This window comes from Limanda limanda, chromosome 16 (genome assembly GCF_963576545.1).
Source record: "Limanda limanda chromosome 16, fLimLim1.1, whole genome shotgun sequence".
Lineage (NCBI taxonomy): Eukaryota > Metazoa > Chordata > Actinopteri > Pleuronectiformes > Pleuronectidae > Limanda > Limanda limanda.
In genome coordinates this window covers 21,440,688-21,500,621 of record NC_083651.1, presented here as the reverse complement: position 1 = coordinate 21,500,621, position 59,934 = coordinate 21,440,688, and the positions used below count along the sequence as shown (strand labels likewise).

The following is a 59,934-nucleotide window of genomic DNA, read 5'->3' as shown; positions in this document are numbered from 1 at the left end:
CTGGGACAAGTACATCAAAGTAAAAATGGTGAATATGGTCAAAATGGCCACTAAATTCAAAATGGCGGACTTCCTGTTTGATCTAACATATTGATCCAAGAGACTTATTTGTTTGTAATGAAAAGACACATGCCCTAATCATTTTTTGTACAAGTCGGCCAATCGTAGCGCCGGGGCTGCCCTTTAGGGGGCGCTAGTCAGTTTTTTTGCCACGCCCATTTCTTAAAACCATATGAATATCTTCGGGGGGGCTGTTGATACACACATGTAGTTTGAGTGAGATGGAACCATGAACACTGAAGTTACAGCAATTTCGTGTTTCGCGGCGAGTCGATGAACTTTGACGCCACGCCACGGTTACACGGTGTGACGAAGGACGAATCCCTAAATCATTTTTTATCTCCATCTTGTTGTGATGACACTCATCTGAATTTGAAGTTGATCTGATGAAAGCCCTGGGACAAGTATGTCAAAGTAAAAATGGTGAATATGGTCAAAATGGCCACCAAATCCAAAATGGCGGGCTTCCTGTTTGATCTAACATATCAATCCAAGAGACTTATTTGTTTGTTATGAAAAGACACATGTCCCCATAGATTTTTGTACATGTCGGCCAATCTAGTGCCGGGGCTGCCCTTTAGGGGGCGCTAGTCAGTTTTTTTGCCACGCCCATTTCTTAAAACCATACGAATATCTTCAGGGGGGGGATGTTAACACACACATGTAGTTTGAGTGAGATGGAACCATGAACACTGAAGTTACAGCAATTTCGTGTTTCGCGGCGAGTCGATGAACTTTGACGCCACGCCACGGTTACACGGTGTGACGAAGGACGAATCCCTAAATCATTTTTTATCTCCATCTTGTTGTGATGACACTCATCTGAATTTGAAGTTGATCTGATGAAAGCCCTGGGACAAGTATGTCAAAGTAAAAATGGTGAATATGGTCAAAATGGCCACCAAATCCAAAATGGCGGGCTTCTTGTTTGATCTAACATATCAATCCAAGAGACTTATTTGTTTGTTATGAAAAGACACATGTCCCCATAGATTTTTGTACATGTCGGCCAATCGTAGTGCCGGGGCTGCCCTTTAGGGGGCGCTAGTCAGTTTTTTTGCCACGCCCATTTCTTAAAACCATATGAATATCTTCAGGGGGGGGATGTTAACACACACATGTAGTTTGAGTGAGATGGAACCATGAACATGGAAGTTACAGCAATTTCGTGTTTCACGGCGAGCTGATGAACTTTGATGTCACGCCATTAATACTGTGTTTGACGAAAAGTCACAGTAATCTTATATCTTCATTTTCAATGTCTTGAGACCCATTTGATAGAGTTTGACATGGTTGAGGTCAGTGAATGAGGAGAAATACATCTAAGTGTAAGACATGCAAAAAAAAAGACATTTCCTGTTGCCACCAGGGGGCGCTGTGATATTAAGTCATGATTTCAGTGCAGATGTCATCAGGCCGGGACTCTTGTCTTATGTGTATAGTTTGGATTTGATTGGATCATGTATGTGCGAGATACAGAAGCTCGTGTTTTGATGGCGTTTAATCAAACTTTGACGCCACGCCACGGTCACACGGTGAGACGAAAAATCAATCCCTAAATCATTTTTTATCTCCATCTTGTTGTGATATCACTCATCTAAATTTAAATTTGATTTGATGAAAGCCCTGGGACAAGTACGTCAAAGCAAAAATGGCCAAAATGGTCAAAATGGCCACTAAATCCAAAATGGCGGGCTTCCTGTTGCGTTTTTCATAATGCCCCTTGAGACTTTTTTTCATGATTTGTCACGAAACATCTTTTGCCCGGTTTTGGTGAAAATCGGTTATGTGGAAACTTAGGGGCTGGGTTCCAGGGGGCGCTGTTGAGCCATTTTGCCACGCCCATTTCAAAATACTCCAGAATACGTAAATTTTCACCAGTAACTAATTTACTGCAAAGTTTCATAACTTTTTGAGCACGTTAAAGCCCTCAAAAAGCCCATCCTTTTGCCGGAAAAATAATAATAATAATAATAATAATAATAATCATTACAATTTCAATAGGGCCTCTCACCATTCGGTGCTCGGGCCCTAACTAGGGCTACGTTGTAGCACTTGCGGGCCCGAGCACCTGCACGTTGAAGTCTGTTGCGGTCGGGGGAGAGAGCGATCGATGACCAAGCGCACGTCTCCGCTTTGGATGCGTTTTCCTCTCTGTGGCAAGGATAAACACTTCACTTCCTGTAGCCACCAGGGGGCGCTGTGATTTAAAGTCATAATTTCTGTGTAGATGTCATCAGGCTGGGACTCTAGTCTTACATGTCTAGTTTGGACTCAATTGGACAATAAACGCTTCACTTCCTGTAGCCACCAGGGGGCGCTGTGATTTAAAGTCATGATTTCTGTGTAGATGTCATCAGGCTGGGACTCTAGTCTTACATGTCTAGTTTGGACTCAATTGGACAATAAACGCTTCACTTCCTGTAGCCACCAGGGGGCGCTGTGATTTAAAGTCATGATTTCTGTGTAGCTGTCATCAGGCCGGGACTCTAGTCTTACATGTCTAGTTTGGACTCAATTGGACAATAAAGGCGTCACTTCCTGTAGCCACCAGGGGGCGCTGTGATTTAAAGTCATGATTTCTGTGTAGATGTCATCAGGCTGGGACTCTAGTCTTACATGTCTAGTTTGGACTTGATTGGACAATAAACCCTTCACTTCCTGTAGCCACCAGGGGGCGCTGTGATTTAAAGTCATGATTTCTGTGTAGATGTCATCAGGCCGGGACTCTAGTCTTACATGTCTAGTTTGGACTTGATTGGACAATATATGTCAGAGATACAGAACCTCGTGTTTTGATGGCGTTTAATCAAACTTCGACGCCACGGTCACACGGCCTTACAACCATATGAATATCTTCAGGGGGGGGGGCTGTTGATACACACATGTAGTTTGAGTGAGATAGAACCTTGAACACTGAAGTAACTGCATTTTGTGTTTCACGGCGAGTTGATGAACTTTGACGCCACGCCACGGTTACACGGTTTGACGAAGGATAAATCCCTAAATCAGATTTTATCTCCATCTTGTTGTGATGACACTCATCTATATTTGAAGTTGATCTGATGAAAGCCCTGGGACAAGTACATCAAAGTAAAAATGGTGAATATGGTCAAAATGGCCACTAAATTCAAAATGGCGGACTTCCTGTTTGATCTAACATATTGATCCAAGAGACTTATTTGTTTGTAATGAAAAGACACATGCCCTAATCATTTTTTGTACAAGTCGGCCAATCGTAGCGCCGGGGCTGCCCTTTAGGGGGCGCTAGTCAGTTTTTTTGCCACGCCCATTTCTTAAAACCATATGAATATCTTCAGGGGGGGGCTGTTGATACACACATGTAGTTTGAGTGAGATGGAACCATGAACACTGAAGTTACAGCAATTTCGTGTTTCGCGGCGAGTCGATGAACTTTGACGCCACGCCACGGTTACACGGTGTGACGAAGGACGAATCCCTAAATCATTTTTTATCTCCATCTTGTTGTGATGACACTCATCTGAATTTGAAGTTGATCTGATGAAAGCCCTGGGACAAGTATGTCAAAGTAAAAATGGTGAATATGGTCAAAATGGCCACCAAATCCAAAATGGCGGGCTTCCTGTTTGATCTAACATATCAATCCAAGAGACTTATTTGTTTGTTATGAAAAGACACATGTCCCCATAGATTTTTGTACATGTCGGCCAATCGTAGTGCCGGGGCTGCCCTTTAGGGGGCGCTAGTCAGTTTTTTTGCCACGCCCATTTCTTAAAACCATATGAATATCTTCAGGGGGGGGATGTTAACACACACATGTAGTTTGAGTGAGATGGAACCATGAACATGGAAGTTACAGCAATTTCGTGTTTCACGGCGAGCTGATGAACTTTGATGTCACGCCATTAATACTGTGTTTGACGAAAAGTCACAGTAATCTTATATCTTCATTTTCAATGTCTTGAGACCCATTTGATAGAGTTTGACATGGTTGAGGTCAGTGGATGAGGAGAAATACATCCAAGTGTAAGACATGCAAAAAAAAAGACATTTCCTGTTGCCACCAGGGGGCGCTGTGATATTAAGTCATGATTTCAGTGCAGATGTCATCAGGCCGGGACCCTTGTTTTATGTGTCTAGTTTGGATTTGATTGGATCGTGTTTGTCCGAGATACAGAACCTCGTGTTTTGATGGCGTTTAATCAAACTTTGACGCCACGCCACGGTCACACGGTGTGACGAAAAATCAATCCCTAAATCATTTTTTATCTCCATCTTGTTGTGATATCACTCATCTAAATTTAAATTTGATTTGATGAAAGCCCTGGGACAAGTACGTCAAAGCAAAAACGGCCAAAATGGTCAAAATGGCCACTAAATCCAAAATGGCGGGCTTCCTGTTGCGTTTTTCATAATGCCCCTTGAGACTTTTTTTCATGATTTGTCACGAAACATCTTTTGCCCGGTTTTGGTGAAAATCGGTTATGTGGAAACTTAGGGGCTGGGTTCCAGGGGGCGCTGTTGAGCCATTTTGCCACGCCCATTTCAAAATACTCCAGAATACGTAAATTTTCACCAGTAACTAATTTACTGCAAAGTTTCATAACTTTTTGAGCACGTTAAAGCCCTCAAAAAGCCCATCCTTTTGCCGGAAAAATAATAATAATAATAATAATAATAATAATAATCATTACAATTTCAATAGGGCCTCTCACCATTCGGTGCTCGGGCCCTAATAATAATAAGAATAATCCTTACAATTTCAATAGGGCCTCTCACCATTCGGTGCTCGGGCCCTAATAATAACTAGGGCTACGTTGTAGCACTTGCGGGCCCGAGCACCTGCACGTTGAAGCCTGTTGCAGTCGGGGGAGAGAGCGGTCGATGACCAAGCGCACGTCTCCGCGTTGGATGCGTTTTCCTCTCTGTGGCAAGGATAAAAGCTTCACTTCCTGTAGCCACCAGGGGGCGCTGTGATTTAAAGTCATTATTTCTGTGTAGATGTCATCAGGCTGGGACTCTAGTCTTACATGTCTAGTTTGGACTCAATTGGACAATAAACGCTTCACTTCCTGTATCCACCAGGGGGCGCTGTGATTTAAAGTCATGATTTCTGTGTAGATGTCATCAGGCCGGGACTCTAGTCTTACATGTCTAGTTTGGACTCGATTGGACAATATATGTCAGAGATACAGAACCTCGTGTTTTGATGGCGTGTAATCAAACTTCGACGCCACGGTCACACGGACTTGAAACCATATGAATATCTTCAGGGGGGGGGCTGTTGATACACACATGTAGTTTGAGTGAGATAGAACCATGAACACTGAAGTAACAACATTTCGTGTTTCACGGCGAGTTGATGAACTTTGACGCCACGCCACGGTCACACGGTGTGACGAAAAAACAATCCCTAAATCATTTTTTATCTCCATCTTGTTGTGATGACACTCATCTGAATTTAAAGTTGAACTGATAAAAGCCCTTGGACAAGTACATCAAAGTAAAAATGGTGAATATGGTCAAAATGGCCACTAAATTAAAAATGGCGGGCTTCCTGTTTGGTCTAACATATCGATCCAAGAGACTTATTTGTTTGTTATGAAAAGACACATGTCCCCATAGATTTTTGTACATGTCGGCCAATCGTAGTGCCGGGGCTGCCCTTTAGGGGGCGCTAGTCAGTTTTTTTGCCACGCCCATTTCTTAAAACCATATGAATATCTTCAGGGGGGGGATGTTAACACACCCATGTAGTTTGAGTGAGATGGAACCATGAACACGGAAGTTACAGCAATTTCGTTTTTCACGGCGAGCTGATGAACTTTGATGCCACGCCATTAATACTGTGTTTGACGAAAAGTCACAGTAATCTTATATCTTCATTATCAATGTCTTGAGACCCATTTGATAGAGTTTGACATGGTTAAGGTCAGTGGATGAGGAGAAATACATCCAAGTGTAAGACATGCAAAAAACAAGACATTTCCTGTAGCCACAAGGGGGCGCTGTGATTTTAAGAAATTATTTCAGTGTAGATGTCTTCAGGCCGGGACTCTTGTCTTATGTGTGTAGTTTGGATTTGATTGGATCATGTATGTGCGAGATACAGAAGCTCGTGTTTTGATGGCGTTTAATCAAACTTTGACGCCACGCCAAGGACACACGGTGTGACGAAAAGTTGATTTTTTAAGTCAGTTTTTTTCTCCATCATGTTGTGATGACACTCATCTAAATTTAAAGTTGATTTGATGAAAGCCCTGGGACAAGTACGTCAAAGCAAAAATCGCCAAAATGGCCACTAAATCCAAAATGGTGGGCTTCCTGTTGCGTTTTTCATAATGCCCTTTGAGACTTTTTTTCATGATTTGTCACGATACACCTCTTGCCCGATTTTGGTGAAAATCGGTTATGTGGAAACCTAGGGGCTGGGTTCCAGGGGGCGCTGTTGAGCCATTTTGCCACGCCCATTTCCAAATACTCCGGAATACGTAAATTTTCACCACTCTCTAATTATCTGCAAAGTTTGGTAAGAAGTTCAGCATGTTAAAGCCCTCAAAAAGCCAATTCACTTTAGTCACAATAATAACTAGGGCTACGTTGTAGCACTTGCGGGCCCGAGCACCTGCACGTTGAAGCCTGTTGCCGTCGGGGGAGAGAGCGGTCGATGACCAAGCGCACGTCTCCGCGTTGGATGCGTTTTCCTCTCTGTGGCAAGGATAAAAGCTTCACTTCCTGTAGCCACCAGGGGGCGCTGTGATTTAAAGTCATGATTTCTGTGTAGATGTCATCAGGCCGGGACTCTAGTCTTACATGTCTAGTTTGGACTCGATTGGACAATATATGTCCAAGCTAAGAACATTGTGTTTTGATGGCGTTTAATCAAACTTCGACGCCACGGTCACACGGCCTTAAAACCATATGAAGATCTCCGGGGGGGGGGCTGTCGATACACACATGTAGTTTGAGTGAGATAGAACCATGAACACGGAAGTTACAGCATTTGGTGTTTCACGGCGAGTTGATGAACTTTGACGCCACGCCACGGTCACACGGTGTGACGAACGATAAATCCCTAAATCAATTTTTATCTCCATCTTGTTGTGATGACACTCATCTGAATTTAAAGTTGAACTGATAAAAGCCCTGGGACAAGTACATCAAAGTAAAAATGGTGAATATGGCCAAAATGGCCACTAAATCCAAAATGGCGGACTTCCTGTTTGGTTTAACCTATCGATCCAAGAGACTTTTTTGTTTGTAATGGAAAGACACATGCCCTAATACATTTTTGTACAAGTCGGCCAATCGTAGCGCCGGGGCTGCCCTTTAGGGGGCGCTAGTCAGTTTTTTTGCCACGCCCATTTCTTAAAACCATATGAATGTCTTCAAGGGGGGGATGTTAATACACACATGTAGTTTGAGGGAGATGGACCCATGAACACGGAAGTTACAGCAATTTCGTGTTTCACGGCGAGCTGATGAACTTTGATGCCACGCCATTACTATGGCGTTTGACGAAAAGTCACAGTATTCTTATATCTTCATTATCAATGTCTTGAGACCCATTTGATACAGTTTGACATGGTTGAGGTCAGTGGATGAGGAGGAACACATCCAAGTGTAAGACATGCAAAAAAAAAGACATTTCCTGTTGCCACCAGGGGGCGCTGTGATATTAAGTCATGATTTCAGTGCAGATGTCTTCAGGTCGTGACTCTTGTCTTATGTGTGTAGTTTGGAATCGATTGGAACAAATATGTCTGAGATACAGAACCTCGTGTTTTGATGGCGTTTAATCAAACTTTGACGCCACGCCACGGTCACACGGTGTGGCGAAAAGTTGATTTTTTAAGTCAACTTTTTTCTCCATCTTGTTGTGATGACACTCATCTGAATTCGAAGTTGATCTGATGAAAGCCCTGGGACAAGTACATTAAAGTAAAAATCGCCAAAAATGGCCAAAATGGCCACTAAATCCAAAATGGCGGGCTTCCTGTTGCGTTTTTTATAATGCCCCTTGAGACTTTTTTTCAGGATTAGTCACGATACACCTCTTGCCCGATTTTGGTGAAAATCAGTTATGTGGAAACCTAGGGGCTGGGTGGAAACCTAGGGGTTGTGTTCCAGGGGGCGCTGTTGAGCCATTTCGCCACGCCCATTTCCAAATACTCTAGAATACGTAAATTTTCACCACTTACTAACTTACTGCAAAGTTTCATAACTTTTTGAGCACGTTAAAGCCCTCAAAAAGCCCATCCTTTTGTGTGAAAAATAATAATAATAACTAGGGCTACGTTGTAGCACTTGCGGGCCCGAGCACCTGCACGTTGAAGCCTGTTGCAGTCGGGGGAGAGAGCGGTCTATGACCAGGCGCACGTCTCCGCGTTGGATGCGTTTTCCTCTCTGTGGCAAGGATAAACGCTTCACTTCCTGTAGCCACCAGGGGGCGCTGTGATTTAAAGTCATGATTTCTGTGTAGATGTCATCAGGCTGGGACTCTAGTCTTACATGTCTAGTTTGGACTTAATTGGACAATAAACGCTTCACTTCCTGTAGGCACCAGGGGGCGCTGTGATTTAAAGTCATGATTTCTGTGTAGATATCATCAGGCTGGGACTCTAGTCTTACATGTCTAGTTTGGACTCAATTGGACAATAAACGCTTCACTTCCTGTAGGCACCAGGGGGCGCTGTGATTTAAAGTCATGATTTCTGTGTAGATGTCATCAGGCTGGGACTCTAGTCTTACATGTCTAGTTTGGAGTTGATTGGACAATAAACGCTTCACTTCCTGTAGCCACCAGGGGGCGCTGTGATTTAAAGTCATGATTTCTGTGTAGATGTCATCAGGCTGGGACTCTAGTCTTACATGTCTAGTTTGGACTCAATTGGACAATATATGTCAGAGATACAGAACCTCGTGTTTTGATGGCGTTTAATCAAACTTCGACGCCACGGTCACACGGCCTTAAAACCATATGAAGATCTTCAGGGGGGGGGGCTGTTGATACACACATGTAGTTTGAGTGAGATAGAACCATGAACACTGAAGTTACAGCATTTCGTGTTTCACGGCGAGTTGATGAACTTTGACGCAACGCCACGATCACACGGTGTGACAAAAAAACAATCCCTAAATCATTTTTTATCTCCATCTTGTTGTGATGACACTCATCTGAATTTAAAGATGAACTGATTAAAGCCCTGGGACAAGTATGTCAAAGTAAAAATGTGGAATATGGTCAAAATGGCCACTAAATCCAAAATGGCGGACTTCCTGTTTGGTCTAACATATCGATCCAAGAGACTTATTTGTTTGTTATAAAAAGACACATGCCATAATCAATTTTTGTACATGTCAACCAATCGTAGTGCCAGGGCTGCCCTTTAGGGGGCGCTAGTCAGTTTTTTTGCCACGCCCATTTCTTAAAACCATATGAATATCTTAAGGGGGGGGATGTTAACACACACGTGTAGTTTGAGTGAGATGGAACCATGAACACGGAAGTTACAGCAATTTCGTGTGTCATGGCGAGTTGATGAACTTTGATGCCACGCCATTAGTATGGCGTTTGACGAAAAGTCACAGTAATCTTATATCTTCATTATCAATGTCTTGAGACCCATTTGATACAGTTTGACATGGTTGAGGTCAGTGGATGAGGAGAAATACATCCAAGTGTAAGACATGCAAAAAAACATACATTTCCTGATGCCACCAGGGGGCGCTGTAATATTAAGTCATGATTTCAGTGCAGATGTCATCAGGCCGGGTCTCTTGTCTTATGTGTCTAGTTTGGACTCGATTGGATCGTGTTTGTCCGAGATACAGAACCTCGTGTTTTTATGGCGTTTAATCAAACTTTGATGCCACGCCAAGGTCACATGGTGAGACGAAAAGTTGATTTTTTAAGTCAACTTTTTTCTCCATCTTGTTGTGATGACACTCATCTGAATTTGAAGTTGATCTGATGAAAGCCCTGGGACAAGTACATTAAAGTAAAAATCGCCAAAATGGCCAAAATGGCCACTAAATCCAAAATGGCGGGCTTCCTGTTGCGTTTTTCATAATTCCCTTTGTGACTTTTTTTCATGATTAGTCACGATACACCTCTTGCCCGATTTTGGTGAAAATCGGTTATGTGGAAATCTAGGGGCTGGGTTCCAGGGGGCGCTGTTGAGCCATTTTGCCACGCCCATTTCCAAATACTCCAGAATACGTAAATTTTCACCACTTACTAATTTACTGCAAAGTTTGGTAAGAAGTTCAGCATGTTAAAGCTCTCAAAAAGCCAATTCACTTTAGTCACAATAATAATAATAATAATAAGAATAATCCTTACAATTTCAATAGGGCCTCTCACCATTCGGTGCTCGGGCCCTAATAATCATTACAATTTCAATAGGGCCTCTCACCATTCGGTGCTCGGGCCCTAATAATAATAAGAATAATCCTTACAATTTCAATAGGGCCTCTCACCATTCGGTGCTCGGGCCCTAATAATAATAAGAATAATCCTTACAATTTCAATAGGGCCTCTCACCATTCGGTGCTCGGGCCCTAATAAGTCCAAAAAAGTCAGAGTTACATTTAAATCATACAAACCTTTGACTAAGGTTAACTGTTCATTATAAAATAAATGACTTAAAGAAAAAAACATTCAATCAAAGTACAACACAATTTCAAGAAAATATACACACAAACATCACTCATGGATCACTGCTTCCCCAAAGGGGGTTTGTTAGCATTGTTAGCATTGTTAGCATTTAGCTAACGGACTCAGACAGAGGCAACACACACGCACACACAGACAGGTTAACTAGCATCCCGCCATACCACCCCAATACAACACAGAGAACACAACTCACCCTCGCACTGCTCAGGAAACAAAGAGGAAGTGTGCCTCTACACCCGGATATTTATAGTCCCGAAACCGGAAGTAGTTTGCACTTCCGGTTTGGATTTCCGGTTCGGAAAATAATTATTTTAATTATTTTGAAGTCATGAGACCTGGGTTACACTATGTTGGAAAACACAAGAAGGAATATTGACTCTCAAACAGCATCTGCACCCTTGATGTTTTAATATGTAATCTCCGCTGCCTAATTACTTTGTTGCATGCCAGATCTCGGAGTCCATCGCGTCTCCGCGTCTGGGGTAGTCGCAGGCATGCTCCGGCGCGCCTTCGTCCCCTCAAGTGCAGACACCTTGTGAGACCCATCTTCTGGTGCGGGTCCTTCTTCCCTCCTCCTCACACTTCTACTCCTTCCTCCCGTCAGGCCCCACATGTGCGGGCGCGGCTGCCGGTGGACAAACCTGTCTCCGCGCTGCCCGCGTTACGTGTGTCAGACTCCGGCACGGGGATGAGTGTCGTGTAGGGGCTGCACAGGTTGAAGGAGCTCCGTTGCCAGGGGTGACGACACAAAGCGAATGAGGGATTCACTGCACCCTGGTCGTGGCATATATCGTGCTCCTGTCCATCCTGGGAGGGGGTTCCCTCACATGTGGCTCTCTCGGATGTTTCTACATTTTCCCCTTTTAATACACATAGCAGATACCGATCCGTACCTCAGGCTCCGAATTTGTGTAGTTTTGGGGGGTTACAAGTATTTGCTCATCACTCCCATCATTACTGTGTAATCATATGGGGGAGTGATTAAGTTGGAGCCTAGACGCCAAACACTAAATCTGTTGTAATGCTGCAATAAATGTTCGAACGTGAGTTGTCTGACTGAAATGTGGCGATGCCGGCGAGCTAGTTCTGGCAGGCAACTCGAGCTGCGCTGCGCCAATCATGTGACATACATCATGTGACATACCTCACTCTCCATAACCATCATAGTACACACCCACCTTATCAGGTGGTCTATTTAACCAGAGACACCAGTATATATATTAGTTATGTGTGGTGCATTCAGTGTGCGTTGTGAGGATGTCAAAGTTAAAAGACAGAGGCACAAGTTTAAATCAACTTTCGTGCGAATTAAGCTATTGATTATTTCAGAAATGTATAGTGGGATAACGTTTATTTGTGAAGGTCAACAGAAACATGTGATACTGCCTCAATGCTTAACACACTCATTTACTGTACAACACTGGATTCTTATCAATGTTACTCTCTGGTTTATGTTTTAGATTTATGTCACAGGTTTGTCAGATGAGATAATTATTTGTTGATACGGACATACATGCATTATACATCATGCTACACAATTTGTTTCTTTAAAAAAAAACAGACACAAACATTGCAGTGTTAAATTTTTTATTGTGTAGAAAAAAGTAGAAAGCAAACATAAATCTATTCAAAACAAAATAAATGAGGCAGACACATTTGCAGTAGCTTGCTCCTGTTTTCTGTGGAAGTCAGACATGTTATTTTCATACTGAAAAAACAGAATATAAGAGCAAATGTTAATAAAAGGGTAAAAACACAAAGGATAATTTAAAAATGCTGTAATAAGTTTATTTTCTATGAAGGCAGAATAAGCTGTATCAGAAACAGTATATGTGAGGCCCATAACCATGATCCTGATGCTGTTATTGTTCACATTAACCTCAAAATTAATGGTATAATCCAAGTTAAAAACAAATAGGCCAGAGACTCTTTTTGTCATTACAGATTGATAATCCAGAGGTTAGAGCCTGGTAACTGTGCTGTAATAAGTTTCTCTGATTGTAACACTTTTCTAAAAAAAAAACTAATAACAAGGCAGATGATAATATTTATCAACTTTCTTTCTACAGATCACATGTCAGTTCTTCCTTAAAAAAACTGCACGATTCTGTTTCTTATTTGCGTCAGTTTGAGACCGTATATGAGGGGATTGAGGATCGGAGGAACAACCAGAAATTCTATTGCCATAAAATTCTTGAGACTTTGTGGTATCGTACTCGTGCCAAATCTCACATACATCAAATCAAAAAGAATACTAATGACTAAGGTATTCAAACATAGTAAATGCGGCAGACAGGTTTGCATGAACTTGCGTCTGTTCTCACCGGAGTGACGGCAATTTTTGATCAGACACATATAAGACCAGAAAATTAAGACTACATAGGTTAAACAAACAGTGTAATTAAAAGCTGGAATAATGGCACTTGCTAATGGAGGAGTACAAGCGAGTCTATTCACCAAATAATTAATACAGTAGATTTTTGGAATATGTGAGCCGCATATTTTGGTTATTGCTGTTGTTATAGTGCTCACCAAGATCAGATAGTGGGGTACAAGCCAAGCAAAAAACACAAACATGCCTATTTTTCCCTTCGTCATCACTGAGTGGTAAGTCAGAGGCTGACAGATAGCCACATATCTGTCATAGGCCATTAATAAGAGAATAGAGAAATCTGCAACGGCTGAAGTGTGCAACACAAAACCCTGCAGGAGGCATCCACTGTAAGAGATAACATGAGAGGCAGACAGGAGGTCGCTGAGGAACTTTGGATAAAAGCCTGCAGTCCCATACAGTCCGTTAATGCACAGATTACAGAGGAATATGTACATGGGCTCGTGAAGGTTTTTATCCACGATGATAGTCAAGATGATGGTCACGTTTACCAGCCAGATCACACAGTAACACAACAAAGTGAGGATGAAGAGGGTGACTCTGTAGTGCGCTGTGCCACTCAACCCCGACATAGTGAACATAGAAACTACTGAAACATTATCCATCATGATGAAGGGTCTCTCTCACATTATTCAAAAACAAAGACATCCACTAACACGTGTCCATCGCTGACTTACCTGAACTGTCTTTCTTTCATCAGTTTATATCATTTACTGGCGGCAACAGATAATGTGTTTGTGAACATGGGAGTGAAAGGGTCCAATTAGGGAGCTGGAATAAACTGGAGACGCCCAGTTTACAATACATGAAACGATTACGCAATATTTTTCACAGTAAATCTTACCTCGTTAAAAAAAAAAACTGATGAACCCCCCCACATTCAATCTTATGTTATACTGCATTTTGTTGTATGGGTTTAAACTCCATGTTAAGTGCTGTATTATTACTAGTTTAAATCACCTGCAGTTTATTAGAATAAACTCATGTTGAGTTTTATACGCAAGTTCATTCTTCCGAGGTATTTTCTATACATATACGTACAAAAAGAAAATTATACTGAATGCTACCAGTGCGAAACAGTTTTGGCTGAGCAGTTCACAAACATGGTAAACTTGAAGTAAAAGGGATTCGTGCCGTTTTCCATTATTACCCTCACTTAATCAGCAAAAAAGAATTCAGTGGATTCGTCTTCACTGTTTGACGAACTCTGGTTCCTCCTTCTAGAAAGCAATGACAGCATCTGTTAGGGTTTAAGCAGTTGTGATGATCAAATGCTAAATACATAGAGAGACTTATTGAAACTTAATGTCCCACAGCTGTGGTCATACATACCGTAGTTTCACTGCGTTACTGACCTCGATCACCTGGAGGTCTGCTCTACATTTTGCTCTGGGTTGGATCTGTTGAAACACAGGAGTGTGGCTGATAAGGAGGAGACAAAAACATTTTAAGGGACTCTGTGTCGTCACAGCTTTTAGCTGGAGAGAATTCTAAGGGTGAGATTGTCATCCATACCTCCCTCCATCCCTCCATCCAAACATTATCTATACTGCTAATCCTTTGAGGGTTTTGGGGGCTTGTGCCAATTCTAGCTGACACTAAGCGGGACGATTATCATTGTAATATATAAATGTATTACTCGACCTAATGCATCTTACAATTTCTATGGGCCATGAATGCATCACTTGTCAAAACGATGCTAAGTTCTGTGCTGATTCTGGTTCACCTTCACTTTAAACCAGCATCTAAGGGTTTTCACACCTGCCTTGTTTGGTGCAGACCATCAGATTTTCCAGTTCGGCTTAGACCACAATAGCAGGTGTGAAAGGAGCCTTGGAATACGATCCAGACCACCGGACCAAATTGTCGGATAGTTGTTACTTTTGGAGTAATAACAGAAAGTTGAGACAGCATTAAACAATAGAAGAATTTCTGGTGGGGCAATTTTGTATGACGTCATGTCACCGTCACAAAAATAGAGGTAGCTGATTATTATAAGCAGTAGGCCTATATAGACCAGTAAGATATATTATGGGCTGCATTTTGAGTGCCAGCAGGCAGCGCAACACAAAGATGTTGCCTATATGAATTAAAGCCATAAACTATATAATCGACGTAGGATGCTTGACGTCACCCATCGGCTGAGTGAAGACTGAAAGGAGGCTGCATGCTACCCGACGTGGCTGCTAACCGGCTAGCGCTGCAGTGTTGCTGCTTCAGGATGGTCCTGATCTTCACAACAAACTCACTAGAGGTAAGTAACCTTGAAACTACACAAAAAAACCTATTGCTTTATCAATTATCATAATCATATTCTTACATGCCTCAAGTGGTTTTTAATACGTAATTGTTAAAAAGGTTAACGTTTATTTAATGTGTAATGAACAGATTGAAGCAAATTAACTTCATTACTAGAGTTGTGTGTTTGGTTGTGACTTGATTTTAATTTTAATAAATTAAGTTAATATCAATACGCTACAGGTAAATTAGACAGTTGAGATAAGATTATAATCTCCACACACCAGTGTTGTAAACAGTTCTATTTATTACATAATTATGATTTCCCTCTGAGAGAAATGGAGACTTGATGTGGACTGTTTTCAACAGCTCTGTGGTAGATTATCACCTTGACTATTAAAGATGAGGTAGAAATACATTTTATCTATTTGTACAATGTTTTGTTTCTTTCATTACATTTCATTTAGCTGATGCTTTTATCCAAAGCGACTTACAATATGTGCATTCAACCATGAGGGTACAAACCCAGAGCCCTGTACATCGGTTCTGTCTTAAATCTGTGGTGCTTCCACCTGCTGAACATAGAATAAACTGTAAGAACCAGTCTTTGCTGGAACATACACAACACAAAACATTCTTTTAAAGTGAGTTTCTTCTTCTCATTAGATGAAGCACTGCAGCCCCTGATGTCATCAGCAGCAACATGTCGGAGATCGGAAGCTTCAGGCTGGTCAACACGAGGACGACATGCACCAGTTGTGCAGATGACCTGCAACTGTTTTGGCAATCATTGCTAAGTGTCATGGATAATAGAGTTAATTTATATATTCATTATATATTATATATTCAAATGAACAATGTTTATCTTTTGCTTTCTGATTTGATACACTTTAGATAAGAACCCAGTGTTTTATTTGTCTTCTTTGCCATAAGAGACAGAACACGGTCAGCACAGCTGTGTCCTTCAGGCTCGTCCATCGGTCCATCCCTAATAAAATGATAGGAAACATAAAAGTATGGCATTATTGTCGAGGAAGTGATACTTATGAACAAAGTTTGTATCCTTATTTTCTGTGGATATTCAACTACTGATTTTGAATATGGTTTTGGATTAAACTGCACTACCAATACAATGAATGTAATGTATGGAGTTCTTCCACATTATTAGTATTGCATATATTATTTAATACATTATGTATTATGTGCAATACTTTACTTTGATTGTTTGTAAGTTATGAAAACATGTCTGTACCTGGAGTCAGTGTTGAAGTGATGACTCTGGTTGGATTCCAGTTGTCTCGTGTTTGACATCCTAGAGGAACATTCAACAAAAATAAACAGATATAGAAAGTCATACATGTGCCATGTTAACTCATTAACAGACTTTTAAATGGTAAAAATAAAAGTTTATTACTTCAAAGTTCATCAGATTAAAAATTATTTCAGTTTAGGAAATAGGTGGTGGGTAAGATTAACGATGTAAAAAACTGAATATAGTACTACTATAAATACTGACGTTTCAGTTGATCACAGTAAATCTGTTTCTGCATAAAAATAATCTGTGTAACGTAGTCAAGTCAAAAGGGTTGGCGAGTGAAATAACTTCACATTCAATTAGATATCTTACGTGGGGGAGCTTATTCTCCAAACACACTCATCCTCATAAACTAACGCTTCTCTCTGCTGGGTGGCCCGGATCATGTGGCTTCATGTTGGGTCAATAACTCCGTAGGCTATGGTCCCGTTAGCATCGCTATTACTGCTGCAGGCATGTCTGCGGGCTAGCCGAGCTAAGCTAACACCCAGGTACAGCAGGTACCAAATCACTACTTTTACAGATAAATACAATACTAAACTTGACAAACCTCAACTCAGAAACGGGAGCTCATACGTCTTTAGCCTCTCTGCCAGGAGAACAAGCTGAACTTCAAAGCGTATTATTCATCCGATGTGAGTGAACCTCCACAGACCCGGGTGGTGTTCACTGACGGGGGTAGCCTGTTAGCTCCTGTTACGTCGAACCGGAGCGTCAGCCTGTTTCCGGGTGACGCTGACGCTGGAGTCGAGTAGCTTGCTGGGAAACGTCGTAGGGCCCATCTGCAAAATCACTACTTTCCAATGTTAACAGTGGCCTGTGTGCTTCATGCTGATTGGTGCACCCATGGCACTGGTCTGCCGCTTGCCCGTTGTGCCCACAGCAGAGAAGTACGGCAAGCGAAACGCGTTTCACAAAGCCCAGTGCAGAGACGGACGGCAAGAGGGAAGCGTTTCACAAAGCAAACACACAGACAGAAACACACACGAATCAAATGATTCCAAAACAAGACTATAATGCTTGTGAGTCTCGTGTATTCACACACACATTCACGCTTTTTGCATATAAAATAAAATAACATATATTTTTGCCACAAAGTTCAGATATGCAGTATTTAGCTTTCTGCACACCAGCGCCATCTGGTGGGGCAGTGCCCCACCTGCCCCTTATGTAGAAACGCCACTGCACAAAACTAAAATTAACCTTAGGTTAACCATCCAAACTAAATGCCTTACCTTAACGGTTAACTAACCTTAACCTAATTCTAACCCTAAAACAAAGTCTTAACCCCCAAACAGTCCATAAAAGGGGGTTCACAAAGTGAGGACCGCCCCAAATGTCCTCACTCTGTAGGTTGTAGACTTAAACTGGTCCTCACAAAGATAGCTGTACAAGAGCACACATACACACACACACACTCCTGCAGACAGAATAGAAGTTTATCCTGCAGATTATCAGTGTTTTAACTTCATTGTTTCCAGGAACGTAAATATGAATTCAGAAGGTTTTTTAGTAAAATCAGTTCTAACTGTGAGTGATTAGAAAACATCAGAGTTACACACACACACACAAACTAGGGCTGTACGATATGACCAAACATTTCTGACATTTTTTAATGTAAATTATCATGATAAATAGCCTTCTGTTGTCATAAAAACTCTTAACGGTGTTAAATTTGTCCAGTTTGGAACACGACGGCCTCTGTAGAGAGGACCCGCTCCAGATGTACATATATAATATTTAAATACAAAGGGCCAATTCAAGGGTAAAGAAAATAATTTGTACAATTTAGATGATCACAAGTGAAAACGTCACTTGGATTATTTTATATTCAATTTTTGCCAATTAATCCCTCTCACCTAAATCTTACTAATGGAACCTCTAATAATAAATCCACATAATATTCTACTGTAAGTTAGTGGTGCAGTTGCTCTATTGGACAGATCACTGTATGTACCTTTAATATAAATGAGGTGAATGGAATTGAAACAGTGTTTTAAAGAAGACTCATACAGATTTTATCATGTGTGAATGACAACAACCAAAAAGTAACATCAGCAGCCAGTTCTCAGAATGAACAACTGTCGCTCTGATGTCAGCTCTGCTTCTGTCAACTCAAGTTTAAATCCACCTTGGTGCAAATGTATCTATCGATGATTTCAGAAATGCATAGTGGGACAACATTTATTGATGAAGGTCAACGAAATTACATGTGATCCTGCCTCAATTCTTGATACACTCATTAGCTGTACAACACTGGATTATTATCAGTGTTGCTCTCTGGTCTCGTTTCAGATTTATTTCACAGGTTTGTCAGATGAGATAATTATTTATTGATATGGACGTAGACACATTATACATCATGCTACACAATGTGTAAAAATGTGTCTAAAAATGTAATGTAAATCAAACATATAAATCACTTAAAAACTAAATAAATGAAGCAGGTACATTCGCATAACCTTGCTCCTCTTTTCTGTGGAAGTCAGACATGTTATGATTGTACTGAAAATACAGAATATAAGAGCAAACCCTAATTAAAAGGTCAAAACACAAAATATAATTTAAAAAAGCTGTAATTCCTGATTTTCTATGGAGGCAGAATAAGCTGTATCAGAAACAGTATTTGTGATCCTGATAATATTGTTGTACACACTTAACATTCAAATTAAAGGTATAAGCCAAGTTAAAACAAATAGGCCACAGACTCTTTGTGTTGTCATTACAATGTCGTAATCTAGAGGTTAGAGCCTGGAAACTCCGCTGTAAAATGTGTTTCTCTGATTGTTACAAGAATCCAGCATTCAGGTTATCGTACTTTAATCCAGTCCAAGGATGTCCACACCACATAATGTCCATTTGAGCATTTAATTAATTTCATTCAATATTTTGAGACCATTAAGCACGTGACCACTATTCTTTGTCACATCCTGTAACACTTTGCAATAAGGAAGGAAATCATACACACGACTGTAATAAGAAAAAAGACAAAAGGATGGAAACTGGTCCAATATATACATTATAAACAGATACTGTATTTACAGGCTGTATTGACAGACAAGAAGCAAGTGACATGTCCCATGTACTGTGTTGTAATTGTATTCTATATTCCTTTAGTTACATTTTGAGGGTTAATTCAGACGAGATTTTATGGCACCAGTCCGAGGTTCTGTACAATAATGAGTTCCCGTCGTCTGTGTTGATAAAATCACAGTCATGAAACAAGCTGTGGTGTGGTTTTAACAGATTTTCGCTTATACCATGGTATCATCCGTACAATGTGTCGTCTGATCTCTGGTAACTTCAGCCCGTACACAAGAGGATTCAGAACTGGAGGAATGACGACAAATTCCAGCGACAGAATCACAGCCACGAATGGGTTGAGCTCATCGGGATCATACCGGCTCAGGGCGATGTCACAAAACCCTGCGATGGAGTAAATCAGAAATGAAACTATGTGTGGCAGACAGCTCTGTAATACTTTCCCTTTGAATTCTGCAGATTTCTTCCAGCAAACAACCACAATTCGTAAATAGGTGTAGAGCACAAAGAAAAGAGGAAGGAAAACTATGCTTATTGTTAAAAGCATACCTACGGTGTTGTTGACTGAGGTGGGGACACATGATAATTTCACAACATTCCAGGTGGCACAATACACTTTTTGTATCTCATTACCACAAAGAGGGAGCTTGGCGGTCAGAGAGATGATCGCTGTGACGAACAAATTTGGGAAAAAACAAGCAATTACCATCAAGTTAAAAACTATTCTAGAAGTCATTTGTCTGTGATAATGCAAAGGCTGACAAACAGCGACGTATCTGTCATAAGCCATGATGCCCAGAATGGTCATCTCACAGCCAGCGTACGTGTAAATAACATAAATCTGAGTGAAACAGGCTGGACGTGAGATCAAGTGAGAGTCAGACACGAGATCCATGAGGAATCTGGGGAAAAAACCAGTGGAGCCGTACAGAGAGTTGACAGACAACACGGCAATGAACATGTACATGGGCTCGTGCAGCGACCTCTCACGTGAGATCACCAGTATTATGACCAGATTGGCAGAGACGATGAAGTTGTAGAGCAGGAGGGAAAAGACAAAGGCAACATAGGAGTAGCTTCCGATGTTCACAAACATGGTAAACTTGAAGTAAAAGGAATTCGTGCCGTTTTCCATTTTCACCCTCACTTAATCAGCAACAAAGAATTCAGTGGATTCGTCTTCGCTGTTTGACAAACTCCTTTTAGAAAGCAATGACAGCATCTGTTAGGGTTTAAGCAGTTGTGATGATCAAATGCTAAATACATAAAGAGACTTATTGATACTTAATGTCCCACAGCTGTGGTCATACATAACATAGTTTCACTGCGTTACTGACCTCGATCACCTAGAGGTCTGCTCTACATTTTGCTTTGGGTTGTATTAGTTGACACACAGGAGTGTGGCTGATAAGGAGAAGACAAGAACATTTTAAGGGACTCTCTGTCGTCACAGCTTTTTGCTTGAGAGAATTCTAAGGGTGGGATTGTCATCCATACCTCCCTCCATCCATCCATCCAAAAACATTATCTATACTGCTAATCCTTTGAGGGTTTTGGGGGCTGGTGCCAATTCTAGCTGACACTAAGCGGGACGATTATCATTGTAATATATAAATGTATTACTCGACCTTATGCATCTTACAATTTCTATGGGCCATGAATGCATCACTTGTCAAAACGATGCTATGTTCTGTGCTGATTCTGGTTCACCTTCACTTTAAACCAGCATCTAAGGGTTTTCACACCTGCCTTGTTTGGTGCATACCATCAGATTTTCCAGTTCCGCCTAGACCACAATAGCAGAAGTGAAAGGAGCCTTGGAACACGATCCAGACCAACGGACCAAATTGTCGGATAGTTGTTACTTTTGGAGCAATAACAGAAAGTTGAGACAGCATTAAACAATAGAAGAAGAAAAATAAGTGGGCGTGGCATGCAGGCCACTTGTTTTTGTTGATATAATGACAAGCAAAAACGACAAGATTGTCATTCGGTGCAGTCAAGCTAGTCTGAAGTACTGCACCTGGAGTTGATGCTGGTAATGATACTATAGTGGCAACAAAATTTATGTCATGAACGGATTAATTAATTTCCTCCCTTGGAACAAAAAGACTATTACCCTTTAATGACAGCATGCTAACGTCAGACAATCACTAATCTACAAATCTATCAAAGTCAAGTATTTTTTAAACCAGCACAGGTAGAAGATATAGACAAGTAGGGCTGAACGATTAATTGCATTTGCGATAAAATCGCGATATGACAACACGCGATTTCCTAATCGCAACGTGCGCGAATATCACGTGCGAACGAGAGCAGGACACCGGGCTGCCGTCCTCACCCGCAGCCACACCGCGGGACAACAAAACTCCGCTGATCCAGAAGATAGCGAAGCAGGCCTGCGTCACCTACAGGGGCCTCAAGTCTTCGAAGTGCCGGAAACATAGAGCGAGCTCATCTCGCTGGTGACCGCGGTGCCGGCGGCGGACCTGAAAACTGCTCCCCGGAAAAGCAAGCCGAGCTCCGGGGAGGCGGGGCTCCAGAGCCCCCGGTCCCCTACACGCACATCTGCGGGACGGAGGGGTTCAGCATGGGGGTGTTCCTGCTGAGGCCCGGCGCCTCCGTACCGCTGCACGACCACCAGGACATGAACAGGATGCGCCAGGGGCCTCATTTATAACCGTTGCGTACGCACAAAACGGGCCTGAAACGTGCGTACGCCACTTCTCACACCAACGTTGGGATTTATAAAAACAAACTTGACGGGAAAATGTGCGTATTTCTACGCAAACTTAGACCCACCCTTACGAGCGTTTTGGGGAGACGGGAAAACGGCGACACAGACGTGAGGTGGTGAACTGCAGCAGATTATTGATCCAATTCATAATTTACATTAAAACCAACAGTTTTTCTCGCGCAACGTATCTGCTCCACACGAGCCTTTTAATTAAAAAAATATAAAACATCTTTAAGCAAATAAGGTTCAGATTCGATTTAACGGCAGAGTTACGGTGCTGAGTCATTAATAGGTTTTAATAATATCTTCTAACACTGTGCGTGTATCATCAGATCGCTGCAGTGAACGGGACTGAGCGCACAGAGCGCACTGGAGATTACTTATAAGAAATGAGGAAACTTTCCAAATAATATCCCAGAGGAGGTGAGGATCCACTGATGTGAGGGAATCGGTCCGATGCTCTAAATAAATAAATAGTGCCGTGACAGTGGTGCGGGGTTCTGCTCGATGTGTGCATGTGACTGGAAGAACAAGGAGGAAGTGAGGGTTCAGCGATCTCTGATCTCACACAGTGTGTTATCCACAGCAGCAGCAGCAGAGTATCAGTGTATTTTCTTTATTAGTGACATCACTGCTGTCCCATAAAGTCGCTCTTCACCTCCACCTCACTAACAGACACCTTGATGTCAGTGTCAGAAAGTTTCACTTCCTCTTCACATCGCTTGATGCCGTGACTCCATCAGGACTCACGGTGGAAACCCATTGGTCAGCAGCATCATTTAATATTCACGCCGTGCTTTGTATTGACCATTTATGGTTGAAAGTGGCCGTGTGGAGGGCGGATTTGGAGGCAGATCCACGTACGAACGTTTCCAAGTGGACTGTGATTTTTAAAGCAAACATTGCGTTCAGGTGTACGTGCGCACCGTTTTATAAATCGGAATTATCTTTTGCGTACGCCATTTCCGGATTTTGTACGTACGTACACTTTTAGTATGAATCCTACGCGCTCTTTTATAAATGAGGCCCCAGGTCTTTACACCGCCTCATGTCTGCTGTGTTGTGGCTCCACACACACTCGGTCTGTTACGTGACTTGTGTTCGAAAGGGTTAAAAATCAAAGTCTGAGGAGTGGGACTTCATCAGCTAGTGCATTTGTCCGTTTTTTATTTCTAACATTATTTAAGAAAAACTGGCTTGTTACTTGAGCAGCGGAGGACGCACGGCGCACCTCTCTCTCGCTCACTCTCGTGTCTGCGGGGGGGGGCGGGGGGGGCAGCGCGAGACTCTTGTGTACGGAGGTTGGTCGGGCTGCCTTGGTCGACCGAAAAAAATCGCATATTAAATCGCAATCGCAATATTAGGGGAAATAATCGCAATTAGATTATTTTCCCAAATCGTTCAGCCCTATAGACAAGTCATATGTGCATCATACAAACCATTTTACTGGGTTACACAAAACTAAAATTAACCTTAGGTTAACCATCCAAACTAAATGCCTAACCTTAACGGTTAACTAACCTTAACTTAATTCTAACCCTAAAACAAAGTCTTAACCCCCAAACAGTCCATAAAAGGGGGTTCACAACAGGGGCGTCGTTAGGCCGTTAGGCTGAAGCCCCCCTAAAATGTTCTTCAGCCCCCCCAAATAATTTTGGGGATTTTTTTAAATTTTTTTTTTTTTAATTAAACTATTGTTTTACACATGGACAAGTTATTTATAACTCTAACATGCTACATATGTGAGTGCGTTTCTGCTTTGTATGTGTTCTCCCCCTTCAAATTACAATCCAATAGCCTCTCATCATACTTAACAATAAAAGACAGGGCACTAGGACCTTGGGGAGTCTGCATCGCTGCTGCGCTGGCTTTCTCACTCCAAGTAACGTCTCTAATCAAGACAGCAGGATTACAGCCAATGAGTTTAGCTCATAGTAAATGATGCACAGAGTGAACTTGTAAGTACAGGTAGTTACAGAATGTGGCTATCTGTGGTTGTTAACGATTGTTACCTGCTTAAATTTAGGTTTACTTGAGGCAAATGAAAGGGAATATTGTAATGAGCTATGTTAACATTAAGCTAGCTAGCTAGCTATTTTGTTAGAAAATGTCTCCAGTGAGCAAGAGTGTGAACGAGCAAATTTGAAATGTAAGAAATAACTATCGACAGCTCTCTATTCTTTGCATTAATATCTATCACTAGTATTTTAAAACAATAATATCAGTGCCTATAGAATGTTGATGTTTATAATCAGTTAATGCTAGTGAAAACTAAATGTCATAGTGTCCCTCATAACGCTATTGTACCGGTATATCATCCAATTCATTGACCAGATGGATATAAGAAGATTCTTTAGCAGAGGTGACAGATAACTTCTGTTATCTTATACTGAATGAATGCAAGCAAAGATACAGAGAAAAATCACACTCTTTCTGATTGAACCAATCTATGAACTCTCTTAAACAATGGATATCCGCAGCCCCAAATGAGCCCAAAAAAAATTGGTGCGCGCTGTGCGTGCAAACTTTCTGCATCCTTAGGGGCTAAGCCCCCCCTTTCTTTCAATCCTAGCAACGCCCCTGGTTCACAAAGTGAGGACCGCCCTAAATGTCCTCACTCTGTAGGTTGTAGACTTAAACTGGTCCTCACAAAGACAGCTGTACAAGAGCACACATACACACACACACACACACACCTGCAGACAGAAGAGAAGTTTATCCTGCAGATTATCAGTGTTTTAACTTCATTGTTTCCAGGAACGTAAATATGAATTCAGAAGTTTTTTTTTAGTAAAATCAGTTCTAACTGTGAGTGATTAGAAAACATCAGTCACACACACAAAAAAAAAAACTAGGGCTGTACGATATGACCAAACATTTTTTTGTCATTTTTTAATGTAAAGTATCACGATAAATAGCCTTCTGTTGTCATAAAAACTCTTAACGGTGTTAAATTTGTCCAGTTTGGAACACAATGGCGTCTGAAGAGAGGACCTGCTCCAGATGTACATATATAGTATTTAAATACAAAGGGCCAATTCAAGGGTAAAGAAAATAATTTGTACAATTTAGATGATCACAAGTGAAAACGTCACTTGGATTATTTTATATTCAATTTTTGCCAATAAATCCCTCTCACCTAAATCTTACTAATGGAACCTCTAATAATAAATCCACATAATATTCTACTGTAAGTTAGTGGTGCAGTTGCTCTATTGGACAGATCACTGTATGTACCTTTAATATAAATGAGGTGAATGGAATTGAAACAGTGTTTGAAAGAAGACTCATACAGATTTTATCATGTGTGAATGACAACAACCAAAAAGTAACATCAGCAGCCAGTTCTCAGAATGAACAACTGTCGCTCTGATGTCAGCTCTGCTTCTGTCAACTCAAGTTTAAATCCACCTTGGTGCAAATGTATCTATCGATGATTTCAGAAATGCATAGTGGGACAACATTTATTGATGAAGGTCAACGAAATTACATGTGATCCTGCCTCAATTCTTAATACACTCATTAACTGTACAACACTGGATTAATATCAGTGTTGCTCTCTGGTCTCGTTTCAGATTTATGTCACAGGTGTTTGTCAGATGAGATAATTGTTTATTGATATGGACGTAGACACATTATACATCATGCTACACAATTTGTGTCTAAAAAATAGAGCCAAACATTCCATTGTTATATTTTTTATTTGTGTCAGTTTTAAACCTTCATGGGTTAAATTGCAGGGAGATGGATATTTTATATGGCCATGAAATCATATACATTTTGTAAAATGTAATGTAAATCAAACATATAAATCAGTTAAAAACTAAATAAATGAAGCAGGTACATTCGTATAACCTTGCTCCTGTTTTCTGTGGAAGTCAGACATGTTATGATCGTACTGAAAATAGAGAATATAAGAGCAAATCTAATTAAAAGATCAAAACACAAAATATAATTTAAAAAAGCTGTAATAGCCTGATTTTCTATAGAGGCAGAATAAGCTGTATCAGAAACAGTATATGTGATCCTGATAATATTGTTGTACACATTAACATTCAAATTAAAGGTATAAGCCAAGTTAAAACAAATAGGCCACAGACTCTTTGTGTAGTCATTACAATGTCGTAATCTAGAGGTTAGAGCCTGGAAACTCCGCTGTAAAATGTGTTTCTCTGATTGTTACAAGAATCCAGCATTCAGGTTATCGTAGTTTAATCCAGTCCAAGGATGTCCACACATCATAGTGTCCACTTGAGCATTTTAATTAATTTCATTCAATTTTTTGAGACCATTAAGCACGTGACCACTACTCTGTCACATTCTGTAACACTTTGTAATAAGGAAGAAAATCCTACACACGACTGTAATGATTAGAAAATTAACAAAGGGACGGAAACTGGTACAATATATACATTATAACGGATACTGTATTTACAGGCTGTATTGACAGACAAGAAGCAGTGGACATGTCACGTGTGTTGTAATTATATAATATTCTATTTTCCTTTAGTTACATTTTGAGGGTTAATTCAGACGACAGGAGATTTTATGGCATCAGCCCGAGGTTCTGTAAAAATAATGAGTTTCCGTCATCTGTGTTGATGAAATCACAGTCATGAAACAAGCTGTGGTCTGGTTCTAACTGATTTTCGCTTATACCATGGTATCATCCGTACAATGTGTCGTCTGATCTCTGGTAACTTCAGCCCGTACAAGAGCGGATTCAGGAATGGAGGAATGACAACAAATTCCAGCGACAGAATCACAGCCACAAATGGGTTGAGCTCATCGGGATCATACCGGCTCAAGGCGATGTCACAAAACCCTGCGATGGAGTAAATCACAAACGAAACTATGTGTGGCAGACAGCTCTGTAATACTTTCCTTTTGAATTCTGCAGATTTCTTCCAGCAAACAACCACAATTCGTAAATAGGTGTAGAGCACAAAGAAAAGAGGAAGGAAAACTATGCTTATTGTTATAAACATACCTACAGTATTGTTGACTGAGGTGGGGACACATGATAACTTCACAACATTCCAGTTGGCACAATACACTCTTTGTATCTCATTACCACAAAGAGGGAGCAAGGCGGACAGAGGGATGACCGCTGTGATGAAAAAGGTTGGATAAAACCAAGCACTTACTAATAAGTTAAAAACTGTTCTCGAAGTCATTTGTCTGTGATAATGCAAAGGCTGACACACAGCGACATATCTATCATAAGCCATGATGCCCAGAATGGTAAACTCATAGCTAGCGTACGTGTAAATAACATAGATCTGAGAGAAACAGGCTGGACGTGAGATCAAGTGAGAGTCAGACAAGAGGTCCATGAGGAATCTGGGGAAGAAACCAGTGGAGCCGTACAGAGAGTTGACAGACAACGAGGCAATGAATATGTACATGGGCTCGTGCAGCGACCTCTCCCGTGAGATCACCAGTATTATGACCAGATTGGCAGAGACGATGAAGCTGTAGAGCAGGAGGGAAAAGACAAAGGCAACATAGTAGTAGCTTCCTATGTTCACAAACATGGTAAAGTTGAAGTAAAAGGGATTCGTGCCGTTTTCCATTTTCACCCACATTCAATCAGCAACAAAGAATTCAGTAGATTTGTGTGTGCTGTTTGACGAACTCTGGTTCCTGCTTCTAGAAAGTGATGACAGAATCTGTTAGGGTTTAAGCAGTTTTAAAGATCAAAGGCTAAATACACTAAGAGACTAATTGAAATGTAATGTCACAGAGCTGTGGTCATACATACCGTAGTTTCACTACGTTACTGACCTCGATCACCTGGAGGTCTGCTCTACATTCTGCTCTGGGTTGGATCTGTTGACACACAGGAGTGTGGCTGATAAGGAGGAGACAAGATCATTTTAAGGAACTCTGTTTCGTCACAGGTTTTTACTCGAGAGAATTCTGAAGGTGAGATTGTCATCCATCCCTCCCTCCATCCAAACATCCCCAAGCGCTCACTTTACACTTTAACATTAAACACTTTCACTGGTCACAAGTTATTAGGACACGTACAGGACTGACGTTTACTTTGTTTGTTTGATTCTCTAGAGTTTATGAGACACCTGTTTAAACCTTCTACGCAACACGAGATGCGCACAGTCAGCAGGGTTCATACACATTTTGACCAATGGATTTCCATGACTTTTCAATAACTTTAAACCAAATTTCCATGACCAAACCTTTTGTGAAATCTCGGTGTATACATGAATTTGTATTTAAGCTAACAATGAGAATTCCAAAGCATACAGTATACCTTAAATGACACAAATGAATTTGACAGTAGTTTGATTGAGGTCTTTGTCTGTTGTAACCCATGGCATGTACTTTTCCATTTGTAGCCAAGCATGGATAATCTACACTTCCCGCCTGCTTCCCCACCGAACTTTTCAATTTGTATGAGAGCGTATGCCTGCTTATATTTTGAGCGTATTTCTTTTAAAAGCATAAGAATTATTTAAAAGTCAGCTTACATAAACAACATGAAATTATGAATATAAAAAATTTCCATGACTTCTCCAAAACTTTTGGGATTTTAATTTTTTCAAACACTTTTCCAGGCCTGGAAATAAACATCTTATAATTGCATGACTTTTCCAGGATTTTCATGACCGTAGGAACCCTGAGTCAGGACATCAGGGTTAATGTGACCGGAACGATCCAGAGTCCTGATCCAACATCATCGATCAATAACTAAATACATGTGGTTATCAGCTTGTGTGAGAAAAGGGACAGAGACGAGCAGACATACACACACACATGTTTGTACAGCTATCTTAGTGAGGACACCAATCAGCATAATGCATAAACTATCCCCTTACCCTAACGATCCAAACTAAATGCCTAACCCTGACCTTTAAACTCCCCTAAACCTAATTTAAACCCTAAATCAAAGTCTTAACCCCCAAACAATCTATAAAGGGGAGGTGACAGTGAGGACTGGCCAAAATGTCCTCTTTCCCAAAATGTCCTCAATCCGTAGGTTGTAGACTCAAACTGGTCCTCACAAAGATAGCTGTACAACAGCACACACACACACACACACACACCTGCAGACAGAAGAAAGGTTTCCTGCAGATTATCAGTGTTTTATCCTCATTTTTGCAGAATAAGCAACGCCTTGTTTATCCAGGAACATAAATATGAATTCTGCAGGTTTTTAATTAGGATCAGTTCTAGCTGTGAGTTATTAGAAAACATCAAAGGAGCAGAGTCACACAAACAGGTTTGTCAGATGAGATCATTATTTATTGATAGTGACATACACGCATTATACATCAACAACTTGTGTCTAAAGAAACAGACACAAACATTGCATTGTTATGTTTTTTATTTGTGTCAGTTTTAAACCTTTAGTTTTCATTGTAGGGAGATGGATATTTTATATGGCCATGAAATCATGTACAGTTTGTAAAAGAAAAAAGTAAATCAAACATAAATCAGTTTAAAACGAAATAAATGAAGCAGATACATTTGCATAACCTTGCTCCTGTTTTCTGTGGAAGTCAGACATGTTATGATCGTACTGAAAATACAGAATATAAGAGCAAACCCTAATTAAAAGGTCAAAACACAAAATATAATTTAAAAAAGCTGTAATAGCCTGATTTTCTATCGAGGTAGAATAAGCTGTATCAGAAACAGTATATGTGATCCTGATGCTGTTATTGTACACATTAACATTCAAATTAAAGGTATAAGCCAAGTAAAAAAAATAGGCCACAGACTCTTTGTGTTGTCATTACAATGTCCTAAACGAGAGGTTAGAGCCTGGAAACTCTGCTTTAAAATGTGTTTCTCTGATTGTAACAAGGATCCAGCATTCAGGTGATCATAGTTTGCTCCAGTCCAAGGATGTCCACACCACATAATATCCATTTGAGCATTCAAATTAATTTCATTCAATATTTTGAGACCATTAAGCACGTGACCACTATTGGTCACATTCTGTAACACTGCAATAAGGAAGGAAATCATACACACGACTGTAAAAAGAAAAAAGACAAAGGGATGGAAACTGGTACAATATATACATTATAAACAGATACTGTATTTACAGACAAGAAGCAGGTGACATGTCCCATGTAGTGTGTTGTAATTGTATTCTATTTTCCTTTAGTTACATTTTGAGGGTTCATTCAGACGACAGGAGATTTTGTGGCACCAGTCCGAGGTTCTGTACAATAATGAGTTCCCGTCGTCTGTGTTGATGAAATCACAGTCATGAAACAAGCTGTGGTGTGGTTCTAACTGATCTTCGCTTATAGGATGGTATCATCCGTACAATGTGTCGTCTGATCTCTGGTAACTTCAGCCCGTACACGAGAGGATTCAGAACTGGAGGAATGACGACAAATTCCAGCGACAGAATCACAGCCACGAATGGGTTGAGCTCATCGGGATCATACCGGCTCAGGGCGATGTCACAAAACCCTGTGATGGAGTAAATCACGAATGAAACTAAGTGTGGCAGACAGCTCTGTAATACTTTCCCTTTGAATTCTGCGGATTTCTTCCAGCAAACAACCACAATTCGTAAATAGGTGTACAGCACAAAGAAAAGCGGAAGGAAAACTAGACCTGTGGTTAAAACCATACCTACAGTATTGTTGACTGAGGTGGGGACACATGATAATTTCACAACATTCCAGTTGGCACAATACACTTTTTGTATCTCATTACCACAAAGAGGTAGCACGGCAGACATAGAGATGACCGCTGTAATGACAAAGGTTGGAAAAAACCAAGCAATTAGTATTAAGTAAAAAATTGTTCTAGAAGTCATTTGTCTGTGATAATGCAAAGGCTGACACACAGCGACGTATCTGTCATAAGCCATGATGCCTAGAATGGTCATCTCACAGCCAGCGTACGTGTAAATAACATAAATCTGAGTGAAACAGGCTTGACGTGAGATCAAGTGAGAGTCAGACAAGAGGTCCATGAGGAATCTGGGGAAGAAACCAGTGGAGCCGGACAGAGAGTTGACAGACAACAAGGCAATGAACATGTACATGGGCTCGTGCAGCGACCTTTCACGTGAGATCACCAGTATTATGACCATATTGGCAGAGACGATGAAGCTGTAGAGCAGGAGGGAAAAGACAAAGGCAACATAGTAGTAGCTTCCGATGTTCACAAACATGGTAAACTTGAAGTAAAACGAATCCGTGTCGTTTTCCATTTTCACCCACATTCAATCAGCAACAAAGAATTCCGTGGATTCGTCTCCGCTGTTTGACGAACTCTGGTTCTTGCTTCTAGAAAGCAATGACAGCATCTGTTAGGGTTTAAGCAGTTGTGATGAGCAAATGCTAAATACATTAAGAGACTAATTGAAACGTACTGTCACACAGCTGCGGTCATACATACCGTAGTTTCACTGCGTTACTGACCTCGATCACCTGGAGGTCTGCTCTACATTTTGCTCTGGGTGGATCTGTTGACACACACGAGTGTGGCTGATAAGGAGGAGACAAGAACATTTTAAGGGACTCTCTGTCGTCACAGCTTTTTACTCGAGAGAATTCTGATGGTGAGATTGTCATCCATCCCTCCCCCTAATCTATACTGCCAACCCTTTGAGGGTTGTGGGGGCTGGTGCCAATTCTAGCTGACACTAAGCTGGTCAATTATCATTGTAATATATAAATGTATTACTCGACTTAATGCATCTTAAAATTTCTATGGGCCATGCATGCATCACTTGTCAAAACGATGCTATGTTCTGTGCTGATTCTGGTTCACCTTCACTTTAAAACAGCATCTAAGGGTTTTCACACCTGCCTTGTTTGGTGCAAGTCCATCAAAGTCACGTATTGTTTAGACCAGCACATGTAGATGATAAAGACAAGTCATACGTGCATCAACAAACATTTTACTACTTGTTTTTGAGGATATAATGACGAGTGAAAACGACGAGAATGTTCATTCAACGCACTCAAGCTAGTGTGAAGTACTGCACCTGGTGTTAATGCTGTTTATGATACTATAGTGGCAACAAAATTAATGAATGGATTAATTCATTTTCTCCCTTGAAACAAAAAGACTATTTCCCTTTTAAAGACAGCATGCTAACGTCAGACAATCAGTCATCTACAAATCCATCAAAGTCAAGTATTGTTTAGACGAGCACATGTAGATGATAAAGACAAGTCATAAGTGCATCATACAAACATTTTTACCGGGTAACACAAAACCAAAATTAACCTGATAACCTGAACCTTAGTTCCGACCTTGGATACAGAGTTTCAGGTGAAATCGCCCTCATTTCTTGACATTTTACAAACTTCCCCACAATACATTAAGATTTGTGATAACACAGTATGGATATATTTTATTCAGACTTGGGAGTTTTACCTCTGCTATTCATATTTCCTAATGAGAGGCATTTAGAGGAACAATGTACCCTGAGCGTTGTATTTCATTGTCTTGTTTGCAGTATTGTCAAATTTGCTTGTGTTTTGTGTAATTGCATTTTTCCTCAAGTTGCAGTGTTTTGACCTGTCAGGGACTCCGTACTTTGGACATTGCGAAGCTTACTATGCCTCTGTTCTGACAACATTATACATAGAGACAGGTCTGTTGCAAATAATTGTGGATGGTAGAGATGAGCCGGATACTCGGCTGAAACGAGTATCCGGTACGGATAAAGCACTTTTGCCGATTACGAGTATAATACGAGTAATCGGAGTCATTATCTGTGCTCGGACTGAATGAAAATCCTCACACAGCGTCACAGCGCTCCTCCCGTCACACACGGCTCTGCTCACTCACTCACAGAACAGCTCTCTGTCTCTCAGTCACTCAGGTTCACTGCGCATCGGGACTGTTCCATAGGCTCAGTCAAGGAAGCAGAAATGATTCGTTCATTTCCCGACTGGGTCTTCGGGTACGAGTCTTTGGAAAAATTTTCACGAGACCTGCAATGGCTCAGTAGAGGAGCGCTGGAGATGCGAGGGACGTTCACTGTCTCCCGGAGAAATGAACACTCTGTGTTTTTAGTATAGAAAGACGTGAATTATATTTGTTCACAAGTCATAATGACTGGTTTTGTTATTTTCACTTTACATTTACACTTACTTTACAGTAAAGTAAACCTCTATTAAATACAGTACAACATGACAGTTTGTATGGTTTGAAATTGTCATCTATTATCACACTGGCATTTAATTATCACGGCAAACAATTACACTGCACTAAACTTTAAGTGTTAATGTAAAGTGAAAATAACAAAACCAGTCTGTATGACTTGTGAACGAATATAATTCACGTCTTTCTATACTAAAAACACAGAGTGTTCATTTCTCCGGGAGACAGTGAACGTCCCTCGCATCTCACTCACACACACACACACACCTGGTGTGGAAATAAATTTAAAAAAAATAAAAATAAAAAAATCCTAAAAAAATTTCAAAGTTACAAAAGAAAGTTATGTTGAACCAGCCCACTTCCGGGTTAAATCACACCCACTTCCGGGTTAGGCCCCGCCCACTCGGAGAACGGATACGGATAATTCATATGGTTAACAGATACAGATACAGATAATGCTGTATTCGCTCATCCCTAGTGGATGGGTTTCATTGTTTTGTTTCTGGGTTTTGTGGTTTGGAGTCAGTAACCAACCAGACCGATAATATATGAATAAACATTTGACAGTTGAAGTTACTGAACATTATCATAAGAAAATAGACATGCTCATTTTTGGGCTCCTGCTTAGAGGTGAACAACTCTGCATCGATGCAGTGACTGAACATAAAGATAAATGTTTTCACCTACGTTCATTGTTTTTAGCAGTTTTCCACCTCTGAATAATTATAACCAGCGCTGCTTCAGAATCAAGACAGATGCTCATTAAAGGTCCGGTCTACTGCGTCAGAGTCTCTGTCGGAGTCTGCTTCCTCCTCACTCCCCCTCTGACCTGCGCTCAGTTTACACTTTAACATTAAACACTATCACTGATCACAAGTTAGTCGGACACGCACAGGACTGACGTTTACTTGTGTTTGTTTCATTCTCTAGAGTTTATGAGACACATGTTTAAACCTTCTACACAACACAGAGACGAGCAGACATACGCACACACACACGTTTGTACAGCTGTCTTAGTGAGGACACCAATCAGAATAATGCATTCACTAGCCCCTTACCCTAACCATCCAAAATAAATGCCTAACGATAACCCTTAAATGAGGTATTAAACCCCAAACAATCTATAAAAGGGGGGGGGGGGGGGGACGACAAAGTGAGAACCGCCCAAAATGTCCTCACTCTGTAGGTTGTAAACTGAAACTGGTCCTCACAAAGTTAGCTGTACAAGAGCACACACACACACTCCTGCAGACAGAATAAAAGTTCTTCCTGCAGATTATCAGTGTTTTATCCTCATTGTTGCAGAAGAAGCGACGCCTCATTTATCCAGGAACATAAATATGAATTCAGCAGGTTTTTAATTAAGATCAGTTCTAGCTGTGAGTTATTAGAAAACATCAGAGGAGCAGAGTCACACAAACAGGTTTGTCAAATGAGATCATTATTTATTGATACGGACATTTATGCATTATAGTCATGCTACACAACTGGTGTCTAAAGAAACAGACACAAACATTGCATTGTTATGTTTTTATTTGTGTCGATTTAAACCTTTATTGTTTTGATTGTAGAGAAATGGATATTTTATAAGACCATGAAAAAAGCACATTTACTGTTTTTTTTGCACTTAGATCCTAAACTGCATTTTGTTGTAGGTACTTGTACTGTGCAATGACATAAAGTTGAATCTAATCTAAGTCATGTACATTTTGTGAAAGAAAAATGGAAATCAGACATATGTATAAGTTAAAAACAAAATAAATGAAACAGATACTTTTGCATAACCTTGCTCCTGTTTTCTGTGGAAGTCACACATGTTATGATCATACTGAAAAACCAGAATATAAGAGCGACTCGTAATTAAAGGTTCAAAACACAAAATATAATTTAAAAAAGCTGTAATAGCCTGATTCTCTATGAAGGCAAAATAAGCTGTATCAGAAACAGTATATGTGGTCCTGATGCTGTTATTGTACACATTCACATTCCATTAAAGTTATAATAAGCCAAGTAAAAAAAATAGGACACAGACTCTTTGTGTTGTCATTACAATGTCGTAATCTAGAGGTTAGAGCCTGGAAACTGCTGTAAAATGTGATTGTGATTGTAACAAGAATCCAGCATTCAGGTGATAGTACTTTAATCCAATCCAAGGATATCCACACCACATTATGTCCATTGAATTCATTTCATTCAATATTTTGAGAGCATGAAGCACGTGACCACTACTCTGTCGCAGTCTGTAACACTTTGCAATAAGGAAGGAAATCATACACACAACTGTAATGATTAAAAAATTGGCAAAAGAAAATGAAACTATGTTACAAAATACACATTATAAAGAGATACTGTATTTACAGGCTGTATTGACAGACAAGAAGCAGTTGACATGTCACGTGTGTTGTAATTGTATTCTATTTTCCTTTAGTTACATTTTGACGTCAGGAGATTTTATGGCACCAGGCCGGGGTTCTGTACAATAATGAGTTCCCGTCGTCTGTGTTGATGAAATCACAGTCATGAAACAAGCTGTGGTCTGGTTCTAACTGATTTTCGCTTATACCATGGTATCATCCGTACAATGTGTCGTCTGATCTGGGGTAACTTCAGCCCGTACACAAGAGGATTCAGAACTGGAGGAATGACGATAAATTCCAGTGACATGATCACAGCCAAGAAAGGGTTGATCTTATCAGGATCATACCGGCTCAAGGCGATGTCACAAAATCCTGCGATGGAGTTAATCACGAATGAAACTATGTGTGGCAGACAGCTCTGTAATACTTTCCCTTTGAATTCTTCGGACTTATTCCAGCAAACAACCACAATTTGTATATAGGTGTAGAGCACACAGAAAAGAGGAAGGAAAACTATGCCTATTGTTAAAAGCATACCTACGGTGTTGTTGACTGAGGTTGGGACACATGATAATTTCACAACATTCCAGTTGGCACAATACACTTTTTGTATCTCATTACCACAAAGAGGGAGCTTGGTGGACAGAGAGATGATCGCTGTGACGAACAAATTTGGGAAAAAACAAGCAATTACCATCAAGTTAAAAACTATTCTAGAAGTCATTTGTCTGTGATAATGCAAAGGCTGACAAACAGCGACGTATCTGTCATAAGCCATGATGCCCAGAATGGTCATCTCACAGCCACCGTACGTGTAAATAACATAAATCTGAGAGAAACAGGCTGGACGTGAGATCAAGTGAGAGTCAGACATGAGATCCATGAGGAATCTGGGGAAGAAACCAGTGGAGCCGTACAGAGAGTTGGCAGACAACAAGGCAATGAACATGTACATGGGCTCGTGCAGCGACCTCTCCCGTGAGATCACCAGTATTATGACCAGATTGGCAGAGATTATGAAGCAGTAGAGCAGGAGGGAAAAGACAAAGGCAACATAGTAGTAGCTTCCGATGTTCACAAACATGGTAAACTTAAAGTAAAAGGACTCCGTGCCGTTTTCCATTTTCACCCACATTCAATCAGCAACAAAGAATTCAGTAGATTTGTGTGCGCTGTTTGACGAACTCTGGTTACTGCTTCTAGAAAGCGATGACTGTATCTGTTAGGGTTTAAGCAGTTGTGATGATCAAATGCTAAATACACTATGAGACTAATTGAAACGTAATGTCACACAGCTGTGACATACCGTAGGTTCACTGCGTTACTGACCTCGATCACCTGGAGGTCTGCTCTACATTTTGCTCTGGGTTGGATCTGTTGACACACACGAGTGTGGCTGATAAGGAGGAGACAAGAGAATTTTAAGGGACTCTGTGTCGTCACAGTTTTTTACTCTTGATAATTCTGATGGTGAGATTGTCATCCATCCCTCCCCCTAATCTATACTGCCAACCCTTTGAGGGTTGTGGGGGCTGGTGCCAATTCTAGCTGACACTAAGCTGGTCAATTATCATTGTAATATATAAATGTATTACTCGGACTTAATGCATCTTAAAATTTCTATGGGCCATGCATGCATCACTTGTCAAAACGATGCTATGTTCTGTGCTGATTCTGGTTCACCTTCACTTTAAACCAGCATGTAAGAGCTTTCACACCTGCCTTGTTTGATGCAGACCATCAGACTTTCCAGTTTAGTCCTGATCAAAATAACATTAAATAGCATTAGCTGATGCTTTTATTCAATGCGACTTACAATAAGTGCATTCAACCATGAGGGTACAAACACAGAACAACAAGAATCAAGTAACATTTTCTTCAAGAAAGCCAAACTACAAATTGCCATATAAGTGCTACTAAATATTGTGTTTTTTCTGTAGGATATTGGAGCAATAACAGAAAGTTGAGACAGCATTAAACAATAGAAGATAACATGATAACATAAACATGAACCTTGGTTCTGACCTTTGATACAGAGTTTCAGGTGAAAGCACACTCATTTCTTGCAGTGTGTTGAACTCTCAGGGCCACCGTACTATGGACATTGCGAAGCTCTGTTCTGACTACATTATACAGAGACAGGTCTGTTGCAGATAATTGTTCAAAATACAATAAACATTTAAATGGTTTTATTGTTTTTAATTCCAGTTTTGGTCAGTAACAAAGATACTGACTTCAGGTTCTGTAATTCTCGACTATTAATAACTTCATGTACTCTATGTGAGTCCTTGAAAACCAACAACCACCGGGTTTCCTATGAGTGAAGAAATTTTACAGATTTTGGCATAAACTAGTAAATTCAATGTAAAAAAAATAACAACACTGTTTAAAAAAAAATTGCAAAATATTGTGTTTAGCATGTCGTCCCATGTGGTGAGTGTACAATGACCATTGGATCATCATTAGTTAGCTGTAGCCAGCCCTGCTTACGGTGGCCCTGAGAGCTCAACGAACAGCAACTTAAGAAAACACATGCAAGTTGACAAAACACAAGCAAAGTAAGAAAACATCTTCATAAATTTCACAACACATTACACATTACAGAAATGCGCAGCAAATACAAAAAGTGCGCAGCAAATACAAAAAGTGTGCTGCAAATACACAAATGCGCAACACCGCACTGCAAATAGAGAAACGCGCAGCAAATAGAGAAACGCGCAGCAAATAGAGAAACGCGCAGCAAATAGAGAAACGCACAGCAAATAGAGAAACGCACAGCAAATAGAGGAGAAAACACAACGGAAGTTTTTCCAGAGGACAGCTAAAAGTGATGGACACTGCTGCCACAGGAGACACAAAAACGTCCAATACACCATACAAATTCGATTCCACACACGGGTCGGCAACCCGCGCCTCTGGACTCGAATGCGGCTCGTCAGCCCCTCTCCAGTGGCTGTACAGGACAGTGTTGTGCCCTTTTTGCAAACGCTAAACGAATCAGTTTTCATATTAACGTGAACGTCACGTTCATTTTTTAAATCCTCACTGTATCAGGCCATCATGAAATACCAGGAGCGGGCGAGTGTGTGTGTGTGTGTGTGTGTGTTGCGAGCGCACCGGCCCCGGGTCCCGGGGCTCCGACCCCGCCCACTCGCTCGGAGGGACCCACAGTGAGCTCTGAGCACGGAAGATGGTCCGATCTAGAGGCCTGTCGTCTTCTCCTGTTAAACTGAATAAACAGCACTAACAAGCAAGCCCCTCTTTGTGAGGCAATGTATTGTCCATAGTGTGCAGGGGTAGGAAACCTTTAGTATCAAAGGAGACATTTTGCCCCCTCTTCTGAGCAAGTGGGCGGGGTCGGAGCCCCGGGACCCGGAGCCGGTGCGCTCGCTACACACACACACACACACACACACTCACACACACACAAACACACCGACCCGTGTGTGGAATCGAATTTGTATGGTGTATTGGACGTTTTTGTGTCTCCTGTGGCAGCAGTGTCCATCACTTTTAGCTGTCCTCTGGAAACACTTCCGTTGTCATTTCTCCTCTATTTGCTGTGCGTTTCTCTATTTGCTGCGCGTTTCTCTATTTGCGGCGCGGTGCTGTGCATTTGTGTATTTGCAGCACACTTTTTGTATTTGCTGCACACTTTTTGTATTTGCTGCGCATTTCTGTAATGTGTAATGTGTTGTGAAATTGATGAAGATGTTTTCTTACTTTGCTTGTGTTTTGTCAACTTGCATGTGTTTTCTTAAGTTGCTGTTCGTTGAGCTCTCAGGGCCACCATACCTGCTCCCTGAGGCCTTGTTGTTTTTCACTGACAGACAGCAGGGTCGTCACAGTAATGAAACCCACAACATGAGCCTTGTCCACATTGGGCCTCTGAGGGTATAGAAAATATGCAAGTCAGTATGGAGAATTGTAATTAGCATATATTTTATTATTGTGATTACAGAAATACACAAACACATGCACAAATGTTCACTTAGGTCATTTTGGGGGAAATTACAAAGACATACATAAAATTGTTAGACTTATCCTATTCCCAACAAAAATAACATAACCTAATCAAATTGTCTGTATTAGGGACATTTAGAGTTGCATGGGAGATAGCAATTGCTGAGAATATGAGAGAAAACAGTGAACTATGTAACACTGAATTGTGGAGTTTGACCGTTTGACAGTCCACATTAGCGTTGGCTCAATTGTAAGTTACCACATTTGGCCAGCCGGCGATGCCTTCATCCTGCAAACACATCTTCCCAGGAAATGTTTAAATTCTATAAGAAAGATGACATGAAGACAGATGTGATACTTAAATGCCGTTGACTTAAACATAACAAAAAAACACATACTGTATGTGTGTGTAACATGTTTTGCTGGGTTCAACGTCCTATTTTTTTTAATTATCAGACATAAATATTCAGTCAACAGATCCTCATGCATGCCCTCAAAGAATTGAACAGGTTTCACCACTCATCTGACTTCAGGCAACACAAGAGCACAGGCTTGTTTCAATATGTAATGTTGTGCCTCCTTCAATAATGTTAGTTTATCAATACATTGTACTAATGTCTGTTAGCTCTTATTGATGCACTATTATTGAACCCAAAAGCAGTTCTACAAAAGGAACATGACTCTTTTATTTCTGTAGGTTTGATAAATGTTCAATATAACTTTGTAAATACTGTACTACTTTGTCATGTAATCAAATTACAAATGGAGAAATATTCACTGACATGCAGGATAGGAGCAGACTTTAAACACCTCATCCTCCACCTCTCACATCTTATTTGTGTGTTAAAGCTTTGACACATTTATTATTTGTTGATGAGTTGTCACAACCATAAATCAACCATAGTCAAATACCTACTGCATGTCAAACCTTCAGTCTCAGTTTAAGTCTTTGACCTGCCGTCATGCACACAGATATGATTCTCTTTCTAATTTTAGTCAGGATCAGCCCATAGATAATAGGGTTGAGTAGAGGGGGGATCATGAGAAACTGTAAGGCCATAAAGTTCTTTAGATTCTGCGGCACAGACGATGATCCATACCTCGAGTACATGACGTCAAAAAGTAAAGCAGCAGTGACATTAAGCAAACACAACAAATGTGGCACACATGTCTGTGTAAACTTCCTCACGCTCTCTTTGGATTTAAAAGTCGACCTCACCACCTGCACATATGAATTTAAGATGAAGACGATATGCCCTAAATAGACAGCAATCACAATCAGTCCGACAATATCGTTTGACGATGTTGAACCGTTAGCAAGTTTGACAATAGCCCAATTCTCACAGTAGAGTTTTTGTATGTGAGAGCCACACAGTCTCAGTGTGGATGACATAGCTACAACCATTGTGTCACAGGAGAGAGGAATGAGCCAAAACACACACACTAACAAAGTAGTCCTCCGCACGGACATATAGTAGTGATACTTCAGTGGCAGACATATGGCCACATATCGGTCATGGGCCATCAGAGCTAAAATAGATAAATCAATTTTGGCAAAGGAGTATACGGCAAAGATCTGCAGAAGGCATCCCGCATACGATATTACCTGAATATCAGCCAGAAGATCATAGGCAAACTTTGGATAAAAGCATGTCGTCCAATAGATCCCATTGAGGCACAAAGTACACAAACAAATATACATGGGTTCATGTAGATTTTGATCCAGTGCTATGATTACAATGAGAGACACATTTACCAGCAGAATAGCAAAATAAGACAATAAAGTGAGAGAGAAAAGTGTTGCTCTGTAGTTGACTGTTGCAATGAAGCCAGACAGTGAGAATACAATGATACCAGCAGGATTGATCATATTGTCCGTCGGTATTCTGTAGGCTCAGTCGCCTTGGTGTTGCACACAAATTTATATTTAATAGGGGACAGCCACTATTCACATGTAGACGTATGGTATGAGAGTTAGAGTCCTGACGTCACATCGAGCTGAGGAAACCTAGTGTCTTAATGAGCATTTCTTTAATCATGCTTTCTAATAAAAAAGCCTTTTTGTCAAGTTTATTTCCCATTTTTCACACAAATTGACAGCTGCAGTTTTACAGTTTGTGATTTAACAGAGTATATCAAAATACAAAAAACATGAGTGGTTATTAAAACGCATCCGTGTGGCAGGGCTGGGACTGGAGTTTTCATAATTTGGTTTCTTCCATGTCCATAATATTCAATACCCCTCTCTGGTTGAGGAATTGTGGCTATGCAAAGGGAGCAAGCGGTGGGGAGGAGACGGCAGTACGAGGCCCTCCAGGCACCGGCGTAGCAGCGGACTCAGCTGCTGGAACATCACATGGCCAGGTCAGGGTCTGTGTCCCATCTGCCTCCTCCATCCTCCTTCATCGCCATCTTCCTCCACGATACGATGCTGGCGGGAGAAGCCCAGGAGTTGCTTGGGGGGACTGAGGTTACGTCGACAGAGTGGGCTTCCAGGAATTTACTGAACATTATCAAAATACAATAAACTTTGAAATGGTTTTATTGTTTTTAATTCCAGTTTTGGTCAGTAAGAAAGATACTGACTCCAGGTTCTGTAAGTATCGACTATTAATAACTTCATGTACTCTATGTGAGTCCTTGAAAACCAACAACCACAGGGTTTCCTATGAGTGAAGACATTTGATAGCTTTTAGCATAAACTAGTAAATTCTATGTAAAGTGAAAATAACAACAGTTAAAAATAAATTGCAAAATATTGTGTTTAGCATGTCGTCCCATGTGGTGAGTGTACAATGACTATTGGATCATCATTAGTGAGCTGTAGCCAGCCCTGCTCCCTGAGGCCTTTTGGTTTTTCACTGACAGACACCAGGGTCATCACAGTAATGAAACCCACAACATGAGCCTTGTCCACATTGGACCTCTGAAGGTATAGAAAATATGCAAGTCAGTATGGAGAATTGTAATTAGGATACATTTTATTATTGTGATTACAGAAATACACAAACACAAGCACAAATGTTCGCTTAGGTCATTTTGGGGGAAATAACAAAGACATACATAAAATTGTTAGACTTATCCTATTCCCAACAAAAATAACATAACCTAATCAAATTGTCTGTATTAGGGACATTTAGAGTTGCATTGGAGATAGCAGTTGCTGAGAATATGATAGAAGACAGTGAACTATGAAACACTGAATTGTGGAGTTTGACCGTTGAACTTGAGAAAATTATAAAAAACGAGTCCACAGCGTCGGCTCAATTGTAAGATACCACATTTTGCCATCCGGCGATGTCTTCATCCTGCAAATACATCTTCCCTGGAAATGTTTAAATTCTATAAGAAAGATGACATGAAGACAGATCTGATACTTTAATGCCATTGACTTAAACATAACAAAAAAACACATACTGTATGTGTGTGTAACATGTTTTGCTGGGTTCATCGTCCTATTTTTTTTAAATATCAGACATAAATATTCAGTCAACAGATCCTCATTCATGTCCTCAAAGAATTGAACAGGTTCCACCACTGATCTGTCTTCAGGCAACACAAGAGCACAGGCTTGTTTCAATATGTAATGTTGGGACTCCTTCAATAATGTTAGTTTATCAATACATTGTACTAATGTCTGTTAGTTCTTATTGATGCACTATAATTGAACCAAAAAGCAGTTTCTACAAAAGGAACATGACTCTTTTATTTCTGTAGGTTTGTATTTATCTTTGTAAATACTGTACTACTTTGCCATGTAATCAAATTACAAATGGAGAAATATTCTCTGACATGCAGGATAGGAGCAGACTTTTAACACCTCATCCTCCACCTCTCACATCTTATTTGTATTTTAAAGCTTTGACACATAAACACAAATAAAAAAAAACAATGACTATAATGATGAATTCAAATGTATTATTATTTGTTGATGAGTTGTCACAACCACAAATCAACTATAGTCAAATACCTACTGCATATCAAATCTTCAGTCTCAGTTTAAGTCTTTGACCTGCCGTCATGCACACAGATATGATTCTCTTTCTAACTTTAGTCAGGATCAGCCCATAGATAATAGGGTTAAGCAGAGGGGGGATCATGAGAAACTGTAAGGCCATAAAGTTCTTTAGACTCTGCGGCACAGACGATGATCCATACCTCGAGTACATGACGTCAAAAAGTAAAGCAGCGGTGACATTAAGCAAACACAACAAATGTGGCACACATGTCTGTGTAAACTTCCTCGCGCTCTCTTTAGATTTAAAAGTCGACCTCACCACCTGCAGATATGAATTTAAGATGAAGACGATGTGCCCGCAATAGACAGCAATCACAATCAGTCCGACAATATCGTTCGACGATGTTGAACCGCAAGCAAGTTTGACAATAGCCCAATTCTCACAGTAGAGTTTTTGTATGTGAGAGCCACACAGTCTCAGTGTGGATGCCATAGCTACAACCATTGTGTCACAGGAGAGAGGAATGAGCCAGGACACACACACTAACAAAGTAGTCCTCCGCAGGGACATATAGTAGTGATACTTCAGTGGCAGACATATGGCCACATATCGGTCATAGGCCATCAGAGCTAAAATAGATAAATCAATTTTGGCAAAGGAGTATACGGCAAAGATCTGCAGAAGGCATCCCGCATACGATATCACCTGAATATCAACCAGAAGATCATAGGCAAACTTTGGATAAAAGCATGTTGTCCCATAGATCCCATTGAGGCACAAAGTACACAAACAAATATACATGGGTTCATGTAGATTTTGATCCAGTGCTATGATTACAATGAGAGACACATTTACCAGCAGAATAGCAAAATAAGACAATAAAGTGAGAAAGAAAAGTGTAGCTCTGTAGTTGACTGTTGCATTATAGCCAGACAGTGAAAATACAACGATACCAGCAGGATTGATCATATTGTCCGTCAGTATTCTGTATGTTCAGTCGCCTTGGTGTTGCACACAAATTTATATTTCATAGGGGACAGCCCCTATTCACATGTAGACGTATGGTAGAGAGTCCTGACGTCACATCGAGCTGAGGAAACCTAGTGTCTTAATGAGCATTTCTTTCATCATGCTTTCTAAAAAAAAAGCCTTTTTGTCAAGCTTATTTCCCATTTTTCACACAAATTGACAGCTGCAGTTTTACAGTTTGTGATTTTAAGAGAGTTTATCAAAATACAACAAACATGAGTGGTTATTCAAACGCACCAGTGTGGCAGGGCTGGGACTGGAGTTCTCATAATTTGGTTTCTTCCATGTCCATAATATTCAACACCCCTCTCTTCCAAGTGATATTTTGAACCTTTTAATTGGCACATAAAAATGAAGAAAAAAGCGGAGCACATGAAGACAAGCTACCGCTGAGGCTGATGAGTATGTCATTCAGTTTAAAGATTTAACTGATGCATCACAGCAGGAAGATCATCAGTTCAAATCTCAGCTTGGTCAGGTCTGTGAGGGTTTCCCCCGGGTCCTCCGGCTTCCTCAGTCCAAACACATGAAGAGTGGGGTGCCACTGCAGGTTGATTGGAGACTCTAAATTGTCTGTTAATCTGAATGAGAGGTTAAGTGGTTGTTTGTCCTTGTGTCGATAAGGAAAACACATTCACAGTTGTTGCATTGATCATTGTTAAACTATATAAACTGTGGGCATGTACCAGGGAGCGTCACTTAGCACCGCGGAGTCTAGTTGATCAATTGCTCTCCCTGGATATAAAGGATGCAGGAGAGGACACACCACTGGAGCCAAGGTTATATACTGGCCAATTTATGTTTGTTTAAAGGAGTCATATTATGCCCAATTTACCGCAGTTGATATGGTTCATTGGGGTCTTAATAAATTGTCTGAAACATATTTTGGTCAAAATACAACAAGGATCATTTAAAACAGCACCCTTTTTACCCTGTCTAAAGCAGCCCTCCTCAGATTTACCTGTTTTGAGTGTGTTAGCTCGCGAGCTAACCGGGCCGGTGGAGCCGGGCCGTGAAGCGAGACTATGACGTCGGCTCGGGTCGTAATCGCATTCGACGCCATCTAGCGTATCGTTTCTGACATAGAGGAACCACAACAAATCGCAGGAGTTGTTTTTTTCCAAAGTTTGATACCAAAATTAACGTGTAGAAGAACTACAAAAGTGGAATTTTCATAATATGTCCCCTTTAATTAAATTTATGTTTGCTCTTGTGTTAATCAATAAAATATGCAAAAAACAAAAAACTTTCCACAGTGGCACCCAACATGAGGCCCAACATAGCCGCCAAATTAATCTAAACTCACAGCAGCTCAAGTCAGTGGGCTTATAGGTACGTCGCCAGCCCCTGTTTCTTGCCCTTTGTCGATGGTGATGTCAACACAAACCTCTGTCCCTGTTCCCGTGTTGGCGATGAGGCAGGGTAAATTGGCAGAGATGAGTCTAGGAGGCCAATTACTCCTCCTGGATACAAAGGCAGCAGGAGAACTTGAGTGCACTAGACTTAGGATCTTTCCATTAATTTTGTCTCAATGATAATGATAATAAGTGTAATGAATAATGTATGATTCAGGTAAAAGGCATCATAGTCAGACACTTTTAGGGCCCTTGGTGAAATTGAAATAATATTGAAGCCAGTCAGACGTTGAATTTGAGATATCGACATAATATTGCTGTTGTGTTTCTGCATAGCAGGTTTAAACTCGTAAACCTGGATGCAGATACAACTGGACCTTTTAAGAGCAGCTTGACATGGTAGAAAGTGCATTTCCTCCATAAAATGTGCCAAATCAATAGAGTTTGTTATATGACAAAGTGCAGATAGTCACCAGAAAATGCCAAAATCCACTGTTGTATGCTGAGCTGGTGCCAGAAGGTGACACTGACAACTTTTACTCTTAGTTCACCAGACAGTAAACTAATATAGTTAAGTGAACTGCCCATGAACTGACAGAATATACAATAAAGCTAAGATTAGAATTGGTGAAATTCCTCTATAATGGACTGTTTTCTCAGATAAGATAAGCACTGTCACAAGAGTTTTGCTGTCAATTAAAAAAGTAGTAGCTTTGTCTTGAGTTCAGTGAGCATTTTGAGGAAATTTGGGGGCCCCAGGCAAAAGGATCCTGGGGGGCCCGATATCAAACCTACCTAACTTCTAAAAGCTTTTGGCAGAAAGTGAGTGGACTGGGGCCTCATTGGTTTTTGACCTTGTCGTTGCAGCTTCCTGTACATAGATCATAGGATTGAAGGTGTTTCTCACTAAATTAATGTTGCTGTAGATCAACTGTTTCTAGGGCGCCTGAGGCAAATGCCTGCGCTGTCTACCCTGTTGCAATGTTCAGGTTATTTCATTTCTAGCCTGTGGTTTTTTAACATGAATTATTTTAATTTCTAAATACCAGATATCCAAACACAGAAAACAAAGGTACTTTTTTTGTCTGGGCCTTTGTTTCCAGTCTCTAACACCAGTGACCATCTCTCAGTGTAAAGTGTGTTTGTATGCAGTTGCATCTGCATGGAGACCACTGGTCTCAGGCCATAAATTGATGTCAAGGGAATTAAAAGGTCCAGTGGACTAATGACCCTGCGGCCTAATCATCATGTTTACTCTGTACTTGCATCAAGATTGATGTGAGTTACATCAGCTGGTATTTCATCAATAACACAGTAGTCTCATGTGTGTGGACGGAGCACATCAGGCCCTCTGAGGGGAAATGTGTTGGTTGATGCACCTTAGTCTCTCCGGCCATTGTTTATCCAAAAGAAAAAACTTTTAATGAGTTTGTGTGCCACTTAGACACTGGACGGGTCAAAGACATATGTCGCACAGTGATACCTAAAATGCATTATGCTATTGTTTACACTTTAATCATGGGAAAGTTTGTATCATGTTTTTCAGACTATGTCTCAAATTCCTTCATGCATGAATCCAACAAATCAGCCATCATGATTAGTCACAATGCTTTGTATGTTTTTACATCTTTGAACAGCAAAGGATGATAAAGTAACAATGTCTTAAAGGGATAGTTCACCCAATAATTAAAATTCACTCATTATCTACTCATCACTATGCTGATTGGAGGGGGGGGGGGGGGGGTACACAAAACACTTTTGGAGTTTCAGGGGTAAACAGCATTGTAGCCAAATCCAAATCCACATACACCTTCTTAAGATGATCACTTTGATAACCCGCTTTCAATCTACATGTTACAGACACAGAGCTTAAAAGACGTGTCGGCCATTGAATGTTTAACAGAACACGGTAGCACATTGTGTAAATGTAACATCATACAAGGTGTTATGTGATTGGTCCTCTGGTGTTACAGTGATGCAGTGTTTGACGTATTGGGGAAATTGTTTACAGTTAGTATAGGCCTGACTCAGTTATTTCTCCAATGAATATGGTTCACTCTCAACAACGGCTTTCTATTTACCACTCTTCCATAAAGGCCAGATTTGGGAAGTACACGACTAATAGTTGTCCTGACAGATTCTCCTTGCGATTGTGCCATATTTTTCCCATTTTCTGATGATTGATTTCATGGTGTTGAGATGGTCTGTGAGATGTTCAAAGCTTGGGATATGTTTTTAAAACCTAACCCTGCTTCATACTTCTCCACAACTTTATCCCTGACCTGTTTGGTGAGCTCCTTGGTCTTCATGATGCTGTTTGTTCAGTAATGATCTCTAACAAACTCTGAGGGCTTCACAGAACAGGTGCATTTATACTGAGATTAAATTGCAGACAGGTGGACCCTATTTTCTAATTATGTGACTTGGAAATGTGACTTGTGAAGGCAATTGGTCGCATCAGATCTTGTTAGGGGTTTCACAGTAAAGGGGGTGAATACATATGCACTCAACACTTTTCAGATTTTTATTTGTAAATAATTTTGAAATCCATGTAATATTTCCCCCCACTTCCAGATGGACTATTTTGTGTTGGTTCATTACATAAAAATCACAATTAAATAACTTTTTATGTGTTGCTCTACCATGACAAAATGTAGAAAAGTCCAAGAGGGGTGAATACTTATGAAAGGCACTGTAACACACTAATATATGCTGAGCTCAGTTAAGGCCTCTTAAACTCTTTAGTATTCAGATTATCTATTTTTATTTGTTGCATTTCTTTTTGTCTTTCTTTGCTACTTTCCTGCACTTTCACCACATCATCTTCTACCTTTCAACCCTAGTTCTTCTCACGATTTTATTAATCAGGTCAAGCAGGATTTGGCTACAATGTCCACTGCTGAAAACAGATTGGTGGATTGAATTAACAGTTTTTATATACAGTGTTTTCTCTGACCTTACAGTACAAATACCACAGGATACAGCAGTCAAAGAACCATGTACAGTTGGTTTTTGCAAACAATTTTAGACGGTAGCGATTTTAACCCTGATCGAGAATGCAGCTCTCCTGGGACATCCTGTAGGCCTGATAGTCTAGGACACACACACACACACAGGCCTCATCACATTAACCAAAAATACTTACATCCCTCTGCATCTTTGACCATTTACAACCTCCTCACAACATCGTCTAACTCTCTTACTTTGAACACTTTCCCTCCCATGTACTCTCCCCTTCCTGTCACCATAGTTTCATTATGATTTAACTTCCATTGAGAAGCTTACAAGTCCCATCTTGTTCTAGTTTACCAAAGCAAATTTAAATATGTTTTGTTAAATGTTTCTTTTGCTTCCTTCTTTGTGAGATAAGACAAAACAGGAGTTAGGTAGATACACTCGATAGGATTGACATGGGGAGTTTTCTATATACCTGACCAGCTCTTTCCAGAAATGCAATCATATTTAGTGAAATCTGTGATATGCATTTGCAAAAAGAGGAGTTCAGTAGGAAAAGAAGCAGCTGCTACCCTTTCTCTGCTCTGGCAACCTCAAAAATGTGTCAATCTATTACTACTTACCACTTCTACTACTACTACTTCTACTACTACTAATACAAATAATAATAATAATAATAATAATAATAATAATAATAATAATAATAATAATACTGTTTTACATTTTTTTTTACTTCTGTCTTGCCAGTCTATTGGTACACCCTTAATTTTCAAACACATACCTATTCTGCTGTTAATACACATACAAAACATGTGGACAAAGTGAGGACACACAAAAATAAAAAAGAATCAAAAGAAACTCCAAATGAACTTCCGCTTACAGAACTGTTACTTATCTATAAACTAACTGGATAAAGAGCATGTTTCTCTCCCGTAGGCTTTCTCCTGATATAACCAATTTTATATGTAAACGTCAACTCAATCTTCACCCATCATCCATATTTACAAAATCACATCTATTTTTACATTTCACAATCAAAGGAACTGTAAAAACTGTAATGAAACCAATTTTCTACATCATTTATTCAGCATGTTTATCTGCTTTTATTCCTCTAAATAAACGTATCATCCAGTTTCCACTGACAAATGTAAAAAAAACCTGATCTCATCTGGGCACATGGAGAGCTTTACTTTTTTCATTGATTATAGATGTAAAACACATGTCTTTATACTATATTCAGTTTCTATGTGTGTGGCCAACAGTCATAGGTCAGAAAAGGGGCGTTAAAAGCAAATGACCAGATCATTGTATACATTTCTAGTTGTGGCCACCGGAGGTCAGGTTTCTTCCATGTGTTCAAATACTGCAAATGCAGTGATGCAGTGATCAGAACTTTATGTTCAACTGAAATGTGACATCCTCTTTTCAACCAGTTAGAATACACAGTACACAGATTTCTGGCATACAGTTGAATCTATTGGGTCAGTGCAAAAATGACATTTTTTGCAGTTGTTAGTGATAGTTGTAAACTTTTGATTTGATGTACTACATAAAAATACTTAATTTTACTGTCTTGGGTGAGGCATTTTATTAGGGGCCTATGTCACTTTCTTGATACATAAATATTATGTGTATTTTTTCTCTCCACAGTCGCCATAGTGCTTGCTCATTGTGGGAACTTTTTGGTCGCTCTAGGAATTTAATGTCTTGACCTTATTGTGTTATAAATTGGACTGAACTAAATACATTTTATTAAATTAATAACCATGGATTTGTGTAAAGCAATTCGTCACCTTGATTAGATAAATTCTATACAAATAGAGTTATTATTATTATTATTTAATTATATAAATAACACAATGGGGCAAACACTCAGTTGCCTATTCACAAAACGTGATCTGCTGTTTTTAAACAGTATATTCAATGAATGAAAAAAACTGTAAAGTTTATGTCACAGCGTAAAGTTAACTTTGTCTCATAAGCTGAAGTCCAGCAGACCACTACATGTAGTAGCACATGGAGGTCAAGATAAGGATCATTTAAGTATTAAAGAAACATCACATTTCTCCAAATGCAGAGTAGAAAAGATGGGATTCGTCTTCTTGCAGGCACCTACTTATCTCCACCAGAAGATGGCGCTATGGGATTTCTTATTTCATACAAAACTGGATCAGACAGGAATGGCTTCAGGGCAGCATTATTACAGTTTTTCTCAATTGGTTTGGCTCATTTCACGAAACAGAAATGACATTCTCAAAACTACACGTGCAAACCTCCAAACCACTGGGCACTTGTTCACAACAGATTGGAATATCTCATTCCTTTAATCAAATTGCAATTGTATTAGCACAGCCTTGCACATGACAAGCACAATTTTCATATGATTTAGGACACCTTGCAAATGGTTAGGTACAATTGCCTTCAGTTAGCCCAATTACCAACTTAACATATCTTGCTGGTCTAAACTGAATGTTGCTTCTCAGTCAAGTGGTTGTTCTCTGCAGAACATTTCCTTGTTTACATCATCACCTGCACAATAGTTCACTCCACTGTCAAAATCTTTCAGGGACATAATACCATGAAAAACATCATGGTATATACTGTAATATGGATCTGTTGGATCATCGGCTTAATTTCCAGGTGCAACTTGAACTTTAACTAATCAGGGGGGAGTTTCACACATCCGATCAGTTATCACACAGTAAGTTTAGTTAGCTGACAGGTGCTATCCAGGAGTATAAATGCTTCCATCAAATATCTAGAGCTTGACCAAGTTCAGTACAATTCATGAACATGGAAGCACCTGGCCAGGGAAACGACCAAGGGCAACTGCCTGCTTGAGAAAGAGGAGGAAGAAGAAGAGGAAGAGGAGCAAGGGTGTGTGGTGGTGGAGAAGGGGGAAGAGGCAGAGGAGGACGAAGACAACAATTTGTGCCAGATGAAATTCGGGCTACACTTGTGGACCATGTGGTCAACCATGGCCTCACAATGGCAGAGGCAGGTCATCAAGTTCAGCCTAATGTGCCACGCTCTACAGTGTCCTCTATCATCCAAACATTCTGCAGGGAAAACAGGTATGTGGTCAGTCAACTATGGAATTATTGATGGTAGAGTTAACTGTAGTATTCAAATTTATTGAACTAAAGTCAAAGTAAACAACTAAATACAAATGGTAATAGTGTCTATTCCCACACATTTTTCATTGTGTGGGACAATGTAAGCTTCCACTGTGGCCTGCTCATCAGGGCGTGGTTCACTGCCCATCCAAGAATGCTGATGGTGCTCTTATCACCTTACTCCCCATTCCTCAATCCTATCGAGGAGTTTTTTATCTGCATGGAGGTGGAGGGTCTATGAGCATCGGGCTCAAAACCAGAGGTCCCTTATCCAGGCAATGGATGCTGCTTGTGGTGATGTCACAGCAGAGCAGTGTCAGGGATGGTTGCGGCATGCACGCCGATTCTTCCCCCGTTGCATAGCAAGGGAGAACATCAGATGTGATGTTGATGAAAATCTGTGGACAGACAGACATGAGCGTGAGGATGAGCAGGAGAGTGAGGATGAAAACTAGTGAAACTCCAGCTTTACTTTAGTTTCTTACTGTATGTGTTGTTAGTGTAGGCTATACCTAATTTTAGTTTTGATGTGCTTATTGTTTGACAGTATATTGTGCTGTACACATTTTCTGTTACTGTTACCACGATGTATGGCAATTACTGTAACAATTTCCATGGCAGTATGAGTGCAATAAAGTATTTTATGTGAAACCTTGAATTAATCTTTTTTCTGTTTACACATAGTATTCTGGAAAGAAAACATCTACTGTAACCATTCAGGGTCAAAGGACTGAGCCAAGATTGAAATGTGCACATGAGGGATATTTCTATGGTCCACTGCCATACTGACAAAACATCTAAACATTTTGACCTGTAGTGTTTAAACAATGCCAAAGGGACTTTTCATTTTGGGCGCACTGACTGTTTGTATGAGAAAAGGATTGAGTTTTGACTAATGAGTTGTCTGTTTTGGGAGAGATATGACCTTTTGCAGGTGTGTCATGGAGTTTGGCTGAACCATCTAGGTTATTTTGGCAAATGTATTTAAAGCTTTGAGAATGTCCTTTTTTCCCCGAGAGATGAGCCACAGCAATCGAGAACGAAATTTTCATTTTGGGGGCACTGACTTTTTATATTAGAAAATTATTTGGTTTTGAAGCATGAGTTAACTGTTTTGGGTGAGATATGACCTTTTGAAGGTGATCCATGTAGTTGTGCTGAACCATATAGGCTATTTTGCCAATTGCACTTAGTCCTCTGAGAATGTCATTTCTGTTTCGTGAAATGAGCCAAAGCAACCGAGAAAAACTGTAATTAACACAGGCAATTAGCATGAAGGGTAATTAGTATTATGGATCTTCAGGTGTTCACTGGTATTATGTGTAATGTCTATCTTTTTATGCCCCTTAGCAGTTTAACACACGTGGTTCTGCACCAGTGTTTTTTCTGCTTTTGTACAATTAATTAGCAGGAAAGTTGGGTTCTCAGGCCTCTTCACCATAAAAGGTTCAGTGTGTAAGATTTTGGTGAAAGGGATCTATTGGCAGAAATTAAATATGACATATCCTACTGATGCTTCAAGTGTGTTTCATCTCAATTGTATGAATTGTTGTTTTCTTTACCCCCAGAATGAGCTCTTTGTATTACATACTTTATATTTACCGGAAGCAGGTCCTCTCTACAGAAGCCGCCATGTTTTTACAGTAGCCCAGACTGGACAAACTTAACACCTTTTGAGTTTGTATGAAAACTAAAGGCCACCACAGGTTCTCTTTCATGTTTGGAAGGAGAGGGGGAGGTGAGAGGTATTCAGCTGCAACATGCAACTCCACCACTAGATGTCACTTAATCTTAGACACTGAACCTTTGAGAGAGATTTATCTTCTTTTTGTGTGCTTGTGTGTGTCTGTCTGTAGAGGGCGCTGTAGGATCACAAACTAATCCAGTATGTTCAGACACTTCAGGATTTATTTTCTTAATAAACTTGGGGGGGGGGAGGGGGGGCTGTTGGCAGAAAGTTGTGTTGCTCTGAGTTGAGGCAATTTTGGCCAACACTACAGCAAGGCTCTGCTCTCAGCTACCTATATTATGTTTTTCATGTTTTCCTATATTACCTTGTTGCTGTGTGCTAAAAGCAGTAATGCTATGCATGTTGTTGTGTAAGGGAAACAACACATATCCTGGTGTAATTTTGATACTGATTACATTTCTAGGAAGAGCTATGTGGTTCAAACAGCGACCACATTCCCTGCTTCACTGCCTCACAAGCTTTCCTGTGTCGTTGCTAATGTATTCAGATCATAATTTCTGACTATGCATGAAAGTATTTACGCTGACATGCCTTAACGTTTAGGTGGTTAGAGAAAGAAATAAAGGGCCAGCTCAGCTAAGGTGTTCAGACAAACCTTGCAGGGCAATGTTAGGTGAAATGCGAAGGTGAATCACTGCTTGTGTGCTGCCACATCCATTTAAAAACAAATACCAGGCATGTGCTGACAAATTACAAACCTTATCGCTTTTATTCAAACTGTACACGTACAACAGGCTTATCTCGATAAAAAACAAGTAAAAAAGACAAAAAAACATGAGTATCCCCATAAATACAATATGCCTTTACAAAAACAGTCTGCGTTTACTTGGTAGGTTGCATATGTTCTGATAAAAATACACACAAACACACTCATATTCCTTCTGAAAACTAGCACAACACAAACAGGTCAGTCTGGTATCATTGACAATGGAAGTTCTCAGCGCACACAATGTGTTTGCCTTCTTAGGTAGAAGCATGACGGAGGACAGACAGATCCTACATGCTAATTTTAACCAGGGTTTGAGGTATGTAAGTACATTCACATGGGAAAGACTGCTTTAACAGTATGATGATTGGTACATAGTGTGTTTCTGGTGTTAGTATGTGTGGATATGAGACACAGCTTTAGAGATTAAAAATTAGTAGAGTACAAAGTCTATAAGGAACAAACTGTTGCAGGATCTCTGCACCATTTACATCTGTGTGATGCATGTAGAGAAAATGTGACGTACATCGAGAATCAAAAGCTTCTGGAAATCATATACTGTTTTACAGCCGACAGCCTGGACTTAAAAACACATTTATTCTGCTCGGGTTTCAAAACACAGCTTCCTTCTGATTTTATGATTCCGTTCAAATGTGCTGCGTTCAACAATGGAGAACTTTTTCTACTGGAGTTTCCATTGAAATTTCCAACGCTACTCAGGTTACAGAAAATGAATGAACGACGTTCAATCCTGACCTACAACTCTGGGTTGTGCTATTTCAATGGTAAAGGCATTTAGTGGAGAGAATTCCTGCTCTTCTATCAAAAGCTTTACAGTAACTTTAGAAATAGTTTTGGCATTAGCTTGTTAACTAATTGACATGGCGTGAACGTTCAGTTTTCACCAATAAAATAAATCAGGTCAGTTGTAACAATCAACCTCCGCTGCGTAGTCTGTCACCACTGTGCTTTCTGCAAACACAAAATACCCCCACACAGGACTGGGTTTGACACGGAGAGAAAATACATGAGTGCATGTGTGCCGACACTAAAATAATGATTCATTAAAAAAAGTCTGTTTGTGAAAACCATTCAACACTTCGGAGTGAAATAACATTAAAATAAGGCGAATTCAGTAACAGTGGGCCGAAATGCAGGTGTGACTGTGTACAGTCATCTTTATCCAGGATAAAATAACATGGAAAATGCGCAGCAAACCGTTTTAACTCTGAAGGATTATAACTGGATCCTTGAAACGGTGCTTTGGATGCCTCAAGAGCTTAAAAAGCCTTTTTGATGGGAGACCACACACAGAGACAAACAATGAGCTGTTGTGTCTCCATTACAGAGAGTGGAAGCCTGTGCTTGTGTGTTTGTGTGCGCACATGTGTGGTCTCTTAATATTCGGGTCATCCTGCGGTGGATCAGTCATTTGTAACACTTGTAACCTTTAGCTGTGCAAACCAATACATAACTTCATTCAGCTTCAGATTGAACATTCAATACACGAGCAAATATTCAGTCTGAAAATTGACAAATAAAAAAAGTAGAAAATGGAGGAAAAAAGGAGTTTGGATCTCTGGGCAACCATTTGGCACAAGACGGGTCGATGCATTATTCCTCAGATTAAAAAACCGGTCAGATTGTACTCTGCAATATTTAACAGTATTAAAGCATTTCAGTCCTTAGCTAACAGCAGAGTAGGCTACTTAATAATCGACATGGTGTGGTCCCAGCTCCCCTGATGAATGAAGTCACAGTCAGAGAGTGTGTGGCTGCTGTAGGGATCAAACCCACTGTGTGACCTTTCTGCTGCAGCATGGACAGACTGCCACACTGCATGACCCATCAGTCTTTTCCTTTACGCTCACCAGAGTAGACAGGAAGTACATTCAAATTGTAATATCAAGGATATAATCAATAATAAGTAAGGGAATTTCATATTAAAAGTAACTTCGCCAGTCTGACTTCACAGTTCAGGGACCGGTACGGCCATTGAAACCAGTTCTATAATCCAAAAAGATGCAAAAGCCAGGAGTGAGGGCTGTCTGATGACGACAATAAAAAAAAAACAGAGAACAAAAATGAAATATATTGAAAATTCATCCAACTTCTACCGAATATCAGAGTTTGTTTGAGTCCAACAACATGAACTGGTGCCAGGACCTGATAACACAGAAATCCGATCGAAAGAAAACATGTCCAAAATAGCTATTTAAAAAAGAAAGCTATTTTTTTTTTATCATGGTGGTTGTTAGATCCATAACTCCCAGGCCCTGTGCCTCTCCATCCTTCCTACACCGTCGTCTCCCCGTGGCTCCCGTTGCTCAGGCGCTTGTAGAACCTCCGCCAGGACTGGAGGGTCTTCCCGGACCAGACCCAGAACCCCGAGGTGATCCCCACTATCATGGTCATCAGGTATTTGATCATGAACACGGTGAAGTCCGGGGTCATGGGGGCGAAGTTGTGGACCGGACAGGGCACGGCGTAGCGCTTGCAGGTCTGCATGTGCCAGGTCCGCTCCCAGTGCTCCCTGAAGGCCTGCTCGTAGAAGTAGCAGGCGATCACGATGGTGGCCGGAACCGTGTAGAGCACGCTGAACACCCCGATCCGCACCATCAGCTTCTCCAGCTTCTCCGTCTTGGTGCCGTCGTGCTTCATGATGGTGCGGATGCGGAACAGGGACACGAAGCCGGCCAGGAGGAAGGACGTGCCGATGAACAGGTAGACGAACAGCGGGGCCAGCACGAAGCCGCGGAGGGCGTCCACGTTGAAGATCCCGACGAAGCACACCCCGGTCAAGACATCGCCGTCCACCTGACCCATGGCCAGGATGGTGATGGTCTTCACGGCCGGGACAGCCCACGCGGCCAGGTGGAAGTACTGGGAGTTGGCTTCGATCGCCTCATGGCCCCACTTCATCCCGGCGGAGAGGAACCACGTCAGGGACAGAATCACCCACCAGATGGAGCTGGCCATGCCAAAGAAGTACAGCACCATGAAGAGGATGGTGCAGCCCTCCTTCTTGGTCCCCTGGGCCACGGTCCTGTAGCCTTCGTCCTCGAACTTATCCACACAGACTACTTTATCCTCTAGGAAGAACCCGGCAGCGTAGGCCACCGCCACCATGAAGTAGCAGCCGGACAGGAAGATGATGGGCCGCTCGGGGTATCGGAACCTCCGCATGTCCACCAGATAAGTGAGCACCGTGAAGAGGGTGCTGACACAGCACAGTATGGACCAGATCCCGACCCACAGCCGGCCGAACTTCACCTCGTCCTCCCGGAAGTACATGATCCCGGATGGCTTGTTGGGCTCGCACGGGGCCCCGCAGTCCTTGACCCCCATGAAGCGGTACCCCAGGTAGGACGGGACCCCCAGCTGCAGCGGGCAGGAGAACTGGTGGTACTGGTTGTACTGGGGCGGGCGTTGGTTCGTTCGGTGCGGGGGGAGGGTCATCGGATCGAGGGCGTTGGGGGAAGAGGACGAGGACGGGCTGCTGGGTTCGGATGTGTTCTGACCCACGCAGATCTCCCCGGCACCGTGGACCGGGAACGCCTCGCAGCGGAGCCGCTCCGGCCACTGGAAGCCGAACTTGTTCATCAGGGCTTCACAGCCCTGGCGGGCCCGCTCGCACAGGGACCGGCACGGGGGGATGGCCTGCTCCAGCACCGTGCACACGGGCGCATACATGGAGCACAGGAAGAACTTGAGATCCGCGGAGCACTGGACCTTCACCAACGGGTAGAACTGGTGCACCTCCAGCCCGGCGTCCTCCTGGTTCGTGTGGCCCAGGAGGTTCGGCATGATGGTCTGGTTGTAGGCGATGTCGGTGCACAGCGGGATGGAGATGGGCTGGCAGAACCCGTGCTCCGGGATGGAGATGCCACTCTCGCTGTTGTGCTGCTGAGCCCCGGTGGGAGGGAGGCAGAGCCCACAGAGCAGCCACATGATCCGCAGCGACACCACGGAGCCAGTGGTGGACCTGGCCGCCGCCATAGTTGAGGAGGAGGAAGGGGGGAGGGAGAGGGGGAAAAAAAACTTTGATCCAAGTAGGGCGACTTGAAAACGGCTGAAAAGCGACGAAAACCTGCAGCAAACGTCCCGACCCGGCTCCCGTAGTCCAGACCCAGCGAGTCCCGGTGTCCCCGCTCGACTTGTGCTCGTGTTTCACGCAGATAGATCCGACTGGAACCTTCGAGGAGTCATGACTTCTCGATGCTCTTTGTAAGTGACTCCGAGCAGTCCACTCTCCCTCAGCCCGGGGGGAAACCGACCTGTAACTCCCGCTTGCTCGACGCCACGCGAACCCGAGTCAGTCCCACTCCTCCGGGGACTTGTCTGCAACTTCCACGCAAACTAGCGACGGATTAAAACGCGATTATTTCCACGGTTTTCCTCGAGTTGACTTCATGCGGTGATCGGTTCACATGCTGGGCTGTTGAAGTCCGGAGACTCGCTCCCTCCACACTCCGCTCGGATTCCACCGGTTTCCAGGCGCCCCCCCTCCGCTGCAATTGGCCAGACCCCCGACAGCACGCAGGGGCGCCTTGAAACCGGGGACACGTCTCATCCAATCGCAGCGTTTGTTTTCCTGCAGGACTCGTTCCTGATTGGCCCTCGCCGCTCATCGCTGGAAAATATGTTACTGTAATTACATTAGAGCAGAAGTTTGACAAACATAATCACTTTTCTGTTTGGTGTTTCAACTCAATTAGCCTGCAGCGTCAATTATGAAGAGCATTTAAATATCACGTGTAACACAAACAAGTCTAGTTACTTCCCCTTATTTCATTAATGCACATCAAAATAAAACAATCACTTAACAGCAGTAGGATAACACCACATTAACACATTTCAGATTATAGCTTTACTTTTGCTTCATTAAAATTGAGGTAAAGTTACATTTTATACTGAAAGTACAGGTGAAGAATTTCCAAATAGTTTGCTTATGAAAGCAATTTAAATTTGATAGATTACACAAAGAAGTGTGTTTAATTTATTCTCTAACATTTATTAAAAGGGAAATAAATAAATATCTCCTTTAAACATTTGCAACTTGTTTGATTATTTCCTAGTTTTCTTTCATAACCTTTTGCTGTGATGTAAACGCAGTCACTTTTTTAAAAACACAACTGATGTAACACATATTTGTTGCAACAAGTCTGCTTGTATTAAATATAAACAACTA

The 59,934-nt window shown here is 41.1% G+C and overlaps 8 protein-coding genes across 8 annotated transcripts; all 8 read right to left on the bottom strand.

The window, feature by feature from the left end:
• Nucleotides 1-12,808: 12,808 nt before the first annotated feature.
• Nucleotides 12,809-13,720, bottom strand: LOC133021266 (olfactory receptor 4B13-like). The gene has a single exon (XM_061088050.1). The coding sequence runs from the start codon at nucleotides 13,718-13,720 to the stop codon at nucleotides 12,809-12,811; it is 912 nt and encodes a 303-aa protein (XP_060944033.1).
• A 6,159-nt stretch (nucleotides 13,721-19,879) lies between these two features.
• On the bottom strand, nucleotides 19,880-20,842 carry LOC133021265 (olfactory receptor 4B13-like). Its single transcript, XM_061088049.1, has one exon. The coding sequence runs from the start codon at nucleotides 20,840-20,842 to the stop codon at nucleotides 19,880-19,882; it is 963 nt and encodes a 320-aa protein (XP_060944032.1).
• Nucleotides 20,843-27,057: 6,215 nt separating this feature from the next.
• On the bottom strand, nucleotides 27,058-28,020 carry LOC133021264 (olfactory receptor 4B13-like). The gene has a single exon (XM_061088048.1). The coding sequence runs from the start codon at nucleotides 28,018-28,020 to the stop codon at nucleotides 27,058-27,060; it is 963 nt and encodes a 320-aa protein (XP_060944031.1).
• Nucleotides 28,021-30,683: 2,663 nt separating this feature from the next.
• Nucleotides 30,684-31,646, bottom strand: LOC133021263 (olfactory receptor 10A6-like). The gene has a single exon (XM_061088047.1). It carries the CDS (start codon nucleotides 31,644-31,646, stop codon nucleotides 30,684-30,686), a length of 963 nt encoding a protein of 320 aa, XP_060944030.1.
• Nucleotides 31,647-36,070: 4,424 nt separating this feature from the next.
• On the bottom strand, nucleotides 36,071-37,033 carry LOC133021262 (olfactory receptor 51E1-like). Its single transcript, XM_061088046.1, has one exon. It carries the CDS (start codon nucleotides 37,031-37,033, stop codon nucleotides 36,071-36,073), a length of 963 nt encoding a protein of 320 aa, XP_060944029.1.
• A 3,762-nt stretch (nucleotides 37,034-40,795) lies between these two features.
• Nucleotides 40,796-41,743, bottom strand: LOC133021261 (olfactory receptor 1500-like). The gene has a single exon (XM_061088045.1). It carries the CDS (start codon nucleotides 41,741-41,743, stop codon nucleotides 40,796-40,798), a length of 948 nt encoding a protein of 315 aa, XP_060944028.1.
• Nucleotides 41,744-43,853: 2,110 nt separating this feature from the next.
• LOC133021260 (olfactory receptor 11A1-like) lies at nucleotides 43,854-44,801 on the bottom strand. Its single transcript, XM_061088043.1, has one exon. It carries the CDS (start codon nucleotides 44,799-44,801, stop codon nucleotides 43,854-43,856), a length of 948 nt encoding a protein of 315 aa, XP_060944026.1.
• Nucleotides 44,802-54,727: 9,926 nt separating this feature from the next.
• LOC133021880 (frizzled-7-A-like) lies at nucleotides 54,728-59,206 on the bottom strand. The gene has a single exon (XM_061088884.1). The coding sequence runs from the start codon at nucleotides 58,740-58,742 to the stop codon at nucleotides 57,039-57,041; it is 1,704 nt and encodes a 567-aa protein (XP_060944867.1). The 5' UTR covers nucleotides 58,743-59,206; the 3' UTR covers nucleotides 54,728-57,038.
• Nucleotides 59,207-59,934: the final 728 nt, after the last annotated feature.

Coding starts and splice junctions, on each gene's coding strand:
- LOC133021264 (XM_061088048.1), bottom strand. CDS start 28,020: ATGGAAAACGGCACGAATCCCTTTTACTTCAACTTTACCATGTTTGTG.
- LOC133021260 (XM_061088043.1), bottom strand. CDS start 44,801: ATGATCAATCCTGCTGGTATCGTTGTATTTTCACTGTCTGGCTATAAT.
- LOC133021261 (XM_061088045.1), bottom strand. CDS start 41,743: ATGATCAATCCTGCTGGTATCATTGTATTCTCACTGTCTGGCTTCATT.
- LOC133021266 (XM_061088050.1), bottom strand. CDS start 13,720: ATGATGGATAATGTTTCAGTAGTTTCTATGTTCACTATGTCGGGGTTG.
- LOC133021263 (XM_061088047.1), bottom strand. CDS start 31,646: ATGGAAAACGACACGGATTCGTTTTACTTCAAGTTTACCATGTTTGTG.
- LOC133021880 (XM_061088884.1), bottom strand. CDS start 58,742: ATGGCGGCGGCCAGGTCCACCACTGGCTCCGTGGTGTCGCTGCGGATC.
- LOC133021265 (XM_061088049.1), bottom strand. CDS start 20,842: ATGGAAAACGGCACGAATTCCTTTTACTTCAAGTTTACCATGTTTGTG.
- LOC133021262 (XM_061088046.1), bottom strand. CDS start 37,033: ATGGAAAACGGCACGGAGTCCTTTTACTTTAAGTTTACCATGTTTGTG.